Below are 64,005 nucleotides of genomic sequence, written 5' to 3'. Positions count from 1 at the left end.
TTTTATTTTATTTTATTATTTTTAGTTTAGTTTATTTTATTTTATCTGCCTGAAGTTGATAAACATTTCAGTTTAGGACATGGGACCCTCTGCTCTTTTGTGTTAATATAAATCAACAGTTATCGATGAATTAAAATATAAGAGCTTCTCACACCTGAAGCCTCTAGCCATGAGGGAGGTGAAATATAAAACTTTGTGCTATATGGTGTTTGACAACATAAACCAAAATCATATCAAGTCAAATGGAATAGATTGTTTCCACAAAAATGTATGCACCAGATTTATGATAGTAAAAAGAGAAAACAGGATCCTATTTCATCATTCAAATGATAAGAAGGAGCTTGTTTTAGGAACTAATACATATGAAATATTTTACAGAGAACAAAAAAGCATCAAGATGCATTACAAAAAAGCGATAGACGATTACAGAAAGGCAGTAATCTGTATAGTATTTTTTGGAGCCAGCTATTATCACTTGCTTTCAAGTCCTGGCAATGTCAATATTCTCCAGTTTGATTGGTGACCAGTCTGAACTTATCCTAGTTGCTTTTAGGAACAAAGACAAGAGAATGGCTACCTCTATTCATCTATTATTGTTTAAATAGCTGTCACAGCTTCCAGGATGTCTGTTTCCATGTTATCTGGTGAAAGAATAAAATAGAATGGCAACAAACCAAATACAATGAAAAATGTTCGTTGTGTTTGGCCCAAACCAGCTGCTGTTCGCAGATAAAATCTGGTTTGAACAAAAACAGGTGAATTTTGGAAATTGAGGAACAATGGATGGAGTGGATGTAGCATTTACAAATATTTTAAAGATATGTGTTGCATTCAGACTTGCCTATTATGGTGATTTAGTTCATATGTCAAGGCACATATTCATCTCTGCTCAAATACTGTAGAGGCTTGGGTAACAGCTTGTCCTATCCTTGTTTATTTGTTAATTTATAACGTCTCAGTTCCCAGCACAAGCCAAGACAGGCCTGGACACTTCTTTGTTCTGCCTTGTTCGTTCTTTTTTTTCTCCTTTCTTTACACTGTTGTGCTCCCAACTCTGACAATGGAGTTGTAGATTGACCCTCTTTCCCCTCTTGCCCTAACTTGTCTTCGAATGCTTCCTCTGATGCATTTAGACTGAAAATGCCAAATCTCTGTTTCCCAGCAAGGGCTCACCATTTTTGCAGCATTGCTCTGCTAGTAGGTTAAGATGAACATTAGTAGCTCCTCTGCAACAGTTTAAAAGATGTTAGGCCAACGATTATTTGGAAACAAAGGTATTTCATTGTATTGAGAAAAGAGGACTTCTGCAGGAATGAAAGATTTTTAAATGCCTTAATGGCGAGAGGTCATGTTATTTTGCTACTAAGATATGTGGTTATGTTTTAATTGGCTGTGTTTACAATGTGGTTTTTCTTAAAAATGCATTTTTTCAAGATTCCCTCAATCGTCGCTTATCTCACATCCACAAATATCCATGCTTCCTGTGTATAATATGTACATTTGCTCTGTTTCAAACATACTCACACTCAAAGTTTATTTCACATGGGACATCAAGAAAACAAAGTCACATTAGTCTGCCTTTTTTTTCCGAGTTGACATTTCATTAAAATAGGTTCATAGTAAGTTCAGCTCTCTAGTCTTACCCTTCAGTGTAAATTTGTTTCTGTTATTTATTATAACACAAGAGTTTGAATATTATTTTGAGTTCATACCATTTTAACCTTTTTTGAGTTACTTTGCCTATTGCAAAACCATGCCACACATTGTTAGGAAAATCTTTGCAAACCTCACAATTTGTTTTGAGCACGCACATAGTACAGAAAACTTAACATATATTTAATTTTCAAGTAGTAGTACAGTAAAAAATGTAATCCCTTCCTTAAATTCTGTGACAAGACCTGTGTTAGGGCCTTTCTATATCTCAGCAATTACATGGAAGAGCATGGTTTTTAAGCGAATTAAGGCTTATGGAATTTTTAAGTGGGTCAATTTTATCTAATATGTTTTAAAATATTTTGGCAATTTGAGACTAAAATATTAGTAAGATTCTAAGTTGTCTTTGAAAGTGTGAGCGGTCATTGGTTCCTTTCTCTGACAAACCCAGAGGCAAAAGATGTCTTTTTTAGTTTACTTTCTCATTTATACGGATCAACTCTGCCATGCATACTAGTGATCAGACTCTTTCTTGCTATACCATACAAGTCCAATACCTTCACTGGAACCTCTGATACAAAGAATTCTGTGGCCAAAAAACTCAGTGACATAACACAGAAAAGGTTTTGTAATTTTTTTTATTTTTTTGTATTTAATGTTGGGTAGGAATAATTTTAGAAAGCCATGTTTTCAGCAGAGGAAAAAAGAGTTTTCAGCTATGCAGTAATATTGTGTAGTGTTTATCAGTCTATTGTCTAACCAGTTTTATTTAAGTTTTGCTTCGTTTCTGTTGATTAATGAAAGCATAACAATTCTGACATCCATTTGGAAAAAAACATTTGGTAATGATTTTTCACACTACAGTAGAATTTGAAAAGATGAACTAGCAGGATGATTTGAGAAAAGTAAGTGAGTTTGCAATAATCAGGAATACCTAATTTATTTTTTCTAATGAAGTGGTGAATATTTCTGTAGTATTTTAAAAGTTGGGAAGAAAAGAAAAAGTCATATTTAGGGACAAACTTCAGTATGTTACTGCAAAACAGCTACAGAGATATCCATGGTGCTGTGGGGTAGCATGAGGACAGAGGATACATCCACAGAGTACATTTTTCAGAGCCTGCTCTGAATCTGGGTAAGGTAGATAGATAGGAAATGGTTCAGTCATCTACAACCAGTTTTTCTCAGCACTTTGTGACATGACTAGAAAACATAAATACAGCTTAAAAAATCTTTCATATCTCTGAATGGGCGGAAGCATTCCTTGGTCAACAACAATTCCTTTCACAAAGCTTACCTTGGTAAGCTTTTGAATGGTGACTTTATGAGAAAGCGGTAATTGTGGCACATACTGTGACAAATAGGGGACATGAAATGGGGTCTTGCTCCTTGTGTAGGCTACTCTCAGCCTAAGCCACAGTGAAGTAGGAAGAACAGCTTCCATGGTAGGACTGATCTCACCAAAGGTAGATCATTCCATCTGAGCTAGTCAGCTTAGGCTTCTCTTACAGTCAACAGACATTTCTGGAGGAAGATTTGTGTCCTCCTGCAGTAGATGCCTAAGACAGTTCAGATGGATTAGTACCTTAAACAGGTTTCTGCTTCTCTCCACTGGCTATAGAATGAGCTAAGTGGGACCAGCCCCGAAGCAAATGTCCAAATGCCTGTTTGGGTATTTCTGTAGAGGGACATAGTGGGTGAGACTTTTACTCTATCACTGTAAATACTGGCCAGCATGACAGAGCTGGTGAGGAGATGGGGCAAGAAATCTGCACCTGAACGTGGTTGATGGAGGTGGCTTCCTGCTGGAGTAATGGTGGATAGGAACTGCTGGGATGAACTGGGACTGAGTTACGGTTTTCTGGTCCTGGGGTTGTCAAAGCCTACACTCAAACACTTTGTTGCTGCAGATTTCAATTTTCCGGGTCCTAGACCACATCCACTTAAGAAAATACTGCACCCCAGTCAAAGAGAGAGCTCTTTTTAAGCAACTAGGATCAGAACTTTCATATACAATTCCTAATGTACCTGATGGGATAAATAGAAATATGTAACTATTACTGAAACTATAATTAAAGGCAGTGCAGAAATAAAAAGAAATTAAAATACCCCAAAACATATATATCTTATAATGATCAAAGGCCAAATGGAAAAGAGCAAGTCTGACAAACTCTTCTGTAGCCAAATAGCTGCGCAGAGATCTGCATAATACCAAGAGTACATTCTGATGTCCTTCTATTGTATTGAGATATATCAATATGTGTCAGTTAATGACTGAGCCCTTGGTAAAAAGAGTATGTATAGATATATGAATCTATATATATATGTATAGATAGTTTTCCTTTTGAAGAATTCAGATTAACATCTGGTGCAAAGAAATTGACCTAAATTTCTGTATCATATCAACAGTAGTCTAAAAATATTTCAAAATTTTTAAAAAAAACAACACAGGGTATTGAAGTTTCTATTAACTGTGAGTTGGTTTTTTTTTTTTTTCACTTACTTTATAATCCGTTCACAGATTATCTGTGAAACTTTAATCTTAGAAGTCTTCAAGCTGTGGGAGTTTTTTCCCATTGTGATGTCAGAACTGATCAGATCTGATTGTTACAAAGATCCCACTAAGGAGTTTAACACTAATTGTAAGAAGATGTCCGTGCTTAAAAAAATTAGGCCAGTGATTGTAACCATGCTGTTAATTTCATGTATTGTTCAGAGCATGTTTCAATTGTGGGAATCAGGTGTATTTTCTTGATTAAAAATGCATTGAGGAGCTGTAGTTTTCCTCTGTGTTGCAGAATTTTCTGAGCTGTAAGTGAAACCATTAAGAGCAGGAAGGGTTAATTGCATGGGAAACTTCATATTCAAATACTTCTCGTATACAAAATATATGTCATGCTAGAAAATATTCTATTGTCAATCTAAATAGAGCACAAACTAAAATGAGATAATTGGGAAGGTGCCCATAAAGTCAGCCTGAATATATTATCACAAGTATATGTGAGATAATATTTGTTTTAAAAAGATTCTATGGCACTGTAAACTCAGTCTCATTAGAGACTGCATTTAAAAGGCTTATAAAGTTACTCATTAATGTTATCTTGTTGTATCTCCACAGCTTTTTCATTAAAGAAAATTCAGCAGAAAGCATTTTCTCCTGATAGCAGGAACCAATTTGCAATAAATGTTCTGGAAACCACTAGGGAAGCCATTACTGAGGTCTAATAAAAACAGACAAGCGTAACTTGTTCTATATTTTTGTTTCAATCACATACAGATGAGACCCCGCTCTCCACACCAACCGCAAGAGACAGCCTTGACAAACTTTCTCTAACTGGGCATGGGCAACCACTACCTCCGGGTTTTCCATCTCCTTTTCTATTCCCTGATGGATTGTCCTCCATAGAGACCCTTCTGACTAACATCCAGGTAGGCCTTTCTGTAGATCAGCTTAAAGGGATGGAGAAGAGCCAGTTGCAGATTTGTCTAAATTAATATAACCATTCTATCTTAATCAGTTCATAAGATTATTTGGATTAACTAAATACTGAAACTTTCTAGTAATTCAGGTTTTAAAGGAACCACAGCAAAGAAATGAATTTAGAAGCTGTCAGATATAGTAAATAAAAATACAGATTGTATATTAAACCACAACAGATAATTCGACGAAAATGACATTGGTGTATTTAACAACATTTGTCTTAAATGTTTTTTTTTTGATTACAGGCTAATGAAATGTATCTTATTGTTTAACTTTATCTCATTTACTAAGCAGAGAAACGTTTCTTTAATAAATAGTTATTTTAAATTGCTGAAGTGCCAAGGTGGAAATTATATTTAGAGCTATTTGAAATGTGTGTCCCATAAAAGTATTCACAAAAAGCACTTCTTTTGTAAATAAGCTTGTTTCACTTAAAGTACTGTCTTCAAAGAACAGACTTCAAAGGGTATTACCAAATTTTCTGCAAATTTCTTATTTGGTATTAACGATGTCTACATGTGTACAGTAGAGCTTGATTCAAGTATTATTTAAGGTACACACTAGCATGTAGCTTGGAGCCAAGATCTTAGCGTTTCATATTAGAATGAAGAATTTTTTTGCCCACAAATTCAGTGATCATGTGTTCCCCAGATGCAACTTCTGCAACAATATGGTTGTATGTTGCATGCAGAGGAAAATGATAGTGCAGGAAATAATGCAGCCATATTGTACTGATTCCAGATAAGCCTCATCTGTGCAGCTACTAACTTCTAATGTATTTGTCACAATATTTTTCCCTGCTTACTCCTGCAAGCACAATAAATCAGTTGTATTCTATTCAGCAAAGGCTATGACAGAGCAGGGACAAATCCTGCTCTCTTTACTTTCTTAAGCAATCTCATTAAAATTTATGGCACATCAGAGTTGTTTTATGAAAAGTATATGAAGTATATGTTGGTGATGTTTTGAGATCTTATAATGAAAAAATATTGCTATTTAAGAATTAAATATTGCTATATCTACCTGGTCTGAAAGAGCATGTTTGTGGTTGTTTTTTGTGGTTCTGAGACTTAGGTTCTTCAAAATTTAATCATAAACTACAGTAATTCTACAACAGTTATCATTCTTCTAATAGATCTGCTGCAATCTGTAAAGAATGTAATTTTTCCTAAAGGAAGAAATACAGTTAGCAAAGTATGTAATGTTTTAGCTGTGCATGCATGTACAGGAAAGTTCTTAGTAATTTTTTTGACAAATGTGTGCACTCAATGTCTCTAGACAGCAACTTAATAAGCAAAGCATTCAGCATCAACAGGTTAGCTAATCTTGTTATTGAATATGAGAGTGCTGCACTACTTCAGGATAAGCAACCAGGATTAATTTGCAAGGAATGCATTGTTTTGTTTTACAGAAAATGTGAATGTGAAATTCAGTCATTGCTTTTTTTTTAAAAAAAAACCAAACCAAACCAAACACCTTATTCTTATCTGGAGTGAAGAGCTAAAATAAAAGACAACATCATAAAGAAACCAGAGACTTCTTTATGCCTTCTCTCATTGTGCTTTTTTACTTGCTGCTCCTTACCTTGAGGTTCCACATCACAACAAATCATCTATCAGGGTGAACAGGTGGGACACAAGCCCTTTTGGATTTTTTCAGTACGTCTCCACGTCGCATGACATGGTTTCCACAGATCTCTGGGAATCCTTTCATATACCATAAAGGCATTTTTTCTCCCCATGGATTTAATCTCTATCAGGACAATGTTGGAAAACCACTTCATAAAAAAAAAAAAAAAACCTAGCTAGTTTGAGTTTCCCACCTGTATAGAAAAAGTTAAGTATTATCTTTAAAACAGTAGAGTCTATTACAGTAACCTGTGCACAATAGGGGAACTACGCCTGGCCCACAAATGAGTTAGATACTATGATACTGACACTTTCAGAAATGAGTTGTAGGTATTTGACTACAAGTGTGAACTCATTAACAGGATTTGTGGAAAGAAGAAATTCTGTACTATGGTACCTGCTTGCAATATCATTTGGACTTTATTAGGAAATGCATAAGCACTACCTGAAACTCAACAATGAGTTTCATTCAACGGGTCAGAAGGACTCTTATCACTGGGTGAATTCTTCTTTTCTCTCCTTTGGTCCAGATGAATTTAGCATCCCTTTCAGTGCACAGGTGTGGATTCAAAGGGAAGGTGAAGCAGGAAGATCCCTCATCAGCCTGATCTAGTTGAAGGTGTCCCTGCTCATTGCAGGGGGGTTTGGACTAGATGACCTTTAAAGGTCCCTTCCAACCCAAACTATTCTATGATTCTGTAATCTTGTTCCAGCTATGATAGCATTAAAGGTAGAGGTTACCAGCAAAGATCTAACTTTCTAGAAAAGATCATCTGGCCTACAGTCTGTTCCCTGCCTCCAGTACTAAGGTGCTTTTGAAACAGAAAATCTAGCCAAAGGCTAGATGAGTGGTTTTGGTAAACGCTGTTCTTTTTATCCCGGGGTCATGCATGACAAAAATACAATTGTGTCCTTTCACAGAAAGGGTATACATCTATTTGTGAAATGCAAGTGTACGTCTTCCTTAGGTCATGGGACTGGCATGTGTGCATGACCTGCCACCTGTGGCGATGGAGGTTGCCTATATTTTAGGGATATGATGGTCACATTAATACATAAGCAAGCAGCCCCTGGCTATACCGATGTGCATGGATATGATAGTAGATACTTTTGCTCTGATCCTGTTGTCTATATTCAGTTGTGTGATGTGCAGGATCTGAAGGATCTGCATAATATAGTCCTTGGGTGCCTCCAGAAGAAGTTGTAGAGTCTGTCCTGGTTTAAAATAGAACAGCATTAGGGTACTGTACGGGCATTTTGACCTTTGTCAGGGTGAGGGTGATCCTAAACCTTGCCACAGGCACAGTGCTTTTGGATATGTGAGCCAGAACTTCTAAACACTTTTGATATGTGAAAACAAAAGTCTTGCAGGTGCTCAAGAGCTTAGATGATTGAACTTACTGCCTAACTCTACTTACTTGTATTTTAGAAGTCTGAACCATCCTTTAGAATTGGCAATTAAACACAAACGAGTCTCTGTCTTCCGACCATACTGAAGTTAAATGGATAGCCCCTAATCACCATATTTGTAATTTTAGGCAAGTGTTAGACAAGCCTGTTTGCTATCACTGTCACCAGGGCCTTCTAGTTAGTTTTATTTCCTTTTGTATAGCACGTATATGTTTTTCTTACTTCTCCATAAATACCTTCTGCAAAAAAAATACAGTGTTTAATTATTTGTACATTTAAAGAGGAGATAATAACAATATACAGTACCCAAAACAACCAAAGTTTATTTCTTGCTGGGGACTGCTGAAATACAAGTAATAAACTGTAACAAAATATAATTAAAAAAATACACACATAAAATAAAGAAATGAGATTGGGGGCATATTTTCTTATTCAGATATATCTATGCACATCTAAAAGGAAGAGAAAAGAAATTTCCCAAGAGCTTAATTTAAGTGATATGTCTGTTCTCTCCCAATGTATATTTGTTGTTTTCTGCCAGATTAAATGCTGGAAGTCTGTGTGCAGCTGCAGAGAGGATGAAGGGTGATGGAAGGTGGGTCACAGCAAAATGCTGTGTGGGTGCTAGTGAGAAGGCTAAAGATGCTTCCATACCCCTTGCATAAGTTCACCTTTTTGAGTCATGGCCCAGTTATGCCAAACTATGTTACAGCCATAGCCTTTCATGATACTGCAATATTCTTGGGTAATAGTAATGTTATTTTAAGCTCTAAGAGTCTGAATCTTTACTGTCCCTGAGCTGAATTTCCATTAATCTAAGGGATGAATTAATTGCACCCTGATAGCTAACAGTTTTCTGTCAAGACTGTATTATATTGACACAGTCCTGTTGCTAAGTATTTTAAAAGAGATATGTAAAATAAGTTGCAAGTATCCCATTGACACTAATAAAAGAAATGCATGATTACAAACTAAATTCCCCTATGAAAACAGAGCAAACTACTGGCTTTATTGCTCTGAGTCTCCTGCACTGTTACCATCTACAACTACATACACAAGAGAAAAATATTGGAAACACTGCCTAAAGTAAAAATCACAGGTTTACTTCAGGTTATTTTATTTATCTTCTGCTAAAATTCAAGAGAACAGTTTTATTTTTCACAGAAAATGTTAATGGAAAAATGTCATTTATACTTGTGCAATATGCCTTTACCTGTGATGGAGATATTCAGTCTGAGATATTACAAAAATGTCTTTCTGGAGTCATCTGTAGAGTTAGTCAAGCTGTGTTACCTTACGTTGCTTATGTCACTAAGTCAGTAGTCAGTTACAAATAGCAATTATTCAAAAATTTACCTATGAAGAAAAGTTAAATACTAATGTATATGTGGATTTTTTGCAAGCCTTCACCAGATAGTTTCAATGATGAAAGCATACAAATTATATACAATTTCCAGACTAAAAGAGAAGCAATGCTATTTGAAAGTGTTTTCACCACGAAGAGCTAATATTGCAAAAGGAAGCCCCTGAGCTACAAATCTCTGGAAGCTAGGAAGTGTGAGTAGGAAAGCTGCATTGTGTGCATGCCTTGTTCTTCGTTTTCCTTCTTCACTCACTGTAGGCAATTATTGGAAACAGGATACAATCTTCTATATAGACCACTGGACTAGCTTGTAAGGCCGTTTTGATGCCACATGTAACAGTGTAGCTAACTAAATTCTGTTAGGTGGAACACACTGTAGATGTAGCTAGAATGAGAAAGAGTTTCTATATACCTTCCCCTCCAGCCCTTTCAAAATAGCCAACACATTATTTGCATTTTTCAAAAATAATGATGCGTAGTACTGGCTTTAAGGCTGAGTTGAGGTTTTATATATGTTTAGGATCAGTAGACTGCCCTAACATGATGTTGCTTTCAGATACATTGGAGAATGGGAAGAAACATCAACCATATATCAACTTAACTTTTTATTTGGGACATTTCTGAAGAATTTATCAGTGGAGAATATCAAAACAAGTGCATTAAAGTAAACAAACCAAATCAGAATGATCTATAAATCTCCAAAGAAAAAAATGTCAATTTTTTACATTACATTGAAATAAAAATAATATTATTAACAGTGCTACAGAGGTGAAGAATGGCATGCCATATATAAAGCCTGGCTACAGATAGAGCCATACTGTATTAAAAACAGATCTGGAACCTGAGCATGTTCACTACAATTATCATTATCCAGCCTCCATAACATCTGACCTTCCCTAAAGGGAAATACTTTCTTTTTGTTAATGTCCTGTGTTGCACTGCTTTTCCCATTGTCATTGGCAGCATATTGATTTAATATCAGGTTAGAGGATTAGCCATAGCAAATACAAGTTGGACATACTGTATTTTGTATAATCTTTTACAGCTGATCCACTGGGAGAATTAATAGAATTTCATGCAACTCTGAAATTGCTATTCCTGTTCCAAGGGGCACTGATGATTTTTAGATGCTGTACTTTTTAGTTGTTTTTCTCACCCCCTTCTGCATTGAATACAGGAAGATATTGAATGTTTCCAGTATTTTTGCATTAGAGCTGTCATTGGCAACAACAGCACTTTTGCATATGCATCAGTTTGGCTCTAGTGCAGATTTTTTTTCACATTGGACGCCTACTGATGTGCACTGATTTAACTTCTAAAAATGAAACTTAATTTTGTGTAGCTTATAAGTAGTCCCTAGTGGGTCTTGGCTCCAAAAAGCTAATATTTTTCAGACATAATCAGCAGCAATAGGTAATGTATAACCATTAGCTACGTTAGCAGCAAGTATAAAAAAAGGAAAGGTTGGGGAGGAAGTGTGGTGTAGAAATTCAATCGAAAATGTAATATGCTTTTAGCAGCTTCGTACTTTGCAGCAGTTCTTAATATAAAATTACAGACATCAGTGTTACAGTCTAGCATTATTCTCCATGTTTATTCATAGTGATTGTTTCATATTTAACGAACACCAAAATATTGTGTTTTGTCAGCCAAGGACAATAATAGTTTAATAGTAATTTATTTTAAACTGCTACTGATAATACAACCAATCAACACATTAAGTGATGCCAACATTGGCATCTTGCTAAGTAATCTCTAGGCTTTGCACTGAGAGTACATCTTTCAAAGATAAGTCAACAAGAGCAATCAGAGCAGAAAATTAGAATTTGGTATCTTAGAATTAAAATACAGCTAAACTAAAGTTTTAATTGGGGTGATCTAAAAGGGCACTTGATGTAATGATCTCTTTCATTTGTTACTAATTGTTTGTTCCTGATGAAGAAGAAACATGTACATGAATGTAGTTGAATTGAGTAAAGGTGGCAGTTGCTTTAGCAACTCAATTTTATTGTTAAACAAGATGGACTGTAAGAATCTGGGAGGAGGGTGTTTAAGCTTTAAACTTACTTGACAATACACTTTTCATCAACAAATACTTTTCATATAATTTCACTTGATCTGGTTTATTAGTGATTTGGATGAGTCACATGTTCCAGCAAGTGATGAGTTGGAGGAGATTAAAATATTCTAGAGTTCATGCATAAACAAGAAACAGGAATTGATAAACAACTTCTACTTTAATTTCTTACTATTTCAAATGCATCTCATATAGAAAACAGTTTGTGACGGTTGTAAGCATAGGAGAATATGGCAGGAGGAGAACAGAATTCAGGTGGATATTAACCTTTTAAAAAAGAGATTGGAAAGGCTTTATAAATATTTTAAATTGTTTTTTACTTTGCATATGTTTGTAGAGCTTTATATTTAGCTTTATGTGGTTTTCTTTAGTGGTCATTCAGGTTTAACATTCAACAAAAATATCTTTATGTTTTATCTATTTTAGAATAGCTTTTGGTTCTTTTAAAGCAGTTCTATACTTAGGTAGTGTGTATCATTATAGTGACCATCTGGGCCTTGCAGTCGGAAGGTGTTGAGTTCTTTCAGCTCCTGTGGACTTTAATAGATTGAAGTGTAATAAAGCTGCAAAGCATTAAGCTCTGAATGAGACAACACTTGAGGCAACAATTTAGTTAAGAATGAGGATGAGGAGTACTGAAAATAACAGGCTCTGAAAGCAGATTTAAAAGAGGAGTTTGAAGGACACAAATTTCAAAGCAGGCATTGACATCGGGAAGACCAGTGGGATAAAAGTGCAGGCTAACACTCATGAAAAATACTTTCTTCATTTCTCAAGTATCATCATGCTGGCTTCTTTTTCCATTCCTTTTTGGAGATATGGCACAGAATTTTAGTGAAAAAATGTGCAACCCAGAATCCAATTTGGGAAGTGTGCCTGAAGGGTGAGGAAGCTTGCTTGGCAGTTGGTGAACGTGATTTCATGTCTGTAGTATGGTTGTTCTGAAACTGGGTCTTGAGTGTGAACCTTTTATCCATTAGCTGAAAGCTTCCCTTTTTGGGGAGTACTCTTCAGCCTCTCTTGTTGGCATTGTTTTGCTTTATATCAGTAATTAAATCTCTGTTGGGTCAAATTATCTCTGCAGTTAAGTCGTCAGGAGACATGCCTAGGATACAGAAGAGTTAGGTTCATATCCATGGAGGTTCATATATGCATATCCATGCTTAATTATCTATTATGATAGCCTCAAGAGAAGAGATTCAGGTGTAGGCCTAAAAGCCTGATGACCATGCTTCTGGAAGATGGAAAAGGAAATCTTTCCTCTTTCTGTGTTCCTTTATTTCAATCCCATTTCACCTCCTCTTTTTCATACCCTATGTCAGTGTCCTAACTATCTGGTTATTAGCTATGCCAGGATCTTCCTGCTTCCTTGCAAAAAAGAAGGAATTTTGAAGTTGAAATTCTTAAGAAAAGTTTAGAAGAGGCTGAATTATTATTTCCAGATACGATAACAACAAAAAAAGGTAGAGTTTATACCAGCCATCCCAGGTCAAGAAACTGAGAGACGATTGCATTTTGTTCTCTGCTGTGAGTAAACAATTGTACAAGGTCAGGGAATGGACTTGTTTTAATACAGAGATGTCTTCCTGCTTTGTGACTGTCCTCTGCTTAGCATCCCAATAATGTTACCTTCCTTGGAAACTGTATGGGATATGAAAATATTTAAAAATAATAGTACTTAACAGCAATAAGGAGCAAAATGGCAAACTTTAAAAGAGCCTTTCTCCCTGTGGTAATTTCCATTGGCTTGAGTTGTGCTAGAGATTGAATTTTCCATTCTGTCGATGATAGGATCGTGAGACTGCCAGTTCTTTATCAGTTGGACAGCTTTTTGTTTTGGTCACAGGCAAGTGCCTGATGTAAGCTTGTCTTTTATCTTTTACAATGAATAAACATATCCCTATACTTTTTCACATTAGTTATATGCATGGTCAAAGGTGAGTTTGCGTTTTCTGGGGAAACTTGGCTCCCAGCTTTTTACAGATTTTTGCCCACCTGTAAAATTAATTCCAGTAAAAATTTACTGTTGATAATTGGGAGGCTTTGACTCAGTAACAGGATTATTTAATTTGTAAAATCTCACATGACTAATCAAGGAAAAATAACAGAAGTTATTTATTGTCAGCTGTTTTAACATTCTTCAAAAATTATCCAACTTTTTCTTTGAACAGGGTCTACTAAAGGTTGCTATAGACAATGCCAGAGCTCAAGAGAAACAGGTCCAACTGGAAAAGACAGAGCTGAAGATGGAGCTCTTCAGGGAACGAGAACTGAGGGAAACACTTGAAAAACAGTTGGCTGTGGAGCAGAAGAACAGAGGTATCTTACTTAAGCAGACATAAATACCTTGTAATTTATTTCCTTAGGAAACCTGATTTTTTATCAAACACCTTTGTTTGATCAAAACTTTTCCCCCTTACCTCATCTTATGTCCAGACTGACTGCAATGCAGGAAGTTTTACAACCTGTCTGATTCTGCATAGGATCTTCATGAGATGTAGAACAAGTATCTTCCTTTTTCTCAACATTTTTCTTGAATATTACTTGTGACATGAGTAATACACAACATAATTATAGATACCATAGGTGCTGTTACAGACTTCGGCAGATTGTGTCATTATGAAAAAGGATAGCTACTTAATACAAAGACAACTTCTATCAAATTTAAGAATCTGCAAGGTTTTAGGAACTCTTGTCTCTGTTCTTATGTGCTAGGGTCATTGTCATGTCATATATTGCATATTTAGGGAAACTGTATGTAATAAATATAAAAGTGATAGTAATATATAAGCCCTTTATAACATATAGTAGATCAAACACATGTTTGCACAAGGAACAGCTAAGGTTCTCCTTGATAAGGCAGTAACATTAGTAGCATTTCAAACATTAACATCAGCCCACTGTAAAGCATATGCATGTTAAATATCTTAAAATAATCTCATTATATTGTTTCAGTACACCATTCTAAAACATTTCTAGTAAAGGTAAGATTTTCATTAACTATTTGCATTACGAGCATGTTCCCATCTTGCTTTATGTCTCCATTTTCCTGTATATGTATGTCTTGCCCTTTAATAGCGTCTAATTTACTTTGCATGGGACAGTTAACCTCTGGGGCTCACTAGCTGTTTAACACCGAGTATGACAAGTCAGATACGTATTTTTTCAGGGCTAGAGTTACAACTCTCCTTTTGTCCAGTTTAATTTTCTGGGAACCAGCTGAATAGGTAATCTTGAGAACACTTAGATTCATAGCCAGTATCATTATATCTTGAACTAACGTTCTACCAGTAAGTGCACAACGTAATCCTGTTTCATGCCTTGACCCATTAAAGGTTAGAACTGTCAGAGCATTATTTTCCCTTTTTTAACTTTTGAGAATACATTTTTAAAGACAATTACTACTAACAATTATCACAGCTGTGCAATGAATCACCCCATTGTCCACAACTGGCCCATTTTACTCTTAGTAAAGTACAATTGCACTACTTAGACTTTTTTGTAAAAGATCTCAGTTATTCTTCACATCCTTCTGCCTCTGTGTCTCACAACCACTCAAATATATATTACTTTTTAGAATTAGGCAGTCACATGCACAACAGAATGGCTTGGGGGGGACACCCATCTAAAAGTTAAGCACCTCATTTAAGTTAATCTAAGTCCCCTTTCTGGTCAATAAAGAAAGAGATTCATATATCCTGTTCTCAGGCCGGTAGGAAGGACCAATTACACTGTGAAGACTTCTTTCTCTTCCCTTTATCTCCAGAGGGAATAGGGTTGACTAGGCTGGACTAGGCACACGTGTTTTGAGAAGTTAAAACTATGGAAAATGAATTTCACTCAAAGTTGTATGTCAGGAAAGAGCATGGGATAGTCCCTTATTTTGTTCAGGGTACTGAAATAATTGACAATGTTACTTTCATCATGATGCATTACCTGCTTTTTTATATGTACCCCTCTAACAATGATTTTGCACTGGTAAAGAGTCAGACCAGAAAGTGATGGATTTGAACACTTGATGGTGGTATGCAGTAAAGCGAATATAATGAGGATGACTATCTCTGCTAGTGAACACTTCTGTACAAAAGAAAGAAAAGTAACGAATTATTCTTGAAAATGAACACATCCAAGTAAAACAGAAAAAATAAGGCCAGACTGTAATTATTGTGAGAATTTATTCTTCAATTAAAGGTAGAAAAATACATAGGAGGCTTTACCTACTATTAGTTTTCCAGATAGGAAGTGTCATGTCTTAAAAAAAGTTTGACATGTCTTAATGGAAGCATGAGCAGAATGGGAGAAGTGTACCATATCCCTATTAAGTTAAGAGATACCATATGAAAAAAATGAAATACACTTAAGAGCTACAGCACAGAAACATGAGTAACTGTGTCACATATAGGTCAAAACCCACTAGGTGAATGGGATCTTTGGCATTAGGCAGCATCTATCTTTTGCTCATCATGTTAACACAAGTCAAATATCTTTTTCTTTAGTGGCTGCATCTGAATATTTTTGCCATTTTTTTTTTTTGAACATTAAATTCACTGCTGCTACTGTATGTTCTACAGAGCTGCTTATTTACTGTACTGTTTCCTTCCTTCTTTGTAAATATTCCAATTAGTGATTCCTAAGGCTGTAGGATGTGTCTCATCAACGGGTAAAAGTGGGATAATATCTCTTCTGTGAGCAGCTACACAGTAAGGGTTTGCTAATTCTGGCTCTGACTGCTGTAGTCACATCTACAATGTGTCAGCCATGATGACATTTTAATTCAGAAAGCAACATATGTTTCATTTTCATTTATTGCAATCACTTTCAAAGTACTTACAATGAAAACATTAAAACCGTGCAATGATTCAAAATGTATTTAGTTTAGCCCTTGTGTAGATACTAGATGTTCTTTGACAGTATAAGTAGTATAAGCTAATTAGCTGGTAACGTAGTTGGTACTATACAAAATGAGAAAGAACCAAAATTCCAAAGCCTTGGATGTAAATTATGTAACTATTCTGACTATAGGGTATGTGCTTATTTTCATTTTGTGCCTGAACAGTTCTGTATAGCAACACGAAATATCCAAGATCACCGTTATTCTTAGCATATAAATTAAATAGTGAGAACAATGGTGGTTCCCTTTAAAAGTTTCATTATTTGCATTCTGTGAAAGACACCACCATAACAGACTGCTGGAAATGGGGAGTATGAACTGGTGGAAGTATATTTTTACCTTTTCCAGCATTCTTCCCTAGGCATGTACCAGAGGTTACTTCAGAGTGAGAAACAGGGCTAGATAGATCTTGGCAGTCAAACCTAGTATAACTTAGTATCTGGTTTTGGTAAGGATAATTATTTTAGTGTGTGTAAATAGTTCTTTAGTGAGTAGTTTAGTAGCCAATTTTGTAGTTAGTGTCAAAATAGCAGACTCTCCAGAAACGGATTCATGTAAGAAAAGATCATATAAGATCATATAAGCTGCTTACATATACATCCCTGAAAACCCTAAATGTGCTATGTAAGAAGGGTTGGAGTGTGGTGGGGGAGATAATGATATGCTCTACGACTTTACATGATTTCTTTAGAGGCTCACTTTGGCTTTTATCGAGTAGAAAAATCGGTTCACATTATCCTTCTCCATCAGGAACATAACCTGTGATATGTTCCTTCAGTTAGGGATCATGCAAGTCTTACTTTTATGGTTGTAAGTCACGGGTAACATAAAAAAGAAAATTGTGATGAAGTTTCATCCTGATCTTGCAATACTTTTCCTCGTAAAATTTTAATTGAAGAAATACAAGGAAAATATTTTCCTAAATTAGGGCCTTCTAATGCTTCATTTGAAAATACTTCTTCCTTTCCTAATATTTTCCCTCACATTTGACAATGCAAAGTAATATTTACTTGGCTGGGGTATCCAGCACCATAAAGGATTTGCTATGAGTTCTTCCAGGTTAGTTGGCTGATGAGACAGGAGCTGACAGAGAGCAAGAAAGAGAAAAGGGAAAGACAAAGGGAAATGTGGATAAGAAATAAATACAGGGAAGAGACCGGACACCAAGAGGTCGGAAGCAGCAACTTGGAGGGGAGTTAGAAAGCTATGAGGACCACAAAGGGAGCGGGATGAGCTCCTCCTGCAGCCCCGGTACCCCAGAGGCTGAATGTCCCTCTTGTGGGAGAGAAGCTGAAGGCAGGTGGGCAAGGCAGGGAGACAGATGAGAACTTCATCTCTATGTGTATACTGTGTGCTACAGGCAATAACAAAATGGTGGACTTCATCCCGCAAAAAACACCTCGTCTCCAGAGACGGAGGCTTATCTACGTCAGATGATGCAAGTACACCTCATGCTGGTACCAAGGTACCAAGGTACCAAGGTTTTCTGATTTGGACATTCACAGATTCTCATATATTTATTAAAAAAAATATATGCTATAGCTGAATATCACCTATAGTTTTCAATACCATGGTATAGAACAGTAGCTCTTAGAATATCCCAGTGTGATTGCAGCAAATTTCAAGTAACTGAAATTGGTATTGTGTAATTAATCAATTTATATGAACTGTTGCAGTTGTAGCATTTCTTGGGACTCTTAATAGGTAATCGTGTAGCCAAGTTTCAGATCCAAATCTGAGTACACTGATTTTCTTTTTAAATAGCAATAATTCAGAAAAGGCTAAAGAAGGAAAAGAAGGCAAAGAGGAAATTGCAGGAAGCACTTGAATTTGAGACTAAACGAAGGGAGCAAGCAGAACAGACGCTGAAACAGGCAACTTCAACAGACAGTCTCAGGGTCCTAAATGGTAAGAAGCCAATTTTTGCCTCTTTGTCATTAGCTTTCAATTTAAGTGCCAAAAGCAGCTTGTTATATTGAAAACTTATAACATGATGGGAGGGAAAAAAAAGAAAATCTCTTTTCTTTCCTTCATTCAAGTGATGACTTTCTATTGTTTTGTTACTTTATACAGTATGTGCAAATAAACTCACTGGAGAGAATGTTCAAACTAGGACAATTTTATATTATTAGCTTGAGAAGTCAATTTTTTTTTGCTGCTTCTTTTTCTCCCCCCGCTTTATGCTTGAAAAATCTATTGCTCATTAATCTTCCTAGTCTAACAAAAAATTGTCCTGGCCTCCAGTCATTGTTCAACATTAAAAAAACTGACAAAGGTTGATTGTATTGTAATTCAGCATTGGAGTAACAGGTTGTAAAAAAGGCTATAAGAATCCAATGAAATATGTGTCAGTCTTACCTTTCTATGTTTCTAGACTCTCTGACCCCAGAGATAGAAGCTGACCGCAGCGGGGGCAGAACAGATGCTGAAAGGACAATACAAGGTAGGAATTTGCAAAAGGCTATAAATCTAGATCTTGCTATATGAGTTTTTCCTCAGCTTTAGACTGCTATTCAAGCATGTAGCCTACCATCTGGGCCACATCAAAACAAGTTCAAACAAGGTCAAGTTCATCTTGCTTGTTTATAAGAGAGAATACATTCTGTGCTGATAGATTTTCTTTAAATTAATAGGTCATTTCTGTTTATACAGAGCAATTAAAGAAGAAAAATTAATTTGAAGCAATATTGGGTTGAATCTCAGACATGCTGAACGCAGTTTTAGTGACTATGTATAGTTAGATTTGAGATAACAATGTTTTTAAACGTATATTTGCAACATTTTGAGCCTTTTAACTATACAAACGGCTAAACCTAATCGGTAACATTCAAGACATGATGAAAATTTCATAGCTAATATTCAGTGGCCATTACTGAAAGGTATGTTTCAATAAACTACTCTGAGCATTAACAATAAATACTCTGTTTATTTCCTTCTTGGATTTTTCATTTACCATATCCCATTATTTACATTTTAATAAAACAAATTTGCTGAGTAAATTTATACATAAAATACTAAAGAGCGCCATATTACTTCCCCCGTGAATCTAAATGTATATATATTGCGAGATACCAAGATACTAGTAAAGAGCAAATTTTTAAGATAGTGTTTATGTTATAATATCTTCTCTAGTCAACAGGCTAAATCTACCTACGTGAATACTAAACAGTAAAAATAGCATTTGTTTTCAATTGTAAATTAAGGTGCATTTTTCAGAGGCAAGCCTAAAATGATTAGCTCCAGTAATCACTCTCAATTGCATTTTTACTTTGCATTTCGAAGTCAATCATCTTAACAGTATCATTTGACATCTTCTGTGTGCTATTTAATCACTTTTTCTAATTCCTAAAGAGCTGTTACTGGTGTGTCACAAGGAGGCTGTAACAGCAGAATAAAAAATCAACAACTTTTAATGTATTGAGCATATAAGCAAATAGAAAAGAGGCAATAAGTTCTTATGCAGGACAAACCCATGCATATAAACAAAAACATTTAGATTTAAAACAAGTTATGTCTGCAAAGTCAATAACTCCAAAGTTGGAGCATGCCAGATTAAACGTTGCCTGGGAAGTGTGTACATATTATGAGGTTGGTTATTCCAGAATCCTACTTTCTTTCCCATAAAACGTATGCCTTATTCAAAGCACCATTTGACATAATTCATTTAGTAAGAAATGAGTCATTATGTCATTTTGTTATAATCCAGTCATTTTTTTTATTTTGTTTGCTGCAAAGACAGACTTCTAATTTCTTGGGAGGCCATTCTATTATTCTAGTCACCGCAGTATCTGAGCTCTTGCAAACCTTAATTACTTTATCTTCAGAGCATTACCTCAAGGAAGTGAAGTTTGGAGCATTCCCATTTGAAAGCTGGGAAATAGAGTCACAGAAAGATTAAGGTGACCGATTGCTTAACTTCTGAGTAGCTAGGACCTATTTTTTCAGGATACTTTGCATTCTTGACAAATGTATTCAGTGTAGTTAAAATCACTGTTCCTGTTAAATTCAGTTTCATTTATGGACTAAGATATCAAGCTGGATATTTATAAAATGAACAACACATAATTACTGAATATTTTGGAAGTAAGTATTCTAAAGAACTTATCCCAAACTACATACGAACAGCACTTCAGCTTTTTAAACATGATTATCCATTCTTTTCCAGCTATCCTCTGCCTGCTTACCCTCATTTCACATATTTCCATTTCTGCAACAAATGAAATCAAGGACTTACAAGCAACATTCTCAGTAATGATGACCTTTCCTTGATTCATGTGTCCAAGGTGGTGCAAGGAAAAAAAAAACCCAACACATAGGTGATTATTTAATTAAATACCGGACCATAATATATTCTGATCGTGATATTGGATCACGTTGCAGAGGCAACCTTAATTCTGACATTTTTTGTCTCTACTTTGCAGTCTTAACTTATAATTAAAATAGGGTTTTTTTAAGGAAAAGGAAAAAAGAAGCAAGAAATAGAGTTGCGATTTTTTATCATTTAATATATTCAGCTTAATTGTCATACAACAGTTCAGAACTTTTAGACCTACCACAATATATAACCCTACAACACAAATGTAACTGTAGGAGCTTATTGTCCTTGTGGATCAGGTATTATAGGCTGGCAGGTTTCAGAAATATTTCAAGAAATAGTTAATGGTGGACAAGTAATGCTAAATGTCAGGACTCTGTGTTCAGTTCCAATACTGGAAGGAGGATTCCCTTTCACATAAACCCCCTTTTCTCTGTGTCCCCCTTAGCACGTATCCCTGTATCTCTGTGTCCCAGTTTTTTCTAGTTTCTTCCTTCTTACTCCAGTTCCACCTTTTGTCGATGGCTAACCTCACTCCTTGCTCTACATTACATTGTGTTTCTTTTTTCCCAACTTCACATTCTTCCAGCGTTCTCTTCTGAACTGTTCCATGCCACCCTGATTTTTTCTATAACTACAAGCTCTTCCTCTTCTCAGTGATGCCCAGCTCCCTGTTTCTGTCTGACCCATCCTGTTGCCTCCTCCTCTTGTCCAGCCATTTCAAGAGCTGTATTGACGTTCCCCATTACCAGCCTTTCCCCTTTGGTACCACATCTCCATCTGTATTCTCCCCTTCCCCTCTGCCTCCCTATCAAGCTCATGTTCCCTACTGCTTTCAGTACACATTCCGTTTCTTCTTCTGCATCTGTCTGGATATCAGGGAGGGAAGCACCGAGAGAAAAGTAAAGACAATTCCTCTGTTCTTGTCTCAATATTTAGCATGGCAATTGTTTGCAGGAATGAGGAGAGAGAGTTGCAGGGAAAGAACTGCTTCATTCCTGCAGCACTGGAATAAAGCATGCTCAGTACAGATGGGCTCCTTCGAGAATTTAGCTGCAAAACTCTACAAAAGCTTTCCGTTTGGTGAAAGGGTTGGTATTTTTCCAACACTTTTCTGAATTTTCATCAGGGCAACAAAGACCATGTCTTTCCAATTTTGCAAAATTTCAATTATGTCCTTAGATTTTTTTTCTATAAATGATATTTTGTATACTCTAGTATGCACTGTATAAGAATTATTCTATAAAATATGCAATATATTCCATAATAAAGAATATAATATTGCCTCTTTCATGCTTCAGGTTACTTACTAGGGAAATATTTATGCCTTTCTTATTCCTCTCAAAAATAAATCTGTATCTCGGTATCAAAGCTATCTGAGGTAGTAGTCTCTTTATCCACAATCATTAATTTTTTTCAGCTTACTGTATTAAATGTGATGCAGTTCTATAGCTAAGCAAACAAAAGTAGGAAAGCTGCAGCATTCTGTGGGGAAGTGAAATAATTGAAATACCAAGTGTAATTTCAGCATTTAAGAAAATATTACACAAGGAAATCATAATTAAAAATAAAGATTTTATCTACTATTTATTATAAGTAACAGGATGCTTGTCAACTTGAAGTTATATTTAATGTTGATATTTTTAGCTGTCACTTCTGTGAGGAAGGAATAGGACTTATTTAAGATAATTGCATTTGTCAATAAGTAGGGTATGTTCTGTTCTATTTTTCAGCATGTAGCATTCATTTAGATTCACTTTTAGTTCATGTAAAGTCTTTTGTAAAATTGGAGAGATAATAAAGAGAAATTTGAATACAAAACTATAAAAAGAAGCAATAAGGGATATTTAGGGTTGTTTGGTTTTTTTTTTTTAAGTACTGGGTAGATTGCTAAAAAATAATCATAAAAAATAACCCAATTATGGGTCTTAAATATATTTACATATTTTTTAACAGATACAAACAGATACTAAGTTATTAGGAACTGGTGTAGACACTGGTTTTAAATGTTTTCTTTCTTGCTTCTGTTTAAAATAATAATAAAGCAGATTATCCTCTTCTCCATACATATTGTAGGTTCACTAGATGCCTATGCCTAGCTCCCAATCCGGTTTCCCAAGACCCCCTCATCCCACACAAAAAGGTACCATACAAAGATAATGTTTGACTTTTATATACTGTTTTGTTACCAGACCTCTTACTAAGCACTAGAACAATGACATTTACTGCCGCTCTTACTTTCTTATTTCCATTGACTTTTTCTTCCCCATCTAACCATCTAATACTTACCATGTATTTGTCTGCCTACACATTCTTAATTTTTCTTTTCCGCTATAAATCCCACATTCACAATTTTCTGTCTCCTAGTAGATTCCCTCCCAAGTCCTGTACATTCATTTTCATTCCATTTAATCACCACTCCCTTTACACATTGTCTAAATTAATCTAAAAATTTCTGCTGCACTGTCTTCGCCATTGACTATTCTTTTCATATGGTGTCCCTGTCATGTCTTCCTTTTCCCAAATCACTCCCAAATTGTTTCGTGCTTTTCTCCCAAAGGTATCCTGATAAGAACAGGAAGCTTAAACAAATGTTCGGCCTCTCAGGCTGCTATTTTGTTTAGCTTCTCCATTTCTTTCCTATTTTCTAGCCATTGCCTCAGCCTGTATCTTTTCTACTTTCTTCCAATAATTTCCAACTTCTACATGCCGTCATTCCAGCTTCTTCTGAAACCAGCTCCATCATTTTCTGCTAACAGTCTTCTCACCCTGTTCAGTTCCCATGAATTCTCAGGCCTATCTCTTTTTTTTTTAACCAAATGCCTGTATTTCAAGAGACCCTTTGCACTTTGTCTGTCCTGAAAGCTTTCCTGTCCCGCTCCGTTCTTTCAATTTTTCCCTTATTACACATTCTCCTCTAGTGCAAATCTTATTCCTTTTGTCCATCATTCAGAATTTCATACCTCAATTCCCTGTTCTGCTGCAAATATTTTTTTCCTTCTAACCTTTCTCCAAACGAGTCTGTTACCTTAGTTTCCCTGTCCTTTAACAAAATGAACTTACGCTTTCTAAGCCCTTTCCCACCCATTGTTTCTTCTCACCTTTTTCTAGTTCTCCACATCTTCTCTAGGCTCGTATTAACAGCACAGTTTAGTGTACTAGTAAGTGGCTTCAGACTATGCTTTCCTGATGTATGAGCCACTCAGCTATGATGCACATAAAAGCTTCCAGGGCCGTCTGGTTTTCTCCCTCCCAGAAAGGACAAGGCAGGAAATGGAGGTGTTGAGCAGATCCAGGAATAGAGAAAGCAAGCAGTTGCAACTCAGCACACCGACTGCATAGTCCTGTGTGAAGTTACTTTGAAGGCTACTGAGGAAGAGTGAGAAAGAAATTATGATTTAACTTTGCCCATACCAAAAACCTAGTGTGTGCATTTTTCTGCCTAAGAACTACGGGAAGGCTGCCCTGCAGCTGCCCTCCACATTAATAAAAATTGCTTATATACAGCTTCAGTCATTCGCCTGAAAACCTAACCTAAATTGTTTTCAGCATTGGCTTGAAACCTGTTTAATCTATTTTTCAACAAGCAAAATCAGCGTAATAATCTGAGAAAACTGTAGTCCTTGATTCTTGCTATATTTGTGTTTGAAAGATAGCTATCTGAAGGACTTCCATATTGAAAAGGAACTTTTGGTAGTTCTGTGAAGCCTGTGCACACGGTTCCATTTCTGATGTATAAATCTTGGACAAAAGCATGTGGAAATGGGTGATGATATTTCTTATGAGATCAAAAACTTTATTGGAAAAGGCCATTATCAAGGCTGTAAAGTCAAGCAGTCCAAAATTAGGAAATGGTAGAATTAAGGTTGTCTTCCGCACCTTTGTTCAACCGTCTTTGTGTATGCATCATGATATAATCTTTAATTATATGATTAGATACTGTATTTTTCACAGTACCCTGTCTCATTCACTGCAGAGATCAAGGATGTAGTTGAATAAATGGATATCTATCCAATTTTTTCTTTATCTCAATGTGTGTTCTCATGCTTTATATAATACCTGGTTTATATATAATATTTTCATCATTAGACACCATGCTTTACAGAAGAGGTGTGAATGATTGTCTCAATTTCTTTCATATGTTAAATCATAATTTTGGCATTTCCTAACAGTTGAATGTTTTTCTTCACCATTTGAATAATGGCCTAGGGTTTTCTTTATAACAAGTAAACTAGAAATTCAGAAGTTTTACTGTGAGATGACATCTGACAACCTTATGGACTTGAATCTTTAGATTTACAGTGATAAAGCTAACAAAGTAACTGATAAACTAATATCTTTTGATAAGCAGTGTGTTCTAAGGAATGACCATTTTGCCATGGGGTTTTACAGATACTTATTGAGACAAAAAAACCCAACCTTGGGATATATTTCATGCTCTTGGGCACAGAATCTTCCTTTCATTTTTCTTGCAACCTGTGTAACTTTTAACAGTGTCTCCATCAAGCTTTCATGTTCTTGTTTCTTCCTCATCTCTGACCTTTGTATCAGTCCTGATAGCAATTTCCAAATTTTATAATCTCTTTCTTGCCTCTTTTTTGTCTTACCTTTCAATACAAATTTCTAATATATCCAGTCATTCCAGCTTCTTACATCTAATACCCTTGTAAATCAAGATCCAGATGTCTACAGATATTGGCTCATAATACCCTGTCCATATGCCACATATCCAGTTACTTGTCAAGGTTTCTCCCTCTGAGAGACTTCAGATGACTTTACGTGACTTTCTTGCCCTATCTGTGTTCTGTCCCCCATCTTTCCTTCTATTCTCAGCCTGTTCTTGCCTAGTCAGTCCAAATCACTCGATCCCCCAACTTCAGTCTCAGTTACTGTCAGACAACCATTTCTTATTATTAGCTCCCTTTCAGAGTGTTTTCTAGTGCCCTGGTTTCTATCTATGTGTTTAACCAGCCTCAGTCACTCCCCCAAGTCATGTTTTCTGTCTTTATTTCCAATTCCAACTGCATTAGACTTCTTGTTCTAATTTCTCTAAATCTTAAGTTTTATATGATTTTATGTTTGTAGACTACAAAAATTTATTGTTGGCTGCTAACCATAGATAGGACACATCTTCTAGTGCAAGACTACTCTCAAATTAACTATTTATTTTAAAAAATTAGTTTTCAATATCTTCAAATGACAGGACATCTATTTCTTTTCTGAGGATTCTCTTTGCAGCCTATTTAACGAAAATGTCTTTTCTTTAGCCTTTCCTTCCTTTATTTTGCCCATGATATTGACTGTGATGACCAGCATCAAGTCCATTTCTTTTATCCATTATACTTCTCCAGAGTCCCTTCAATAATTGCATCTTTCTCCCAGGGCTTCTATTCCTATCTTTGCATTTCTGTCTGTTCCTCTCTGTGTCCCCCTTCCTCTGAATCAAAACCAATTCCATTTGCCCCCATAGCTCCTCAGAGATGAGGTCATCCATCTGTATAATGCCGTGTAAACCAATGATCATATATTCTCTACAGTATTAATTGATTAAACCCAAGAAAATAAAAACACCTGATTCTTTATTCATTTTACCAAATTTTTTCTTGCCTTTTTTTCTCATTAAAACTTTTTAGAAATGTTAAATATATATATCACCTTGAAAATTCTGTATTTTTATTCAATTGACACTTGCTCATCAGTTATTCCATTTTTATTGCCGCTTAGTAAGTACTATGGATTAGTTGTTACTTATTTATTATTGCATGGGACTTCTAGCAGAAAGGTGCTTGGGGTTGGTATAGAGCCAGGATTCAAAATGAAATACATTTTCACTTTCCCATGTGACATTCCTACTTCTCTGCCAACCCATTTCAACACTGTTTCAACTTTCCTTGTATTGTTACTTTCCCATTTTCTTTCCACCTCTGTTTCAACCCCCTCCCCGCCCCCTCCCCAGCCCAATATTACTCCTGAATACTCCAAGTCTTTCTTCTTACTCCACTTTGACCTGCGAGGCAACGTGTGTGTACGATCTGGAGCTATATGTCTGCTGGTTGACCAGGTGGCTGACTAGGAGATGCATGCATTCTGAGGGATCAGTGACAAGCTAGCAGATAAGCATTTTCTGTTGGACATCTTGTTGCTGCCTCTTGGCAGCTGGGCAAATCAAACAGTACATGATGCTTCTCAGCAGCTGATGGGCCAAACAAATGGTTTTTCAAGCTGCAAGAGACCCACAGCCCACCTGTTGTGCAGGCCTGCTATAAAGGTTGAACATTTCAGCAGGGAAAAGAAGTCAGAAGCTGGAAACAAAGCTGTCAGAAGCCTGGAAGGCACAGAGATTTTTTTTTCTAGATATATTGAATAACTGCCCAAGGAAACATCTGCTACTTAGCTAGGCTGTTTATGGAAACAAACAGCTGACTATTCTAGACCCACAGAAATATAAAAAGGTTCTGTGAAGCAGCACTGACAAGAGAGTAGACTGCTTTTTTTTGGAGATGAACTTTTCCGTCATTTTTAGGCCACTTAGCCTATTCCTTTAGGCCAGATTTAAAAAAAAACCCACAACTTAATATTTTTCCTTTAATTTGTCAAGAAAAAGTCATCAAACAGCAAGAAGGTCTGTCTATGTTTGTGAAATAACCTGTCTTGTGAGAGTGTGACTTTCAGCAATCTGACAGATTTTGCATTTTTTTTTTTCCTGTCTGATTACCAGGTTTCTTCCTTATTTTTGGCATTTTTAAGATTCCTGAAGTTCAGTAAGACAACTGGTTTCAGTCTCTACAGCTTTGGTTGACTGCAGACATAAGACAGGACTGTCTCTGTAACGTTATTGTCCTCCTTAGGGTTATTCTAGCACCTCTAGGTAAGAGTAGTGATCTGAGCTACCAGAAAAGTGTGAAAAGACACCAGAATGGAGCAAAGCTGTTGTAGTGACCCACTAGGGAGTGATGTCTGCTCTCTTTTTATTGATCCTTCTCTGCATGCCAGAGTTTGTCAAACAACCTAATGCATTGGTGAAAACATATGCATATGCTCTGTTCAATTTTAGAAGCTGAAGGATAGTGTGTTTTCCACCCCGCTCTTCTCTTTTGTCTTTCTTATGCACAAAAAAAAAAAATATTTTCACATCTAATAGTGTTATTAAAGGGGGAAAACTGTCAGAAGTTCACTGTCTAATCCTCATTGACATTTAGTGGAGCTGCTTTACTAACTCCCTTTGGTTAGTCCAACCAATTCTATTTATTTTTTGCCCAGTCTTTCTCAAATATTTGCTGGTTAAACATTGTCCCTATTTGTAGTAACACACGCTTATGATGCTTCATTTTCCTTCTGATTAGTGCCTTAAACTTCAGCTGCTTTTTGACTGCAGTGTGTAACACCTTGTATTAATGTCAGGGTCATGCACTTATTATTCATCTGTATTAGTGCTATGCACTTCAGTGAAATTATATACATAATAATAAATAACAACATTAATCTGTGTGCACCACCTTGAATTTCATTACTGTTGCAGAAGGTATATCTCTAACATAGGTGCTCTAAATTTTATACATTTTAGAAAGAGCTGGGCTTTGTCCCTGTACACTAATTTAAATATTTTATTTTATTTCCTTAAGAAGAATAAGCCTTACTAGCTTTACCAGATCACAAGTTTTAAAGATACTTGTTTTACTAATTTATTTGGCTTGGCAGACAATCCAATATAGTTCAGATTTTAAACCTACATTGTACACTAGACGTTTATGACATCTCTTGCTAGTTTGTCTGTCTTTTACTGTTGAAATCTGAATACTCGAAGAGGACACATGCAATAAAGATTTATTTTGCTTCATATTTCCTTGACCACGAATAAATACTGAAATTATCTTACAATACATGGAAACCAAACAGCAGTAAGTATGTTCCCTATCACCCTGCCCAGGAGTCCTGCACTTTGGCAGGTTTTCAACCCAAGCTAATCAATTAAAGACAACATTGATTAACTTAAACAGAAGGTGGTATTGATTGCAGGCAGTAACCTATAAATAGACGATTGTTTCGTAGTGATCATAGGTCATTGTTAGCTACACCTTTAAACTTTAAGGTACATAATCCTGTTATCCATCACCCAAAAAGCAAATTTTTAGCGTAGAGTTAATAAACAATTACATATATGTTGGAAAGAATTCTTATAGAGCCCTCTCATTCAACACTTATACTCTGGCATAAACTTTTTCACATTTTCTTTGAAATTACTACCTATTGCAATTTACATCTCATTTTATAGCTGTATATATATGAAGCTGCTGGAAATCAAATATGTTCATAGTTTTTTTACTGAGATAAATGATTAATCAGTCAGAGGCTTTCTTCCAACATGGTACTTTAGTGCACTTTTAAAGCAACTATGTGTAAAATTAATGACTATGCATGAACAGAGTCAAGTGGGAAAATTCAGGACAATAGGAATATTAAATAAAACGCGTTGTGCACCAAAGAGGCTGTTTAGACTCTATATACAATTGTTTTGACTTGTTTCATTTTCATTCATCTCTTACACCTTCCCTCCTCCATTTTCATATTATTCAAAGAGCGAAGGATAGGATGGATGATTTCTTAACCTAACCAACTTCTGAGGTCATCCCAGTTGTCTTGCTACCTGGAAAGATGGGCACCGCAAGCCACCATCCTACCTATTTATGTTTCCCATAAATACTCTCTTCCCTTCATCTTGTACCTCAAAAGGTAACTGAAACCTGAACACGCTGGTAAAACACATGTTTCTAGCATAGTTTCATCATCTGAAAAACAAATCACATTTTCCCTTCTAGAGAAAGAACTAAAAGACTTTACTGTTGAAACCAGGATGAAAAATTGATTAAAACAACATCATTTCAGTGAAACGGTGTTTCTATAGCCCATCATGAAACAGATATAAACAAAGTGGATTTCTAGTTCATTCAGAAGTGAACTATAATCCTGTGCCTCTTTATGTTGGTTGGGGAGCTAGATCTGCTACTGTAAGCTGTTTATCAGTGCTTGCCTCTACACTGTGTAGAGAGCTGTCCCCTTTTCTCTGTCTTTTTTTTCCTCAGCCACGTTTACTACATTGTAGATAAGTGCTGGAAAGTGGCATCATGTCAGCTGTAATAACTTGTGTCATAAAGAAGATTGTTTCTTGGCATTTGTTTTTTAAACTACTATAGAGATTAAAAAATGTCTGATGTTTGTGTGTCATCCCCTTATAAAGAAACTTCTTCTGTCAATATTAGTGTTGCATTCTTGTATAAAATCATTAAGACTTCACCATCAACAGACCTCAAAATATTTAGTAGTTTGAGGTTTTTCTAATAGTTGCGCTTCCCTTGTTGTGACTTGTCATGTGAAGCATGAGGGAGACAACTTCTATGCCAAAATAACAGTAATAATTTTCAGTTCTGCTGAAAGTAGTGCTGTAGAGAACTACTAGTATAAACTAGTAGCCAGTAAACTACTTTATCCGCTTAGCACACATAGGAGGAAATCTATTAGACAAGGAGATCCAGGTCTAGTTCCTGAATAGTACTACAGTTTGGGAAGGTAACAAGAAACATCAAAGACAGGTGAGATTTCAAAGCTTGAATTTCAAGTTCAATCAGATTTAAAACATGAAATATGAACAGTGGCCATCCTGTTTAGCAGCCCTTTTTGACTGTCAGCCACCACCTGCATCAAAGAAGAAAAGAAAATTTCTTAGTAAGCCATGCAAGCTAATCTACCAAGGAAAGTCATAATTTCCCATGTCATCCCTGCATGTCTGAAACTCTGAAAAGAGATTTTCAGAGAAAAGTTAAGATATTCTTAACATTAATCCTTACACTATTTAAGAAGTGATTTGGTTGTCCATATATAAATGTCTAGTGCCATTTGAGATACTCCAGGGCATCTGAGACATCTGTGTAGGGTTAATCATGCCTATGGAAGATCCAGACCTTTCTGGAGCAGCAGGTGGAAGTCACACAGTATATGGAAGGCTGACTCAAATGATACCAGATGCTGGATCAAGCCCTTTTTGGTCACTTAGAACACCTTTGAACATATTACATTTTTGACTTGGGTTATATTATATGGAAATATATAGCTTATTATATACTTTGAATAAAAAGATGTTTATTACTACATTAATGAAAATGTGAGATGTGGAAAAAAAGTTGTGGTTGTCTTTTTTTTTTAAAGAATCCCAAACTCACTGACTTTCAAAAAGATCTGATATGTTTTACCATATATGACTCAGATAGCAGTCCTTTGGCCAAGTAGAGAGCGGGCCCTGGATATGCCAGCCCAGAACCTTGTTAATATGCCTTAGAGTATTCCTGTACTTTCTCTGTTCTTTGAAACATCTTTGCCTTCTATCTCTACATTGAATATTAGAATCTTTCCATAGCTGCTGCTTTTTTTTCAGTTGAAAAAAAATAAATTTCAATTTTACTGTGAAGCTTGGAAGAGTAATCATATGAAGAAACAGATAAAGAAGTAAAATTGGTCTTTAGCAGACATTCAACAGAATTCATTGATTAAGAGTGTATAATTCATTTCAGTTCCTAGTGTAAATATGTATATCAAAACAGAAAACAAAATCAGGCATCAAGCTGAAGGAAAGCATGTTTGTGCATAATAGTTCTGAGAAACTGTTTAAGGACAGATTAGTCATGAGAAAACACTAATTTCGTAAATCTACCAAAATTAGCTAGTCCAAAAATAGTATCTTAAATTGCTGTTACTTATTTTCAGAGTATATTTCATCTATTATAATGTTTCAGCATAAATGTAAGTTTTAGTAAACAGAGATTTACTTATTTCTTATTTATTTATTTATTTTTATTATTCCAGTTTGCAGCCACGTGGCCTGTCTCAGATAAATTGTGTGAGCTGTGTCAGGAGCACCTGTAAAGCTAGTAGAAATGTTATCATTGCAATATCTGAACAACTGTGCAATCTTTAATGCATTTAATCTTCACACCAGGAAATACTCCTGTGATGCAGAACAAAGCAATTATCTTTATATCACAGAGGGGCTAGGGAGCTTGATCATGGATATGGCAGAAATCTGTGGTAGATCAGGGACTGAACTTAAATCTTGCAAGAGCTAAAATTTTCATTCTGCCCTTCATGTTTTTGCCCTCCCTTTTATATATTCCTTCATGCTGTCTCATTTTTTTGACATATGCAAAACTAGATGGAATTTACCCACTTGCATATTGGTGGTGGGATTTATGTCCCAAAACTTCATGCTAACAGAATACATGTAACACATCATCTGTGCTTGCTCTACACTTGCTCAGACTGATGGCTAACCTCTGTGAATATCAGGGTAATGACAGAATGCACCTGGTGTAAGTCTTTTCAAGTCTTCCCTTTGTTAGAGACAGCTTTGAAAATCCAACAACATATGTTGCCTAGCTCTCTTTGATTTGGTATGTTTACCCCTCACATACCACATTGACCTTATGTGTTCAGCTTTTGTAAAAAAGACCTGACATAAACTCTAGTTCTGTTACTTCTACATAAACATAACGAGTTTGGTTAAAACACCTTGCATAATGACATTTAAAAAGTTTGAAGCTAGAGTAGAGTAATGGTGAATGGATTATTTAATTTATGTAGGTTCTGCCAGCTTCCTAAGCCCAAAGCTCCATTGAATTTCTTTCTTCAGCTTCCTAGTATACAGACAGGCTCAATACCTGCTATACTTTTCTAGTCATGGCAGTGAAGATAAACCAGTAGCATCTTTCTGTACTTCAGGAGCTGAAGACTAAGCATGCTTGCATTACTACATGTTTTCCTTTCAATGTTTTGGTCAAAAACACAAAGAAGATGTAACATTTAATTAAACCTGAGTCATCAAATGCAAATCTGTCCCCAAGTGTGCTATGGCAACAGCAAGAAGCAAAGGAATTGCCAGTCATTTACATGGAAGAGTATTCAATGCATTTCTTCTATTGAGGTAAACCCGTCTTACACGAGCAATGGTGCAATAGTATTCATTAAATCTTTTGATATGATCATCCCTACCTATATCTCCTACCATATTCTTGAAATTATTGTCCCCATTCATGACCGTGGTAAACAAATTAGTAAAGGAATATAGCCAAGTAATGTCATTTCCCTTAAAGCTTTGCACAAAAATTTTTTGAGATCAGATGATGACTAAGGTGTTAGTGACTGTGCTGGTAAATGACTTATTAAATAAACTTATGTGGGAAGTTATATGTGTTCCTGAACCCATATTCCTGAACACATTCCTGATTCAGGTACCATTCCTGATCTCATTTTTTACTGTGATATGATCATCCCTACCTATATCTCCTACCATATTCTTGAAATTATTGTCCCCATTCATGACCGTGGTAAACAAATTAGTAAAGGAATATAGCCAAGTAATGTCATTTCCCTTAAAGCTTTGCACAAAAATTTTTTGAGATCAGATGATGACTAAGGTGTTAGTGACTGTGCTGGTAAATGACTTATTAAATAAACTTATGTGGGAAGTTATATGTGTTCCTGAACCCATATTCCTGAACACATTCCTTGATTCAGGTACCATTCCTGATCTCAGGTTTTACTGTCAGACTCACCTACAAATCCAGATTTCAAGCCTGGAGGATTGTAATGAGTTAGTCTTGTGAACATTACACAAGGGTCTTCTTAACTGTTGAGAACAATAGGGGAAAAAACTATGAGGGTGCTTATTTGGAAGCATCACTCCAGTTTGAAGCACTTTGATAACGAGTAATGCACAAGCTGAAGGGTAAATCAAAACCTTTCAAGTGCTATGTTTTCAGTTGTTAAAAGGGAAGAACCAGTGAAGGAATTAAAAAGGAGTGACAATTCAAAGAAGCAGACTAGGAAAATATTTTTGCCATATGAATTTGTTTGTACAACTTAGAAGTAAACTTTAGTAGGTAACATAGGAGAAGAAACAGCATATGAATTTACAGCTAGAGAGAGAGATGGGAAAATAAGGGGTAAACACTTTTTACGAGAAGAAATTTAGACGCTATGTTGTAATGAACAGTCAGAAGTAACAAACAAACAGGATACCCTGATTTTGAACTTCACTGACAGAAAAGATGAAGAGAGTGGTTATTAGTGACTAAGAGTAGTAACTGTGGGGAAGAGGAGGAGGAATCTGAAGGGGTGAACAATTAACAGCTCCGTTTTCCCATCCTGAGAGTGTCATAGCAGCCAAACATTCACACCGAGAATCAGAAAAGCAGGCTGAGGTTTTAGGTCAGACAGAAGGGAATAGACCTGGAGTACAAAGGGTTATGTCAATTGTCAGCATGGATATGGTGGCTGAATTTCTGTTTGTGGATTCGACTACTTGGATATGAAGCATGGAGAGGGAGACAATGGGAGGAAGATTGCAGCCCTGAGAAGCTAAACCAGAAAGTTGAGGGAGAAGCCAAAAAGATCAAACTGAGAAAGAAATTAGCCATGTGGATGGATAATAAGAAGACCCTAACGAAGGGAGAACAGTATTTGAATACCAGGAACCTTTTAGCAAAGGCTAGTCTAGAAAAGACTAGAAAGTAGTGTATGAGGTGCTAGTTCTAAGGTTTGGCTACATAGAAATCATCAAAGGCAGCCACATTAAATAAAAATTTGCAAAAAAAGCTGACTAGCAACAGAACTGATGGTCAAAGAAGAAAGTACTTCTCAGCATTTTGAAGTATTATGGTCATTCATCCATATGTTTAACTGACACATTCTTAACAAAGTAGGAACATGGAAATATTTTATCCATGTTGTTAAAGAATAAATGACTATTCAAAGAATAGGAAAGTTTCATAGGTTTTAAGTTAAAGACCGTCATTACATTTTCTCTTATCAACAATTTCCCTGAAGACAGGATGCTGTTTATAACAGGATTATTGCAATGAGAGTTCTAGAAATTTTCTTCGATATTTTTGCTAAACCTCTTGGAAATTGCACTTGAGAATTTGCTTAATGGTAGTAATTATCTATCAAAAAATGTCAAGCTAGGTATGGCCGCATTTTCCCTCCCCTTGTTGTATTTAAAGAGAAAACCTCAACTGTCAGATGCTGTAGATTTGCCACCTAATGGAGAGAAGTATATTAAATCACTGCACTTTAATATCTGATTCCAAATAAAAAGTATGTATGCAGCAAAACATTCAAAAGAAGGTGCCTTCGGTTGGAACTTGGTAAACAGCTCGAAGGCATATCACCTGCAGGGGAAAAAAACTCAAATCTTTAATATTTTGACAGGGCCATGTAATGTTACGGTACTTTTAATTCTGCAGCAAGCTAAGAAATTTAGGGTGTAAGTGAGCAAATGTTCTTAATGGCCTTCTAGTGACCAGTTTTTGTGAAGAATATCAGCTGGTGATCTTCACTGCTTGTAGAAAACCTGGTTTGTATAGGTATAAGTGTTAAGAATGAGAGCAACGGAAAATTTACCTCTATATACTTTGTCAAATGCATGCATGTGTATTCACATTATGCAAAAAGAAAGTTATTTTATGTTCTCAGATTTGGAGCGGATGTCATAAACTCTTTTGATAGAGCAATCTTTTGCTATACTAGCTTAAACTACAGAAGAAACGTATTATACATTGTGTATTGCACATCATAAAATATGATTTAAATGAACAATATTGAAATCAAAGTTTCAGTTTTGGAACTTCAGTGTATTGTTGTGAAAAGCCTAGTCAGTTATATTTATAGCTTCATATTTTCAGAGGAAGAAAACAGTCTAGAAACGTAGGGATCCCTCATGCTTCATGCAAGTGCAGTAGGTTTTAGATAACAGGATCAGGTCCGCAATTTGCTTTTCTTAAAACCTAGAATAAAAAATAAAAATAGATGCCACCACCATACAAACTACAAAGGTGAAAAAATGCTGTATCTTGCATTTTTCTACCTCCTGTGGCTAGGGACAGAATGCAGACATGCCACAATAATGTTTTTTATTTCTACTGTTCAAACCATATTAATGAGAACATCATTTTGGAGAACTAATTATTTCTATTTGTCTTGTGTCACACTTTCTAATTCCCCTATATTAGCACAGCCAAAGCAAATTAATTGCTTTTCCAGCAGTTGAACCTTGTCCAAGAATGAGCTCACATTCCCTTCCAGTTTTGCAGTTTCTAGGAGTGCATTGTGTCAAAAATTTCTCTTGATACTAAACATAGCCCAGAGAATATCTTTACAGATTTCTGTTGCTGCTCACTTGATGAAATTTATAAGTTTAAGTGACCCACTAGGAAAGATAAAGTTCTTAGCTGCAAGATTATACATCAAAACAGTTAAAGTGAAATTAAAATTAAATGAATGAATCTCACTGAAGCAAAAAAAGCAGTAATTAATGGTTCCCTTAATTGTCTTCATAAAATATTTGCATGGGTCTAATTTGCATAATTTGCATGTATTAATTAATCTTTCAAAGGAATTTTGTGCTGAGAGAAGCCAAAAAATCTCTTTGTTTTATTTAACATCTAATGAAATATTTATCTTCGTTAATGAACTTCTCATCTTCATTAAAATAAAAATTGCACAAGTTTGTATGTTTTAAATGTTTTTATAATTGAAGTATACAAAAAAATCTCTTCAGACCTACAGTATCTGAAAAACAAACACATTACTGCACATTCTGTGTCATTTTGACTACAGCAACATTTAAAATTTGAGAAACCTCATTCACTCTACCACAAGTTTTCAAGGGGTTTTAAATTACTTCAATTTCATGTTAATTGATGATAATTTTTTTTTTATTTTACAAGTAGGGATGACAAGGTAAACGTTTTGGTATTTTTATTATTGTCAACCTGTGATACACAACAGCTTTTATAGAACAGATATTATGTGTAGAAAACAAGACTAACATAATACGTTAAAATTTAAAATACCACGGGAGTTTGTACATTACATGGCATTAGTTTATACTCTACTAGACTAACAGTTGAGGAAAAACAGTTTGTAAATTACTGCCTGACATTTAATGATTGAACCTAGGGTAAGACTGATGACAGTAACAAAGGATGGTAGTGGCAGAGGACCTCGTTAAATGACAGGTTGTGGTGATCAGCAACTTCAAGACAGTATCCAAAATGGCTAGACATCCAGAATGAGAATATGCACTGCAAAAAAATCAATATTAAAGTTTGGTGCAAAATTTGAATACGGAATTATGAGGAGATGAAAAGAAATGAAGTACCTTGTAGAAGGCTATTTCTGTAAAAAGGATAGGTGTAAGAGGACAGTGATTAGTTCTTTGGGGGCAAAGGTGAAGGCTATTACTTAAAAAGGAGACCACCTAGAATCCAAAGATAATCTATCAGCTACTTAATATTCTTGGAAATAGTGTCTGTGGGGAAAGAAAAGTATAGTTAAACTAAAACAGCTTCTATACAGAATATTAACACTGTGCATAGTAAGATTTCTGAAATGGAGCTTCATTTTTTTCAAGGATAGTACAATATTATTGGAATAATAAAAGTACGCTTGAAATAGGGAAATGATTGGGGATTCAGACTACAATGAAACTATATTTGCACAATGAAACAGCACGATGAGATTTGTGCTCATTTTCAAGATGCCTGCATATGCTTAAGTCCTTGCACAAGGAGTTTATAAACACATTAATGTGCCTGAATTAATTTTAGACATGCAATATCTTGGAAAGCCAGCCCTGCAGAGATAGAAAAGTAGGAGCTGTTTAGGAGTGCTTTCAAGATACAGCACTCATTGTATAAAAGAGTTTAAGAAATGGGAGGCTTAAGCTATCGAGATTGTATACGGAGTCGTATATTCTTTACTACATTATCCTATAATTTTTTCAACTGATAATATATAATGGAACCTTGCTGATACCATAATGGCAGTATATTGCTGTATATTATCAAGGTGTGGAACTTGTGGAATAGCTGCTGAGGCAATGTAATTATCTATAACATACCCAAACAATATCAGTGGGAGGGATATGTTTCACTTCACACATTTGTGGCGTAGATGTCTTTATCTGAGCTATTTGGCTGGACTCCTGTTAAAGTCAATGAAGAGTAATAAACACATCTCTACCTTTGAAGAAAATGAATCATACCTTCCAAGTTTCTTCATTGATTATAAAGGGAGTCTACAAAACTAGCTCAAATGCAATGCAGGTATCTGAAGTTACTGTGATGAATCTCATCCGTTGTGTGTTTTCCTTTTTACTTGCCTCAGAATTCCAGCACCACTTGTGACAGTAAACACATCATGAGCAGCTGCATTTCAGCCACTTCTTGTAGCTACTGATCTTGGAAATGAGTAATTGTGCATCACTTCTGGAAAAATATCCATGCCTGACAATTCCTTTTCTGCTTGGTATAACTCTGTAATGTTTCCATACTGTATAGTTCTGAAAGCTGCATAAAGCATGATCCTCAAATGTAGAAAGGATAACTTGAATTCTGCATTAATCCTGAAGCTTTGCAGCATTTGTTTCAATTGGATGCTACCATGTGAGGCACAAGGCATGAAACAAGAATCTAAAGAAGCATTCCAAAAACTCTGAAATAAGAAAAAAAGTAGATATAAATTGAGAGATAGAAAAAGAGGTAGATGAAGTATCACAGAACTCTAGAAGGGGAAATGGTATTACTAATATAGTTGCATTATATTACTTTAACTGTATTACTATATCATCACTAATTTGTAATGGGCAGCTAGTAAATGTTTCTCCATTTAAATGTAGTTTTGCTTGCAAACAAGACATGGGCTGGAATTAACCTGATGAAACGTAGAAGTCTACAATGTAGACATCTACATCTATGCTTGTCACCCTCGACCCTGTGTGGAGGGAGTGGAGAGAAACATCTACAATACAGTTCATCACTTCATAAAGTAGGTGTCTATATTTCTCCTTTGTCTGTGGAAGGAGCATAAGTAGAGTACCCTGGTGTAGACCTCTACAAACAAATTTAGTATACTCAATAACATTCCAGAAAAGCTGAATTCAGTGTCTGGAGGTGAGAATGTAATTTCTTTTTTGTTGTTGTTGTTGCTTTGGTTTTGGTGTTGTTTATGGAAATTTTTTTCTGTAAAATAAATTCATTTTATAGCAGGCATTGTAATTATACTCCAAGATAGTCTAATTGCAAAGGATAAATGTTGCATGTGACACAGTTACAAGAAGTATATGCTAAGAACTCCCTGTGTCTGCTCATTTCACATTCTGCAGGAAGCAAAGAATCAAATGGATAATATGAATTTCACAATTTAAAACGGTAGCATTTGGGTTGCTTATATGTTTGGGTCTGATGTTTTCCTATCGAATTCTATGGTAAAAGAATACTTCATTTTGCATGCTTCAGTGCATTTTTAACCAATGCCTTAAGCCAGAACCAAATCTTTATGCAGTCTTTATCTACTGATTTCTTGATGGCAGCACTGGTGCTTTGGTATCTCACAAGAGTGTTGTGAAACTTAATTAATGTTTGTAAAGTATTTTGGATCTTGGATGAAAGGCACGGTAGAAGTTCAGTTATGTTTTTAACTTCTGCTTTTATATTTTCTTCGGTGACTGACCAGAATCCCGGGCATTAAAAAGTGACAGAAGGAGGCAATGCAAGATACAGCAATTTACAACTATTATCAACTAATTATAGTTAGTTTCAAATCTACTACAAGGAAATAAATGGAAAAAAATTTATGGAATTTAGTATGGAAATACTTGATAGCCGTAATTTTATGTAAAGGCAGCCTGCCTGGATTTTCATATGAAAAAAAAATTAATAGACTGACTTACCTCAGTCATTCTGTGTAAATCAAAAGTGGTATATTACTGACTGGCAACATTTTGGTGTAAGAGGTGACATTGCCTCTTTTATAATCCTAAACTAACTGTGGGGTCAGAAGTCCTATGAAAAAGAATGAGAGTTCAACATTCATTTAATATATTCAAGAGGCAAACAAGCAGTTTAGACTTAAAATGTAAATAAAACTGGTGGTTTTATTTACACACATTTATTTACTCACAAAAATATGGTGAGACTGTATCAGGCAGGCATCACTTTGAACAGTCTTAAGAGTTAAGAAGGCAACCACCTTCATAAAATATGACTCCAACTCAATTGCTCTATTACTCTTATGTCAGTTAAAAAAAAAGAAAAAAAAAAAGATACACTTGCCATCAATAAAGCTATATTAATTTAAACTAGCTGAGGGTCTGATGGTTTAATTTTACAGTGGCCAAATATTTTAGGTTTTGTCCTTTCTCTCTTTGCCAGTATGATAAAAAAAACCCCAAAGACAAAACATTTTTATGTCCTTCAGAAATAGGAAATACGTATAGTATTTTAAGATAAACAAATTCTTAATGTCTGTAATATTCATATAAATGCCTTATTGTAAAACAGAAAAGCAACCAATTACTATGCCAAATCTATTTTAATTCTAAACCCAGCATTTTCTAGCAGTGGCTATTTTTATATTGATATAATTAAGAATGATATCATAAAACAGTTCAGGCTTTGTATAAGCATTCAGCTTTCCCATGGATTTGATTTGGGACTTGACCCATCTTTATCAGTATCTCAAGTGCCTATGAAAGAAAAAAAAAAAGAAAGAAAAGAAATAAATCAACTAAGAAAAGTAAGTATAAAGGAAGTGGAACTAAAATTAACACATTTGGAAGGAATACTTAGCCAGCACCACGTTCCATCTATAGCTAAAATTTGCTGTCAGCATATATCTATAGTAAGTATTCTTCCAGTGAACTGCCACCTGGCTTGTAAAGAGGAAAATCTATTCTATAGAATAGACTGCTAGCTTTAAAAAGAAATGTTTAGCTTTTCAACCCTTCACAGGAAGTATTTTGGTCATTGTAAGGTTCCATAACACCTGAAGGACATCCTGGGAGACAGCAGTATATATAATGATAATGTGATGTCATTTTGTTTTTCCTAGTTGAGAAACACAAAGTGTGTATCAGTAATAGAAAAAGGAACATTTTTTCTATTATTTTCTTGTCAGCCTTATTTTTTAAAAGTGATGCAGCCTCTAATAGCTTAGGAAAAGCAGCAATAGCATAATAGTGTGTTTTGTCATGGACATTAGAAAGGATGGATCACAAAGTACTGGCCTTGGAAACAAAGTGTTATGAAGTCAGGACCAAAAAATTTACAGTGCTGGTTTATGTGCATGAAATTAGAATAGAGATTGTTAAAAATATACAATGCTGTATTAGATAATTCAAGTTTTGACTTGTTTATTTAGTCTCTTTGTTGATTCTGCAGCTTTTGCCTGTGACAAACTGTCGGTGCAACCCTTGCATTAAAAGACATGTATTTTTCATGATATTGTTTCACACTGCAATATGCTGTCTACAAGTCCTTTCAAGCTATATTGAATACAAACATAAAATAAAAAGCAGCAATAATTTCCTCTCATTTTTAGCTTTACACTCTGACTCAAAGGTATACATTCGTAGCCATTGAAGAGAGCACAATATGTTTGCACATTGATGAATTGAACATAAAAATATTGTGGTTGGATCAGACTCCTTGGCTTCACTGGAAATACTGGGAATATCATAAAAGTGGTATAACTGACTGGAGGATCAGTTCCATTTTCAACCTTATCATCAAATTTGTTATGGCAATCACAGTTACTATCGCAGCAGTAACTATGCTATCCTAAGCAATCTGGTTCTCAATGCTAAAATATTGAAATTCTAAAACACTATTAAAACTTGCAAAAATCAGTTCCATTCCAGTTCCAAATGGGCAATAGTTCCAGAGTTTGATCTTAAACATTCAGTTTACAAAAGAGTCCTGATTTCAGGAATCAACAGCTAAGGTTTCCCTGCAGGGTTTTTTGTATTCTTGCAAAACCTGTGACTCTTAGATTTTCCAGCTACAATAAACTTATAGCCAAGTCTATTTTACCAGACCACATATTCCACGAATATATTCGGGATATACTCAGTTCTTGCCCCTCTTCCTACTGAAATGGCATAGCGTTAGGCATAGGACTAGACGGCCTTTAAAACCTGCAGTTACAGGCTACCAGACCACAAATACCATCTTAAAGACCGTTTTAATACATCGCTCATCTTGGAAAGCTACACCAGAACTGAGCTCCTGCAAGAGAAGACAGAGCTGTTTTCTGTCTCTTTTTACTATTTAATGTGTTTATAATGAATAATCAGTTGCTTTTCTATGATAAGCATTATCAATTAATTTTATTTTCATCTTCTGGATTCTATTCCTTGTATTATACTAATATGAAATTATTCCAGTTTAAATTCACTTTGAGCATGGGTAACCAGCATCCTAAACACTGTTCCAGGGGAGATCCTGCAAGCGACTTGTACCACGCCATTAATATGTTGCTATTGAAAATAAACAGTGTAAGTGGAAAGCCAGGAAAAAATTAAATAAGAGAGAAAAAGCAACCATGAAGTAATAATTTTAATTTCCTCTGTCTTGAGAAAATCACACTTCCAAGCAAGAAAATTTTACACTTCAGATGCTTCGCACAGGTCATTTCTTCTGACTCCAAGGTAGTCACTTGGTCCCTGAGTCGCTGGTTAAGACTGCTCTGTGGTTTAATTTAGCCATTCTCTTTTCTCTTGCTTACTTTTTGATAATGGACCACAGCGCTAAGTTCTCTCTGGGAAAGCATGCTGCTTCCATATGGTCTGGGATTTTTGTAGTGGGGTGCATCAGGGCACAGTCTGTCATGACGTGCTGTTTTTTCTGAGGAATCTCTATTGGCAAAGACACAGAGTGGTGCCAAATTCAAACCACCTGGCCCTAAGGCTAATTGAGTTTTTCCTGGGAGGGTAGAATAATAATTTTGAAGTACCTATCTAAAATTATGTTACCGCTGAGAGGCAATGGGAAAGGTTGGCTTGTCACCACAGTACTTAAATGCATCCACGAAGATATGCCCAAGATGGAAGTTTACAGTCAGTTAGGGGAACTAGTTTGAATTATGAAATGAAAAACAACTTGCCTGGGCCAGCATTAGCACTTGTCACAGAAACAGAGTTCCCTTGTAATTTAAGATGGTAGTATTTTTCATTCCTTACAGGAATAAAAGCATTTTGCTTAAGTACTGTTTCATGGCTAACTATTAGATTAAGTCCTATATACATCTTTCAGCTTGAGGTCTTCCTCAGATTTAACGTGAGCTGTTTTTTTTTTCAGATTTGTAGTTGGGTCGCTCATGCTAAGCCCTGGGAACTTCGTTGAGGTCTATTCATATTTCTATGTGGTAGTAAGGATTCTGTGTGACTTGAGTTCATCGCTCCTTTCTTAGGACATGACTTCTGGTCTGCTTCCCGTCACCTTGACTCTTGTTCTGGAGCTGCCTGCTTGTCTTCCATAAGCTTGCTTTCATACAAAATACCTAAAAGCAGCAAGCTTGTATTGTATATGTTTTGACATCCCATGCATCCTTAATAGATTTTCCATAAGCTTGCCACTGTGCAATCTATCTATTTTATGGCCTCATTCCTTCCTGTTCTGCATGTGACTATTTTTTCATGTTTTGCATTAGGCTGTTACTCTGTTTCAGCACACAGATGAGAACAAGGGTGGTTGGATATTAAAGAAAAATGTGGTGTTAATGTGATATTGATATTAGCATAGGATTCCATGCATTCCAGAATCGATGTATGTGGGCTAATGTAAGTAGTAAAGCTAAATGCTTTCTTTAAATGGCATCTTTTTTCCAGTAACCTTTGCAGCATCTGAAATGACATCACAGTAACCAGTATTAAGGAAAAGCCAGATCATACTCTTGTATTAATTGTGGAGTTTAAGTCTAATCTGAAAACAACAAAACACTAGTCTGCCTTTTAGTGATTGGGATATTACATCAAATGAAAGTTATTCATTTAGAAAAGAAGTAGCTTGGAGAGAAGAGTGAGGTAAGTTTGTGATTCTGTGAATCAGAAGAGATGCTCTGTGTAGGAGGAGGTAGTGGATAAGTCTTTTCTTGTGTTTTAAAAAGTAGCCTGGGCTACCTTAGAAGAGATCATCTTCATAAATAGTTTATATATGCTGAAGGAAATAAACATCACAATTTCTGGTGATGGAAACAATAGATTGCTAGTACTAACCATAGCCACAACTATTCCTAGTAGAAAAATCATGACCCATGTTACCTTTTCCAGACTTTCATAAGTGATCTTTATTAATCCATACTTTATTATGTGATCTTTAGTTGTAAACTCATGTATCACACTAATACTATACTATAACTACTAACTTCTTTTGCATAGATATTTTCTCTAATTCAATCCCAGCTCAGAAGGAAAACCTGATGAAAGCTCCAACAAATGCTGTTGTATTGTACTTTATTCAGATTTCAATTTATGACCATCTTTTCCTCTCCAGAGAGAAAAATAATTATTTTTTTAAGCCTGTTTAAAGATTAACTTTATGATTGATATTTTGTATTTAAGATTACTTTGGTAATGATGTTTAGCATAAAAAAGTGGTCATTTGAGAAAAACACTAAAAAAGGAGGCAAAATTGAGAAGTGGAAAGAAGAGCGATCAGACTAAAAAGATGAAGAGTAATTTCTGTATTCATCAAGACTTTACAAGAAAAAAAAGAAGATATCAAGCAGAGACTACTTTCCAATACTTAGATCTCAACTCTCTGTCATTTTCTGCTATCAGATCCAAAATTGCTTGTTGATTGGCTTGCTAAAAAGAGAGTAAAAAAAAATGTTGTTTATGTTTTTGAAGATACAACAGCAAATAAAGGACAGCTTTCTGCAGAATTTAAAACTGTTCAATGCAGGACAGACGCAGCACAAGAATTATCCACACTGTGTTATAAACAGCACTGAACACAATGAGCTGTGGAAGCTCCCAAGCTGATTGTATTTAGCTGTGACTTCATCCTTTAATAACCTTTCCACATGATTCTTCAGTTGAAGGTGTTTTGTTTTCTCTCTGCTGTTGTTTTTTTTTATTTTAATTTTTTTTACCAACAGAAGTGACACAGTACAATGCCTTAGTGACTCAGGTTCAGTGATTGTAAGTAATCAGTTCTGTTGTCTTTTTTTGGATGTGCTTTTGTTCTGTTTATACAAATAGAAAAAGAGCTGCTAAGTTCATAAGGCAGCAGTAAAAGACAGTGTGTTTTTCTAAATCTGTTTCTTTCAAAGAATTTCTCACCTTGCCAGTTCAGTCTTTTCAGTCTCAAAATGGCAAGCCCTGTGTGTTCTATATGATCTTTAAATAATAGAAGATGACATATTCAGGTAGTCCATCGCTTTGTTAGTTTACTAAAGACCAGATTGCTGACCTTTAGCTTGCTCCCACAGTATTCAGTGATAAAACAAAAACATATATTCATGATTAAAACACATGATAAAATTACTGAAAGAAGACCCTGACAGTTCAATAGTTAACTGCAAAAAGAGCTGTTTAGACACTCTTTTTTCTACTTTCTTGTTTTGATTTTATGTCTGGAAACATGGAATTAAAATCTCCTAAGTATAAATTATTATTATTTCAAAAAGAAAGATGTGAACATCTCTGTCTCCTGAATATTTGCACTGAGTATTAACACAGATATATTTGTGCATGAATGTTAAGTAGAGAAATGAAAGGTGTATGATTAATAACAATATGCAAATTTGAAACTAATTTATTGGTGTTATACAAAGGGCAAACTAGGGTAGTGTTTGGCCAAATATGTTTACATACTTCATATTTGCATGAGTTTATTGAACATGCAGTGTGAAATCACCCATCTTTGTATAAAAACTGGATAAGCACTTTTTTTAAAGAACAAATTGCTCAACTTTCAAAGCCTCAACAGTTGAACCTGCTTTACTACGTTCGCTGTACTCTGCTCTAATTCTACTTGGGAAGAGGACAGTGGATCCATCCATGTTCCCCAATACATGATCTACTTTTGCTATCAGTAACAATGTCAGGACAGTATAGATCCCTCTGCCCCTCCTTTTCAGTGTCAAGTTCTGAAGCTTCAGTGTTCTGATTAACCTTGTGCACTGGGAGGAGTCTTTTCCCTTACAACATAGTATTTTGCATTTTATAAGGAAAATTACAGAAAGTTATGTTCAGTTGATTTCATGACTGCATTTTATAAAAGCTGTGGTTTGTGTTCTTAGTCGCACTCTGCAAACTCTGAAAAAGACTCAACCTTACAAAAAATTATTTTCCCATGATTAAAAAGTTAGACTCCCATTTTTATCTTCCTGCTTTAGTGGAAAATAAATCCTCTTTTGTCTCAATTTTGAATAAAATATATGAAGAGTATACAAAAATAGATTTCATCCTTAATTAGCTGCTTCCTTTAAGTTTTTCGAAGAAGGGTTACAATTTGACTGAGATCTCTTCCATCTGTCACAATATGCTTGCTTTTATTTTGACTTCCCGTTACTGTCTTATCAAATATCACATGAATCATTACCAGTTGTTTGCCATCCCTTTCTTTTGTTTTGTTTCTCTTCCTCCAAATGATTAAAACATCAGGTTGAATGAAAGGTTAGAAGTACACTGTGATTCACATTTGCCCCATCTTATTAAAACAAATAAACCAAAGAGTTATATAATTTAAATGTGCTTGAGCTATGGCTTGCAGATGCTTTTATCAGCTCTAGGCTGAAGAGGTTGTGTGCATTCGGGCATGCACGTACAACTGTTCTTTGAAAGGGACAAACCTCATTACATTACAGGTGCCTGGAAATAACTTCTGAGAAAATAGCTGCCATTTTCAATAAAGCTACTTCCTAACAGGAAACACAATTTATTATGTTCTTTAGCACAAGTGAGCAGCTTTTCTTTTATTTAGATTAAAGTAGCCCCAGTTTATGTCACAAATACTTGATTTCTTTTAATCTGTTGGACTGAGGGTGGATAATAATATTTTTCACTCTAATATTCTAGCTTATAAAATGCTGAAGAAAAGACTTGTAATGATTCTTAAGTTACAAAATATGTCTTACGCTAACTTACAAGTTATTTCATTTTCTTCATTATCTCTGATACCTAAAAAGAGAGGGGGGAGAAAGAGAGAAAGGTTAAAGGAGGAAACAGAAAAACAAAATGAAATCAGATAATTTCAGAGTCAAAGTTGAGAATAAAGTTCCCATCCTCTCTCTTTCAGTTGTGTTCTTCTTATTAATGAGAGAGAAACCAACCCAAAGTAGGTGTTTTTTACTTTGAAAGCACAAAGAGGTGACTAGAGCAACCATTCAAATATCCCTAAGACCCATTTTGAGTGATCAGCTTATATCACTGGTCTGTGCATATTTGACAAAATTATTTTCACTGCAATTAGGAACTCTAGTGACTAAAATGTGGGCTACTTTGATGTAAGCGTTCCTGGATTGCGGGCTGGCGCTTACTGTTCTACTTCTCACAAATTACGATCATAAAATATGAGAGTACTAATAAATTAATAAACAAAAACCTATCCAAACCTTGACATCCTAACTTTCCAAAGCTTCCACTGAGATTTCTAATCTTATCATTCATTCTCCTTCTCATACTTTATTTTGTCCTTTTTAATTTTTAACCCTGGACTCTGTGGGTTTCTTTCTTATTAGCTCCCCATGACATGCTACCGTATCTATTTCTTTGTTTATTTGGTTGTGGGGTCTTTTTGTTTGTTTGTTTTCCCCAAAGCTCCTCACTATAGGAAACACTTTATCCTATTACTTAGGAGAGTTTTCCTCAGTAGGCTGTGTTATGATAGCAATTGACTGAATTCAGGTGTGACACTGCACCTTTGATACTGATTTGCAGATTTTCATAACAGTGATGATCGCTTTTATTATGTTTATTTTAAAAGCATCTCTCAGAATACAAACTAAAATATGATATATGTGTATGACAAACAACCCCAGTGTAACTTGCACTGAGTAGCAGAATACACGCATTACCATCTAATGGATGATTTATTTAGTTTGCAACCTAAGGCCAAACTTAACATTTCATTATAGATTTTTTTATCACTTTATAAGGTTGTATATTAATAGGAATAAGATTTGAGTGGGTTTATGTTTTTATCTCAGAAAATGTTTGGCCCATAGAGGTACTTACTACAAGCTGCCCACAGAACACTAGTGTGAATCATTCCCCAGCTGACATCTCTGTGGGAATGCATTTTAAGGCATATGATTTCTTTCAGCATTGCAAACTTTTATGTCAGTTCCATTTGTTTGCTTTTTATAACATTTATGACCTTTTAACTATTAGGGCATGTTCAATCAAAACCTCAAAACCAGTCTTAATTAAAAAGGGTTGATCTAAAAAAAATACTCCCTCATTCTGGCTAGAATTTCTGTCATAATGGTCCACAGACAAAAACAAATGAGATTTAGGAGTAGTGGTGTTTTCAGTTTGAGTTACTAGCATGAGCTTGTGTGATCTTGCTGAACACTGCCATTTGCAAAAGAGCAATTGAAACAGATGCCAATCTGCTAATCATGCACAGTCCTATTTAGCAGTATTTTCCCAGTTTGTGTTTTTCCTTGACTTATGAAGAGTGTATTTATATTGTATATAACGGTATGTAAATTTGGGAAACTTTACCACAGATCAACATTTTTCAGTAGGTTAAAAATATCTGCAACATTATAAACATTTTTAGAGATCACCCTGTGTGTGTGCTTGTTCAGTGTATGTTTGTGTGCATATGCCTATGTTTGTGTGAATAGTATATTCCATATTTGTTTCATGTAAAATTGTTTTTACGCAGATAGAAAAATTCTGCATTAGTTAACAACAGAAAGTAATGCAACACACATATATAGCTGTTAAATAAAAGCTGATCAGGAGGCAGGAGACAGAGGCATGCTCACGATTTGGGATTTAGGAGAAGTGGCATTTTCACATTGAGTTACAAAGGATGAGCTTGCTTGATTTGTTGATCACTGGTCACCCTCATTATTTATAGGTTTTGCTTGTGATTTTAACCCTGAAATCATGAAGGCCCGTCAGTGGTAATGCTCCACTGGTATTCAGATAGGAACACTGGCTACACCTAGAGGCGAAGTGATTCAGGTGGCTTTGGCAACAACACTGAGAAGTTCCAGATATTTCAGAACCTCTGAACAATGAGAATTGAAAGAGAAATGGTTAGGAAGAGGGGGATAGGATTCTGAAAAGGAAAAGGGTCAGCAATCAGATATAGGGATCGTATTTGGTCACTGTATCATGATGCAAGGTTATCATTCCTCTGCAGAGCTGTGTTACCTGTTTTCCTTGCATGGTTTGAAGTCTTCGTATTTCTGAAGTGCAATGCTATTTGCCTGGTGTGTGTTCTTCATGTGTGGCTCCAGGAATGTGCTGGAAGAACAGTATAAAGCCTAAAGAAATGATTTTTCCATCTTCTCCCAAAATCATGATTTGAGAGGGTGGTAGGCAGTTCCACAGGTATTGTAATTTTTCCAGGTTGGCCCTAAAGGCTCTAAAGGAAGGGATATTCATTTTGTCCTTCATTCTCCCCATGCCTAATCTTGAGAAAAAGGAAATACTTCACAATTCTTAGCAACTTTTAAACACATACTAAGTATTACTTAATCATGGGACTGCTGTATCTACTTGATAACATGGCAGGATTTATTTTAAAGTTGATGTGTCTAATGCTTGATCAGTTTTTCCATATGTTAAAGGTGTTAATCAAACACATTAATAGAGAACATATCTGTGTTATAATAAGCCTTGCAATATTATTAGATTAGCTGCTGAGTTCCTATATGGCATTTTAAGTCCATTATCAATACAGATGATTTAATTGCACTTTTAATGGTTTATCATGTAGTTTTTTTGAGAAACAGGAAGATTTATGCTTATTGTATATATCCAACCTATGTCTTGGTAAGTTACATAAACAAATATCCTCTTGCTTTGTAAGGAAGATGCTTTATACAGCTGCCCATTTCTGTTATTGTTTTGTCTATGGATACAGAATACAGAGAATATAGGACCTGATAGTGTCTTCCATTAAAAATGAAAAACCTCCTATTGACTTCACTGCCAGCTTGGGTCCTTAAGCAGTGTAAAATAGAGCTGACTTTTGAAAATGCACTGCTGTTCTCTGCAGATTGTTCATCTTTTGTTGGCTGCTACAAGGATTCCGCTTCCTACAGCTTTATTTTTAATTGAGAATATGTTTTAATAAATATTTTATTTTAAAAGGTATATGGAGACCTAATATAGTAAAATAAAGTACAAGTTACTGACTGTAGGTTTTCTTAATGTTTAGGTGTGGGAATTATGCATAGCACTCATTAGCAAGTGTGCATTCAGGATAACCAAAGTGCTAGTATATATGCAGAGTAATTCTCCTACAGAGGTATCTGGACAGCTTTAGTGCTGTAAATGTCTATTGTGTTTATTCAATAGGTTTGGGAGAATTATATGCAACTACAGCCAATAGTAGCTCTGGCTATCCTGTACTTGATGCAGTTTTTCTTTTGAGATGGTTTTCTAGGCTTTCAGTCTTACCAAGCTCCATTTCAGAGTTTCCTTCTTTCTCTTCTGAATTCTCCTAAGTGTTTTGGTTGCTCATCATGCATCAAAAGAAGAAGAAAAAGTCTTTAAGTTAAGGCCTTACTCAATCTCTTTTCAGTGCACAAAGACCGTAAAGAGCAAAGAGAATGTGCAAAGGGTTCTGAGTAGAAGCACTCTAAGTGGTGGGAAAGTTATCATCTACCCTGACAAAAAAGCTAGGAACGTAAAAAAGTAGGGAAAAGGGGCAGGAAAATGTAAAGACAGGGGAGAAAGTAGCAAAAAGGGGTACACCCCAGAAGCTTGCAAAAGAAAGCTAGTGGTGGAAAAGCAAAACCAGAGGACACTAGATAAGAATCACTGCAGCAGAGTGAGCAATTCTATCACCTCTTTTCCCCAGCAGTTCTGATAGAAATTAGACAATAAAAATCTGAAAGGAGTGTGCAGAAGGGATAATTTTTTTTGTCTGCTTTCAAGTTAAAGATTTCTTTCTCTCAAAAGTTGCAGTAAACTTGTGGAAGTGATGCTGCACGTTTCAATGATAGTCAAGCATTTCAAAAATTTCCTGTATATCTAATAAGAATTTTAAAGACTGATTTAGAATAAAAAGGTTAGACTAAGAAAACCAAAACAAAAACAAAACCCTCTGAAATCTTGTAAAAGTTTGATGATTTCGTTTGGGCCAAAAGAAGGGTTTCATGCAGACTTCAAGAACTGAGATACAGTTTGTACTTCCAGATGCATTATATTCTAAAATATAAGTAGTGTTTTGTAATTATGCACTGTGGAGGATTAATATGCTTCATAATGTGCTTCACTCACAAGGGAGTGATGCTTTCTATCCTACAGAACAGAAAACTAAGAAGTTTGTGTCTGTTTCCTGTTTTTAAAAGAAAAGAAATCTTTGCATTGCTATGAAAATAGATGCGCATAAGATGTTCAAGTCCCCAGTGAAGAAAATTACTTTATAAATTAGGTAAAAATATTTTATGGCAGAATGTTCTTTTCAGGTTTCTCTAGATCAACAGTTACTGGCTAGGTGAGCTTATTGTTTCTCTTTTTCCCTCTCCATCACACATATCTCAAATATATGCTCCTCACTTGGCTGGAAAAAATGTTGAGAGAGACGTGCTTACATCTTTAACATAGTAATTGTTCAGTTAATCTCATTTATGGAGGAAGGTAGCTATACTTCACTGATACCGATTAAATATCCTATACTGGCTTCTATATAAATAGCTACAAATGTGCACAATGGTTACATTACATGGTATATTTAACAACATAGCTAAATCAGAAAGTATGAGCTATGCCTTTAGTGGTGGGAGTACTAACGATTGCATGCAAGAAGATTTTTGCTCTGCAACCATGAAGGAAATAATTGCTGTTCAGCACTCTTCAGTTAAGTTTGCATATCAGTAAAAACACATGCACAGAGACTCCACCTACTCTCCTAGTGCCCTAGTACTGATAGGAGTGCAGCATATATTAAAGCTTTAGAAGGTGTTACAGTATTCACAACTTGCAAAATGCATGTAATTTTTGACAGAGTTAATTTGACCACTGTCAGAAGAAATTGCAATGGTGATACTCAGGTTTTATTATTTTTTTATTTTAAACATAAAGTACCATACGTGGCTTTGTACAGATTTATGGGAGGACTACTACTGCTGAGGTTTCAAATCTTGTGGATTTTTTCCTCTTTTCAAGTCGTTGCAGATATACATATATAAAGCTTTTTTTTTTTTTTTATTTTAGATGGAAGACTTTATTTGAAAACTACTGTCATGTATTGAATTTTGAAGATACCTGTGCTACGGTAAAGAACTTTGCAGTAAGACATTGGCTCATAAGGAGTTCTGTGGAAACAAAGTGTTTTCAAGGCAACTTCCTCAACTTCATGTATCAATGTGCTTCAAAAATGTAAAGAATTCTGCAAGAGTGTCCTCCTTTGGTTATCTCCCATGGCTCGACCCAGAGACCTAGAGAATGTTTGTAAATGTACAGTAGCACTCTTCTTACAGTGAAAATCTGCATCTCTGCACCGGACTATTGTATCCAAAATTACAGGCAGGTCAGAACAAGGCTGAGTGTTCCCTTTTTCAAGGAATGCAGACTCTGTCCTCCTCTGATGATTCTATATTTGAGCACATCAAATGATCCTTCCAGCAGTGTCCAAGTACACTTACAGACTGTTATATCATACCGAAACCAGCAAGACAGCTCAGAAATGAACTTGTAGAGGGCATAAGAGGATTCTTATTAAAATAAAAAAGAGGAAAAAAAAAAAGGTAAAATAATAAAAAAATTGATACATTCAGTTTTCAAACTATGATTGTGGGTTTTCTTCTAAAGACATTTTTTCCACATGCTTTCCAAGAGACCAACACATGTATGTTAGAGTACATTAAGTGAAATGGAATTTTGTGTAAGTGAAAAGAAATGCTGAATGTAAACAAACTGTTTTACTGTTCACAAAGTCTCTTTTCCTAAAATAAAAAAATACAATAAAAAGAGTAATAATTTCTCATTGTAAACTGGCAGGGGTTTATGAAATAAAAGACTTTGCTTCTTATCAAACTGTTGGTCACATGTACAGTATATAACACAAATCACACACGGAAGGTATTATGTATGCAGTAGAAATCTAGAGTTTAGGAAATGAAAATTTTAGATAATATTGTTTTGTCACCCTGTTGGTCAGAAAGACACCTTTCTAGTTTTAACGCATGCAGGCATGTAAATATTTGTCCTGGAGTCACAGTATTACTGAATGAGATCTTAAGCATCTGGTAACAAGTCAGAATTCTGTATCAGCCACTTTTATTTGTATATTGAGCCCTGGTTAGTGCCCCGATTAGTGCACTTTTAAGAATGGACTGTGGCTGAGCAGCAATTCAAAATGCCAGAAATATTTTTATATGTTAATGTCATATTACGTCAATGTTGCTAAAAAAAGAAAACCTAACAAACACTTGATGTATCAGTCCAATTCCACGTAGAACTGAGTGATACAGTTGAAGTCTATTGTCCCTCCCACCTTGTCTTAAGGATGGGTGGTTATGTGTTACTTTCACTGTCTTTAAGAAAGCTACAATATGTGTTTTCACCTTTGTGCTGATAACTGGAAGTAAGCTGCAACACAGTGCTTATTACATTACTAAAATTACGTTCTTTGCTTTGTGTACTTTTGGGTTACCCCTTTAAAGACTGATTTTGTGAATCAGTGCTATTACTGTAAGTTTTGTGATTATGGTTTCTTCATCTAATGTTTTATGCATATAAAATATTATTTATTACATGGAAACATATCGAAACCTTAAATGTTTAAGATGCCTAACTTAAAGCAAATATTTCTTTAAAAATAGTTCTGATTGGATATTAATATTATTTTGTCAAAAAAAAATCTAATGTTTTGTAAACTCTAGCACTGAGCTTCTATAGTTTGTAGGTCTTCCTTGCAATACTGGTACACATTTATTTTTTGCAGTTCATATTTACTCCACCACAATCCTTTTTTAACAATAGAAAGATGTATATACAAGTTCACATCACAGTAATTTTTTTTAAAGAAATATTGAGCAATATTTTTCATTAAATATTGTTACCTAATACTTTGTAGTGACATTATTTTCTAACCACTATTCTTTCATAATTTTCCTAGTTGCTTGAACACATATGGGATTCTATACTCCAGTTTTTTCATATGCAGTCTTTAAAGGGTTAACAGCTGTAAAGTTAGATGGACTTGTGGCAAGCTTTTGAATCATTCATACCCGAAAGAGAATTAAAAGCCTACAACTGAAATATGTAGTAGCATCTACCATTGCTCTGCTCCTTGCATAGAGTCACCTGTAAGTAGGTTTAGTAGTTTTACAGTATATACTTTCAAGACCTTTGGGAATGCCTCAGTGTTTGGCTTGGTACATAAATGGAAATGTTAAGGATTAAGGGGGAACCAATTTATAAGCTGGATGTTTAGAAAGAATCTTGCTAAAAACAGTGTAAATATTACAGACCATAAGATGTTACCGTAAGTTGAATTTTTTGCCCCTCTTTAGTTATACAGGTTTTGGTTTGGTATTTTTGTTTTTGTTTTTGATTTGGATTTTTTTTTTGCATAGATTATGAAGAAAAGTTGTGCTCATGTTATTGTTTATAAGCTTTTGTAATCTTAAAGATATTAATGTCTAGTTGTTCTATATTATAACCACATTTGCGCTCTATGCAAGCCCTTGGAACAGAACATACTCATCTTCATGTAGGACCTATGAAAATTGTCTATTTTTATCTATATATTTAAAGTTTTCTAAAAATGAAAAAAGGTTATTACGAATTTTGTTGTACAAAATCTGTACAAAAATCTGTTTTTACATCATAATGCAAGAATTGGAAATTTTTCTATGGTAGCCTAGTTATTTGAGCCTGGTTTCAATGTGAGAACCACGTTTACTGTTATTGTATTTAATTTTCTTTTCTTTTCAACAATCTGCTAATAAAACTGTCTGAAATCTCCCTGTGACTTTATTTACAGTTCATCTTTATTAAATTTTCTGAAATGTATAACATCAGAGGAATATTTACTTTCTAATGGGAGGCATCTAAAAACAACATAAGTCAGCTCTTTGTAATGTGAGGAGAACAATGCTGAATGATTTTATTTAACATGCAACTGCTTCTATCTCTAATATGAATTACTGTGGTGAAAAACATCATAAAAGCACACTCTGTGGTTATTGTTTAACAAGCAGATTTTCCATATTTTTTTTTCTTGCCAGCTAAGCAAACTGCCCCCATCTACATGATTTATTTATGTACATTTCTCAGTTTATGAAGCTGTTATTTGTACCTTTTTCCTTTATATTATGATATTCCCATGATTCTTATTTCACAAAGCTTTGTGCTGAATAGTGTAAAGTGGACACTTTGAAGGAACAGAACATATTATTCCCCTAACTACAAAATGCAGGGGTAATCCAGTTGTTTTCTTCTCAGATCTCCTTCATTTGCTGAAACACGTTTAGAAACTTTGGTGTCCTAATGCATTTTTTAACAAGCACTTAAACATTTAAACAGGCATTTGGAGAAAGAAATGGTTCTGGCTTAGCATATCTTTAAGTGGTATTGTGAAGGAAAAAAAAAGGTTGTTTTTTTTAAGGTAAAGATGGTTATTTAAGGACAAATCTGGAAATAAGATATTTTTACCTACACAAAATTAGTAAGTCTGAGATGTATGATTGATTTTGAATATTCTCCCTTATTGCCCTTCCTTGCCTTGTCTTGCCTTAACTTCCCATCCTTTCCCTTCCTTTCTGAGCCATACCTACATGAGTGCTTCTGCTTTCATTAGGGAGCAGGCACCTTTGGGAAAGCAGAAGAGATTAGCTTTCTTGGACCAGCCCATTTCATTATCCCTAGATAGCCTGGGGACTGCAAGTGTGAGGTTGACAGGCTTCCTGGATTCCGGCAGGTTGTTGTTGCTGACTAGTTGATTAGGATTTTGGCTAGCTGTACATAGGGCAATCACAGTCTCCTCCTGTGTGCATTAAAATGTCCTGCATGTCTAAGTTCGCATCCCAGCTATGCCATAGTTAGCTCCCCTGCTATAAACTCTGGCACAATTAAAACAGGGAAAAAGTAAACTCATTAATCTCTCAGTCCAACTCGCTCCCAAAACTGAATGATCTCTTACAGTAACAGACTAGCAACCTAGTATTTTTAAGCTAGGAAGGAACCTGCCCTCACATAAGTTCCACCCTATCTCCATTAATAAATCATTGTTTTATCTGTTCATAGTAGCTGGGATTTAACAGGGCTGAGGTTGGATGGGCCAATAGCTAGTTAGATGTTGGTACTCCTTGTTACATTAAAACTAAGCTCTGTCAAAGCTCAGGTCAAAATCAAGAAGAGGTCACCTAAATGTATCTTGCCTGTAACTTAGCAGTAGGTTATGGTCAGATCTTGAAGAAGTTTGGAGTCAGCAGGTAGATGCCTAAAGTTTTAGGAAAATCTTTGAGGAACTGACAGACTCAACTGAGAAAGAATTAAAAAAAAAAAAAAAAAGGTTATGGAAAGAGATTTAAGGTTGGGTTTCGACCTAAAAGGTAAAGCTCTTTATTTGTTGAAGTTGCTATGAATTCTTGAAAATTGCTTCATTTGTTATTGCTTACATGTTATTTGGTACAAGACTGTCCAATAAACAAAGCCTGAGGCCAAGATTTTCAAGTATGACTGCTGATCACAGGTACTTCTAGTTTTGTCGGCCAAACTTCAGACATTTTCAATGCCTTTCATAAAATAAAATGTCTTAACTCAAGGGTTCTGTGAAACTTCTTCAGTAGCTTCTAATTCATCCACAAGATTCTGGGAAATTTATTAGTGTGCCTTTGCTGAGCAGGAGCTCACCTTGATCAATGATCATGTTTCTGCCACCATCTGTATCACATCATTTCACGAAGAAGACTCTTCTGTAAAAAGCTTTGTTTTCAAAGGGAAAGGAAGGAAAGACTTTCTGAAATTCAAGCTCTTAAAAGGAATAAAGTTAGAAAGAAAAAAATGCAGGCATCCAGAGTACTTGGAAGCTTTGCAAATGTTCACCCAAAGGACAAATACTACTATGCAGTTTGGGAGAATTTGCACATAATCTGTGGATAAACATGGTTTCTTCATCCAAGTTATAGTAACAATGGTTGTCCAGGAAAATTGGTTAATTGATCCTCTAAATTTGGATCATAAAGACAGAGGCAGATTAATCTTGCTGTGTACAGCAAAAGGACAAGAAGAAACAGATACCAGTTGCAACAAAGGAAACTCCAACTGGATACAAGGTGGAAAAATCAAAATGAGAGTGATGAAGCACTAGAACAGTTTTCTCAGAGAAGTTCTGGGATCTCCATCTTTGGGGATTTTCAAACCTGAGGTGAGCAAGGCTGTGAGAAACCCAATCTAACTTTGCTCAGTTTAGAGGTTAACCTAGCTGACCTTCAGAGGTCCCTTCCAACCTCTTTTTTTGTGGTTGTAGAACTGCAAAACTTATATGCATGATGCTTCTGTAGGCATGACACTTTCTGTATCCAGTTTAGCAAGGAGCAAAATTTTATCCTATAAATAACAATTATCAGCTTTAGAACAGAAATTGCTGGGATATGTTTAAGGATCCACAGCTTTTTGATCTTCCATATCAGAAGCCCAGAAGAATGAGCTGCCCTAACAGCAAGATGTGAAAGAAGATGCAGAAAGTGAATACAGAGAGAATAAAAAAAGCACCTATTCTAGTGCAGATGTAGTTCATTTAAATAATAAGCATGGAAGCTGTAGCAACTTTGTAAATCAGTTCTGAGACCAATTTTCTAGCAATAGATAAATAAAAGGCAAAGTGAGCAAACAATATGTCTAATAACAAAAAGAACAGCTGTTGAGGATAAAACAAGTAACTGAATTTTCTTATTCAATTTTTCCTGTGTACACTGGCCAGACAGTCTTAGGGAAAATTGGAAATGATGAGCTGGAACAGATCCTCCTTTTAATATATACTTCCTTTATTTTTTCAAGTTGCTTTCTTGAAACTGGTTTGTACTGCAAGACAACCAACTATTTTGTAATTCTATAGATTTTTCCCACTCTGAGATACAAAGGACTTTGAAACAGTTAATTTGGCTTGTTGACTTCTCTGTCAACTAGGTGTTGTCATGCAGGTTGTGAAGCTGAGGGTATGGGAAGGTTAAATCTGGCATTTCAAAACTGAAGAGACAAAAGCAGTGTCTTCAGACTTCACTGTCTGTATCTGTGAAGTTGTATCATAGTACAAGTATATTTAGCTAGAGCTCAGTGCTGAAGGACTTTGTAGGTAAAAAAGTGCCTTTTTTTGCGGGTGCCAATTGCTGGGTGCATTGCAAAGCAGGGGGAAGAAGAGGAAAGTTGTGGTTAGGAAAGCAGGCTAAGAGAATGAGACTGCAACAGAATTTTGAAGAGAAGGTTGGGATGGCAGAGAAGAGGAGATTTCAGCTGTCAAGATGGAAGTAAATAGTGATAGAATAAGGAGAAACTGGATTCTAAAGATACTCTTTAGAAAGATCTGGTAAGATATAGATGCAGCAAACAAACTAATTTGGCAGGCTCCTGAGCAAGCAGACATTGTTTTCAATTCCATTCAGAAGCAACTAATAACCATTTGGCTTCTGTTCACTGTGACCAAACTGATGCTGCAGAATCTGGCTTTTCAGTGATGGGATGATATATTGGAAGCCAGAAATAAGTTTCCACATGGATCTCTTGAACAATCTGAACTCAATTTAACAATTGAAGAGGACAGAGATAAAGTATTACCTTCGTTGTGTGCTGATCAATAACAAGCACACCTCTGGGAAACAGATGCTAGTATTACACTTTGAAGCCATTTCAGTGGTGGAAGCTGAACAAGTTCACAGGCTGCCCTACACAGAACTTACAGAGGCAGTAAATAATAATAAGAAAAAGCTATAATTCTCAGTTTCTTCCAAGTGAGATCTTATCCTATGTGCCTCTGACTCAAACCTGTAAAACACTGTAAATGTATACATGGCATTTGGTAAGAAGATGAGACTCAAGTGGTGAATTCCAGGTTGAAAACAAAATCACTGCAAAAAGTGGAAATAAGATATAGACAAACTAAATGTAGAAGATTAAAGTACAAAATTAGTCCACGGATTTCAGAATTCAAAATGGTTGAAAAGAAACTTCATCAGCCTCCACTTACCTAATTCAAAACAGTAATAAATAACCTGTCTTTTTGAAGTATGTAAAGCTTACTATATGTTTTTGTGACTGCTCTGAATGCTTCTTGGGCACTAATAATGATATTTTGGTTCCTGTTGAAGCGCCTAGATGCCTAGCTCTGGCATAACTGCCTCTTGGGAACCAAAATCTAAGATGAACAACGTGCTGCAGTGTGCTCAGAAATCTCACCACATAACCAAGCAGAATCATTGCGAAGAAGGAAATATACAGCTGTCGATCACAACCATTTCCACAATTCCACAGCCCGAGAATCCAATACCCCATATGCCCTACTGCTAGGCTAAACAATGTGCTCTTGCTCTTGTTCTCTTTTTGCTCCTGCTCCTTTTAGCAGTAAGTTAAGGACTTCCTTTTTCCCCATACACAAGAAGCTATAACCAGCTAACTAGTGTTAGCTCTCTACCAGCAGAGAAGAGCAGGAGAGTGAACCCACTAAGAGTAGGAAGCAACCTGAATCGCCCATCTCACACTTTCCTGGGAAAGTGTTGCTACCACTTCTCTTGAGAAGGGGACAGCCCTGGTGTCCTGTAGCTCCTGTGTCTTAAGAGCATGCTAGAGGTGTGTCTACATTAGCAATTTTACATGCAAAAAGGGGCCTCTGTAGCATGAATTTGCCTTGCATCTGTGCTTGTGGTGTGCACTCAAGGTCCTACAGCAGTTACTTTTCCTAGTGGAACCTAGTCATGCAAAAGGATGTAATCTAGATTGTGCCACTTACAATGTGGACTCTAGGTCGCTTAGTAGTTGGTGCCATGTACAAGCCTAGGACCAGCAATTGGTGCCAACTTCATTGCCAGTAATGCCATGGTGAGGTGATGCAGGCCTAGAACTGCAACAGGTTGCAGCATGTCATACTGTGGTCCTTCTCTCCTTGCACCACAGCAATCAGCAATGGAAACACACTCAGTGACTGGAACTGCTGGCCTTTGCAATGTGTTGGCTCCAAAAGGTCAGATTAACCCCGCTGAGATTCAGGTTTCAGGTGGAGCTGGCAAATCAGAGCTGGTAGATGTGTCTTTCACTTGAGTGAGGCTTTTGAACAGACTATAAGGGGACTGAGGGAGACATCTAATAAAGTGGTGAATGAATGGTATCAGGGGTATTGTGCATTGTCATACTTCATCTTCTTTGTATAAATTATGCTTAAATTAATCAATAAAATAATTACTGATTCAAAAGAGTTTCTCCTCCTTTTAAATGCCAGGTGTTACTTGAGTGGAGACAGATCGTGATAATAATGACTAGTGCTTTTGGTTTTAATTTACTAAGCTGCTATCAGAATACAAAAAAATTATCTTTGGAACTGTATGAGGAGTGTATTTTGTTGTCAGAACAATAGCAGGCACTTACCTTAGGACTCCTACTGATCCTGGACCCTCCTATTACACTTGCATGTGTACATAAGTTGTACAATACATTTTTCTAATAGTCTATAGTTGTTTGTTTAAAAATACTTCAGCCTTTTAACAAATGCTGCAGTCTTCTAAGGGTTGGTCATTAAAATGAGTGCCACTATATCATCCCTTTGTATTTAATTTGGGGCAGAAAGAGCAAAGTGTATTTTGAGCAAGGTTTATTCCTTTTCAATTTAAGTAATTTCTTTTCTAATCTAAGCTAGCCAAGTTCAATTTAAATTATTGTGCGAATTGTTGGTGAGGTGCTTTTATTTGAATCAGCAAGCATTTGGCCATGGCAAATGAGCTTCTGGCAAACAAGAACATTAGTACCAGGGGACATCTTTGAAAACTGCAGTTTGCTTATTTGCACTGTGAAGAGCTTTCAGTGTTGAAAGTTTTATTTTTCTTAAATATTGTTCCATTCAGGGTAAAAAGAACTGCTTTCTTCTTTGATTTTCATCTCATTCTTCTATCACTGTATGTAAGGAATGAAGTTTAACAGGAATGCAGGTAAAAATGGAAGTGCCCAGGTTCCACCAGTTCTCCATTTGCTCTTTTAACTCCATGACACTCTTTTAATACTTTTTTTTTTCCTAGCTGATATGATTTGCAAAATGCACATTAAAAACTCTTATCATTTTCTCATGTTTGATTAGGCTTTAACAGTGCAATAACTAGGAATTCTCAGTCTGCAGAGAGCTGAATAGAAGTATCTACCTGGCTGACAGAATATATCTCAAAGGCAGCATGGAAGCTAGCAAAGACTGAATGAATCATTTTAGCAGCAGCCACAGATGATCCTATCTGCCATTTTTCTCCGAGTCACTGCTTTGCATACATCCCTTGTAGTTCTTCAGCATGTATGCAACAAATCCAACTCCTGCAAAGAAAAAAAAATGTCTACATGCACAAGGATTTGCTTACATCTTGTGCTTCCAGAATACACTGATTTTACTGAGAATGTGCAAAACTAGTGTACTTTATATATTCAGTAAACTAGAGTTTTCCAGGACATGATAAGTGTTCATTTCTTATGCAAGGCAATCACCCTGAATGTACACAGTAGGATATTTTAGGACATGGCACAGATTATATACTATGGTCCTCCTTTGACCTTAACAAAACACAGTAAAAAAAAAAAAAAAAACCACAACAAAAAAAAATCTAAACCAGCAACCACAGAAGAACCCAAACAAATGAAAAGCTTGGAATTATTCTTTTAGACTGTTATAATAAAAAATAGAATGAAGTCAGAAGTTTTCAAGTCATGGGAATTGATCATTCATGCTGCTGTGTTGTTAGAATGGTCCTTGGCCAAATGGTGGCCCATGCCAGTTGCTCTGCTGCAGTCAATTCTGAGGGTGGTACAGCAGCTAGAATGGGTCAAGCCCAGACGATATTTTGTGGACAGCCAACTTCACTTTGGAGGGTGAGGGAGTATCTCAATGTAAAGTCTCCTCTATACTGTTTGGACACAGGATTCTGGAACTTTAGTGATTACATTTAATTTACCAGTATATATCTTGTTTTAGTGTAATACCCACACATGGCTGCTTGGTCATATCATACAAACAAACCCCCTGTAACTCCCCATCACATTCAAATTGCATTGTCCCCATTTAGCTCTAACCACCTGCACTTGCTGCCATTGTGAATTGTGTTTTCATTTTTCCAGACTCTACTCTACCAGCTGCTCCATTATTCAGCTACTTGCCTGAAGAATGCTTTATCTGGGAGAGGAATGGAAGCAAGATTCATACCTAACCTGTATTTGAAACGGGTGACTTTCACTGTAGCTAATTAGGCTCAAATGAGGCTGACTCTTTCTACTAGGTGAATATGTTCCTAATTCACTGTGTTTCAATGCTACTCACAAGGACTTGCATGAGGAGCAAAGGGTTCTTTCACTCTCAGTAGGGAATGGGGTCCTCCAGCTTGAGATTTCTTTTCAGATACCCCTAGGTATCCTTAAAATCAAGATCCTCCAGAGAATGAATTACTGATGTAGAAGAAGCTTTAAGTGCTAATATGAGTTGAATTTTCCCGGGGAATTGCCTCTTTTTCCTGAGTTTCTCCTGAAATTAACAAAATTCTTAATTACCTAAGTTCATGCACCCTCCTACTTCCAGATTTTATTATTTTTTTAGTATTATAATTCATGTAATTCTATTATTTTTCATGCATTTATTCTTTTTTTGTGTGTTTGTATTTAAATACATATGCTGAAGTCAGGGTCCTGTTTTGAACTCTTGAGACATTCTGGTGAGAGTTATAGCCATATGTCAGTCACTCCCAAAAGGGTGACAAGTGACTGCTTATAGGAGCATGTCCATAGGGTGTGATCCCCTTTAAATCCCAGGAACTGGGTAATGGCATGCAAATTGAGAATACCAGGAAGGAATCAGGCAGGCAGAATTTTTTAAAGCAGTTACTAATCTTTTATGGCATTGAAGCAGTAAGAAGATTTAATAAACACATGCATACTTAGTTTATCAAAGATGTGGTTTGGTATGTACTGGGTTTTTCAAACTGCATGGGTATCCATTTAAAATTTCAGTGGGCACTTGTGCTTTTTCAAAATCCCATGAAGTGCTTAGTTGCATCCTACATCAGTTACATACCTCCAGAAATCTGGCCTCTGGAGGTGAAAGAATCTTGGACAATAGCCCTATTGTTAATCATTATTTCCAGTATAAAGTAAAAAATGTTCTAACCTTGAAAGGAGGCAGGGGAGTAAAACCCTAGGCCTGCCTCCTTATCCTTTTTCCTTCCAGGTTTTATTCTTTTACAGCTGTAGCAGTACAAAGCAGCTACAACTAAGAATATGAATCATCATTGCTATCGTCATTAACATAATGCCCATGTGTAGATTTATCTGCAGACTTTCAGTTTGATAAACTGTTGGCATGTAAATATTTCCTTGAAGAAATTCCAGTCCAGCTGCTTTTGTTTACAAATCTATCAATGGTTAACACCATAGAATGTATTTTGCCAGTATCTGAATTATAATTACAACTTGTTTAATTGTGAATTAATTATAAAAGAGGAAGACAAAACTAAATAATAAATATTTTGCAGATTTTGGAACCATGCCAGCTTTGCTTGCACTCATTTTGGAAATGTGAGGACTTATGCTTGAAAGTCTCCATTCTACTATTCTTTGTTATTATTTATTTGCACAGTTAATTGTGCAAGAAACTTTCTGAATAATTATTTCATTGTACTTATTTTGTCTTCAGAGGTTCTTCTGCTTATTCCTTGTTTTACTTTTTGAATTCTGCTTGATCATTCTATGGATTTAATTAAGAGTTGGTTTTGATACACCAGTCACAGTAACATCTAAACTGACCTGAATACTGAGTATTTGCAGGTTTAAAATAAACTTTTTGAGATATCAGATCAAAGACGCTCTGGAATTTCACTTGTGTTTGGCAGCAGGTTATTGGCTTTGCTTGTTGCTATTTTGACCAGGGGATGCAGGGAGACGTGCTTTGAATTTATTGAATTTTCACTGGTTTGTATAATCATTTGTTACA

The 64,005-nt window shown here is 35.6% G+C and overlaps 1 protein-coding gene across 1 annotated transcript; it reads left to right on the top strand.

The window, feature by feature from the left end:
• Window positions 1-4,928: 4,928 nt before the first annotated feature.
• Window positions 4,929-52,582, top strand: LOC104619179 (dachshund homolog 1-like). Its single transcript, XM_010284965.1, has 5 exons — window positions 4,929-5,082; window positions 13,784-13,931; window positions 18,268-18,411; window positions 18,878-18,946; window positions 52,056-52,582. The coding sequence occupies exons 2-5, from the start codon at window positions 13,859-13,861 to the stop codon at window positions 52,091-52,093; spliced, it is 324 nt and encodes a 107-aa protein (XP_010283267.1). The 5' UTR covers window positions 4,929-5,082; window positions 13,784-13,858; the 3' UTR covers window positions 52,094-52,582.
• The last annotated feature ends 11,423 nt before the right edge of the window (window positions 52,583-64,005 follow it).

Source organism: Phaethon lepturus, unplaced genomic scaffold (assembly GCF_000687285.1).
Source record: "Phaethon lepturus isolate BGI_N335 unplaced genomic scaffold, ASM68728v1 scaffold16514, whole genome shotgun sequence".
NCBI classification, from domain to species: Eukaryota; Metazoa; Chordata; class Aves; order Phaethontiformes; family Phaethontidae; genus Phaethon; species Phaethon lepturus.
This window is presented reverse-complemented; position numbering and strand designations above follow the sequence as displayed.

What these genes read in the sequence shown, in the direction of transcription:
- LOC104619179 (XM_010284965.1), top strand. Translation starts at nt 13,859, where the DNA reads ATGGAGCTCTTCAGGGAACGAGAACTGAGGGAAACACTTGAAAAACAG. An exon ending in CAGTCTCAGGGTCCTAAATG is followed by an intron (nt 18,412 to 18,877) that starts GTAAGAAGCCAA and finishes CTATGTTTCTAG; the next exon opens with ACTCTCTGACCCCAGAGATA. An exon ending in TGCTGAAAGGACAATACAAG is followed by an intron (nt 18,947 to 52,055) that starts GTAGGAATTTGC and finishes TTTTTATTTTAG; the next exon opens with ATGGAAGACTTTATTTGAAA.